General features: G+C 48.2%; 1 long non-coding RNA gene across 1 annotated transcript; it reads left to right on the forward strand.

The window, feature by feature from the left end:
* The first annotated feature begins 542 nt into the window (after positions 1–542).
* Positions 543–8,706, forward strand: LOC119960279. The gene is made up of 3 exons (XR_005459358.1): positions 543–622; positions 4,686–5,068; positions 8,649–8,706. It is a non-coding gene; the product is annotated as an uncharacterized LOC119960279 (long non-coding RNA).
* The last annotated feature ends 63,383 nt before the right edge of the window (positions 8,707–72,089 follow it).

A 72,089-nucleotide genomic window follows, 5' to 3' on the forward strand; every position in this document is an offset into this window, starting at 1 on the left:
ATCTCCGGGTCAGCATTCTACAAGGAGGCCTTCAGGAGACGCGACAACGCAAAATTGCTGAGCAAAAACTTATAGCTAAGTTCCGCACGCATGAATGCGGACTCAACCGGGATCTGGGATTCATGTCGCATTACATTCGGCCCCCACCAACAAGCCTGGACTTGCAGAGGCCTACCGACTGAACTGGCTTGGGACAATTCACACCTCTTTAACCTGGAGTTACCTCTCTCTCTGCATCTTTGATGATTTGATTGCCTGCAGGTGCTCGCATTCCGGGGCATCTCTGACTGTGTCTATATAAACATTTCTGGAACAAGCCTTTCCATTCACCTGAGGAAGGAGCAGTGCTCCGAAAGCTCGTGTTTGAAACAAACCTGTTGGACTTTAACCTGGTGTTGTAAGACTTCTTACTGTGCTCACCATCTGTCACCGTCACAATGCCCGGGTGATTGACGGCAGCTCCGGACCAATAGAAAGCGGAGGCGGGACGTGAGGATCGAGTGAGGGCGGCTGGTCCTCCAACCAATCGGAGTGAATGAGGGGCGGGGTCAGGCTGTGATTGAAGCATGCGCAGTGTGGATAATGGCGATGCTGAATGGGGTCTTTTTCAGATCCGGAATTGGTGAGAGACATTTAACAATATGGAGGGAGCGAGAGATGGCGGGGGTGGGCGGAAACGTTGTGTAAAGCTGTTGTGAGGCGTAAACGTCGGAAAAGAGTTTACTGCACCCAGTTTGTACCGAGCGGAACTGCAGCTCCTCATGTTGGGCTCGGGTTAACGGGCGCCATCTTTATTGGAATGTGGCAGGAAAGGCTTCCCCAGGACAATCCACCTTTCTCTTTTTTTTTTTTTTTTTTATAAATGTTTTTATTCAGTTTTCATATTTTATATTGAACAAATTACAAATTGTTAGGAGAAAAAAAACAACAAACAAACACGCAAAAATTAACATACATATTTACAGGTAAGCATCTTCGTAGTAGTAACTGTGCCCGCCCCCCCCCCCCCCCCCCAACATGTTTATTTAGTTTGGTTTTGGGCCTTAGCTAGCCATCGAACCCCCGTACCGAACCTGTAGCCCCTCCCGCTACCTTCCCCCGACTATTCTTCCTCTTGTACATTGGCCACAAATAGGTCCCGGAACAGTTGCATGAATGGCTCCCACGTTCTGTGGAAGCCGTCGTCCGACCCTCGGATGGCAAATTTGATTTTCTCCATTTGGAGAGATTCCGAGAGGTCGGACAGCCAATCCGCAGCTCTGGGCGGTGCTGCTGACCGCCAGCCAAACAGGATTCTACGGCGGGCGATCAGGGAGGCAAAGGCAAGGGCGTCCGCCCTCCTCCCCAGGAATAGATCTGGCTGTTCTGAAACCCCGAAGACCGCCACTATCGGGCATGGCTCCACCCTCACTCCCACCACTTTGGACATAACCTCGAAGAAGGCTGTCCAGTACTCCACGAGTCTGGGGCAAGACCAGAACATGTGGGCGTGGTTGGCCGGGCCTCTTTGGCACCGTTCACATCTGTCTTCCACCTCCGGGAAGAACCTACTCATACGGGTTCTTGTTAAGTGGGCTCTATGTACCACTTTTAGTTGCGTCAGGCTGAGCCTTGCGCACGTGGAGGTGGAGTTGACCCTATGCAGTGCTTCGCTCCAGAGTCCCCACCCTATCTCCATCCCCAGGTCGTCCTCCCATTTCCTTCTTGTTGCGTCCAGTACGGTGTCGTCCCTATCTACCAGTCGGTCATACATGTCACTACAGTTCCCTTTCTCTAGGATACTTGCGTCCAGTAGGTCTTCCAGTAGTGTCTGTCGTGGCGGTTGTGGGTACGTCCTTGTCTCCTTTCGTAGGAAGTTTTTGAGCTGCAGGTACCGTAGCTCGTTCCCCCCAGCTAGCTGAAACTTCTCTGTCAGTTCGTCCAGTGTTGCGATCCTGTCGTCCGTGTATAGGTCCCTGACTGTCAGTGTCCCCCCGTCCTGCCTCCACCTTTTGAAGGTGGCGTCAGTCAGTGCTGGTGTGAACCTATGGTTGTTGCAGATGGGAGCCCTGTTCGACATTTTGGTCAGGCCAAGTTGCTGCCGCAGTTGGTTCCAGGATTGGAGGGTGGCTGTCACCACTGGGCTGCTGGAGTGTTTTTTGGGTGGGGATGGGAGTGCTGCCGTGGCGAGGGCCCGGAGGGAGGTTCCCATGCAGGAGGCCTCCTCCGCACGCACCCACTCAGCCTCTGGCTCCTGGATCCATCCCCTTACTCGCTCGGCTGTTGCTGCCCAGTGGTAGAATTGTAGATTCGGGAGGGCTAGCCCTCCCCTGGTTTTTGTTTTTTGTAAGACCTTCTTTGGGATCCTAGCATTTTTACCCCCCCATACGAACGCCATGATGAGTTTGTCCAGCGCTTTGAAAAAGGCCTTGGGGATGTAGATCGGAATGGATCTAAACAGGAAGAGGAACCTGGGCAGTACGTTCATTTTGATCGTCTGAACTCTCCCCGCGAGGGAGAGCGGGAGTGTGTTCCATCTTTGCAGGTCCTTTTTAACTTCCTCCGTCAGGCTGGTGAGGTTCCATTTGTGGATCCCTTTCCAGTCATGGGCTATTTGGATCCCCAGGTAGCGGAATTTATGTCGGGCTTGATTGAACGGCAGCCCCTTTAGTGCTGCCCCCCCCCCCCCTTGCGGGTGTACTGGGAAGATCTCACTTTTGCTCATGTTGAGTTTGTAGCCCGAGAAGGCTCCAAACTCTTTCAGGAGCGCGATGATTCCGTCCATGCTGCTTTGTGGGTCCGAGATATAGAGGAGCAGATCATCCGCATAGAGTGAGACTCTGTGCTCTCTACCTCCCCTTCGGATCCCCCTCCAATTTTTTGCTGCCCTGAGCGCGATTGCTAGCGGTTCAATTGCTAGTGCGAACAGCAGCGGGGACAGTGGGCATCCTTGTCTGGTGCCCCTGTGCAGCTGGAAGTATTGGGAGTTGGTATTGTTGGTCTGTACACTCGCCATGGGTGCGTTGTACAGGAGCTTTACCCAAGCGGTGAACCCTGTTCCAAGCCCGAACCGCTCCAGTACCTCTATGAGGTATTTCCACTCGACTCTGTCGAAGGCCTTTTCTGCGTCCAGGGAGACGATCACCTCTTGTGTTCTCTCCCCGGAGGGGGTCATTATCACGTTCAGCAGGCGCCTGATGTTCGCGGTAAGCTGTCTACCTTTGACAAAGCCCGTCTGGTCCTCTGTGACCACCTCAGGTACACAGTCTTCTAGCCTCTTGGCTAGGATTTTGGCCAGTATTTTGGCGTCTGCATTCAGCAGAGATATGGGTCTGTATGACCCACATTCCGTTGGGTCTTTGTCTTTCTTAGGTATCAGCGAGATTGAGGCCTGTGCTAACGTGGGTGGCAATGTGCCCCTAGCTAGCGAGTCTGTGAACATCTCCCGCAGGTGCGGGGCCAGCGCTGTCGCAAATTTTTTGTAGAAGTCCGCCGGGAATCCGTCCGGTCCCGGCGCCTTCCCCGCCTGCATGGAGCTAATGCTGTCCATGATCTCTCCCAGTGCTAGTGGTGCTTCCAGATCCCGTTTTCTGCCCTCTCCCACAACTGGTATGTCCAGTCCGTCAAGAAACCGGTTCATCCCAGCCTTCCCCGTTGGGGGCTCTGAGGTGTACAGCTCTTGGTAGAAGGCCTTGAAGGTTTTGTTAATCCTCTCTGGTTCTGTTTCCAACGTGCCTCTGGTATCTCTGATTTGCGCAATTTCTCTGCTGGCTGCCTGCTCAATCCACCTTTCTCAACAAGACCTCTTCACACCTGACTCACTCAATCCCAAATCTACACACATTGAATTTAGTGCTGTTGCAACCATCTCGTTAATGTACATATGGTTATTCGATGCCCATTTGGTGCAAAGTACATTACTGCTGATCTGGTAACCATTTTGTAACAAAAATATTGACCGCCAGAATTCTAACAAATTTGAGAGATCGTCAAATTATCTTTATAAAGCTGTTGTCACTGTTTGAAAACCTAGCACTGACTACCTTAAAACCTCAGTTTCAACAGGGTAGCAAGTACTTGGTACACTACTATTAACTCCCATTCATATCATACTAGCCTTACTAGCATGTGCATTTCTCATCTTTGTCGGGGCGATGTTTCAATGAGTGGGAGGGGCTTGTTCCCCATTGTTCAGAATGGAGACAACTTGTCCATCAAACTGGATTAGTCTTTCAGTCCCAATGTCTTATTGATGATGCAAAGTGGTGGCAGAGACAGAAAGAAAAGGAAGCCAATCCTGCTCTCCGGATTTCACTGTCTTATTAGACATCCTGTCCCATGTGTCCAAAACTCTGCGGCTTTGTTCAGCCACATGAAGACCCAGGGCAGAAACTCACAATCATGAGTCAACATCACCCTCAAATCAGGGGACTGCTGATGACAAGATGGTCAGTGTGCAGCGGGAGGGGGGGGGGGGGGGGGGGGGGGGGGGGGGGGCATGAGCGGTTATCCTGGACCAGGGAGCAGGAGGAGAGAATGTTGTGAATTTCTACCCTGGACTGACAGTGAGTAATTTTGGAAACCCTTTTACAGGGGGTTAGTAGGGGAGGATTTACACACAGCAAATTCAAACCAAGAGAAATGTTTATCTTTCCTGAATTTTATTTCTGGACTGACAGTGATGCCTTTGTAACCATCTTTCACAGGAACTTAGAAAGTAATTCGCAGACAGGAAACTCACAACCAATCCTCACACCCAATTCTGACAGCACCATTCGAGTTATCAGGACCTGGAGATTATCGACCTTTGTTTGTCAGCATTGAGTTCCATATCATTATCATTCACTCTGTAAAATTTCTTCCTCATATCCTCCCTGTAGATCTTGCTCACAATCTTAAATCTGTGTCCCATAATTCTTTTACAATCTACTGATGGGAACAGATTTATTTATCTTTTTTCCAGGTTCGCTGTTGTCGTTTCCGGTGCCTGGGTCATGCCAGATGGTCCGTCCGGATTCCACTCCGTTATTGTGTATTTATAGCGGTTGAATGGGCTTGGACCAGTCCATTTCCAAATCCAGTACACAAGGTGAAGTCTCCGCCAAGCATTGATTGATGTGTATCCAGGTCTGGGATGGATACCAACAATTTTTTTTACAAATGCCACATCGTCCCAGTTAGGGGCTTAGCCATTCACCAACACCACCAATGTACCTGCCAATGACCCACTGACCACCACGTATCTCCCATTAGTGTCCACAATGATACTCGTGACCTGTTTATTGATTAGAATTGCAGCATATCGAGCCCTTCGTCAAAGCCCGAGTGAAACACTTGGCTCACCGCTCCGCAGTCTGGTCTGATCTCTAACCCGCAATGAGTCTCCTGCAAGAACACCACACCAGCATTTTGATTCTTTAGGTGAGCGAAAACCCTTGACCTTCACTGGTCCACCCAATCCCCTGGCGTTCCAGGTGAGCAGCTGAATCAAGGGTCTCTGCACCAGCCCCCGTCACGGAATCAGCCATTTCCACATTGAGGGATTATCCAGCAAATCTTCAAAAAGTACGGGCCAAGGGTCCACCCAAGATGGCCACCACGCGCACACATCTTCAGAGTAAAACAAAAACAGTTTTATAGTCATCATCAGCAAACTAACCCCCTCCCCCATTTTTCACCAACGCCTCATCTGGACACTAAAATTGAATCCAACGTTCCCCCGGGGCTCCGGCCCAGATGCTGAGCTTGTTGAACCAGCTAAAACTGGTTCACCAGCTGCAGCCCCCCCCCCCCCCCCCCCCCCCCCAACATCTCACTCCCATTCACCAGCTGACTGCTGACAGGGCAGTTCCTCTCAGGACAACAAGAAAATAAAAACAACGATATTGCCTACTTCGAGGATAAAACAGACTTCAGAATGCAGTCTCTAACTAGACTCAATTTCCAACGGGTGCCATCGCCCCCCTCCCCCCTTGTCCAATACAGATAACTGGACCCCAGTCCATGCTTTACAATAAAGGTATTCGCCTCCTCCAGTGTCTCGAAATGGAAGGCTTTCGACACATTTGTAACCCGCAGCTTTGCCGGGTGTACCACCCCAATCAAACTCCTTTCTTATATAGAGCAGCCTGAACCTTATTAAAGGCTGCTCACTTCCTCACCAGCTCGGCTCCCACATCCTGGTAAATCCTCACTCAGATAACTGAGAGAATCCCTTCCCACACTCAGAACAGGTGAATGGTCTGTCGCCGGTGTGACTGCGGTGATGAGTTCCCAGCTCACATGGGGACTTGAATCCCTTCCCACAGTCCCCACATGTAAAATGAAATGAAAATCGCTTATTGTCACAAGTAGGCTTCAAATGAAGTTACTGTGAAAAGCCCCTAGTCGCCACATTCTGGCGCCTGTTCGGGGAGGCTGGTACGGGAATTGAACCACGCTGCTGGCCTGCCCTGTGCTAAACCAGTTCCTATTTCCACGGTTTCAGCATGCTGCTGGTGTCCTTGTGCCTGTCCACATTTGACGATCAATTGAATAATAAACTTTATTAGTGTCGAAAATAGGCTTTTAACACTGCAATGGTTACTGAGAAAATCCCTTAGTCGCCGCACTTCGGCGCCTACTCGGGTACTCAGAGGGAGAATTCAGAATGTCCAAATCACCAAACAGCAAGTTTTTTGGGACTTGTGGGAGGAAACAGGAAAACCCGGAGGAAACCCACACAGACACGGGGAGAAAGTTCAGAGTGCACACAGGCAGTGACCCAGCCGGGAATCAAACCCAGGTCCCTGGAGCTGTGAATCGACATTGCTACCCACTGTGCTATCGTGGTGTCCTTGTCTCCACAGAAGCATGAGTAGGGTCTCTCCCCGCTCTGAATGGTGTGTAGTACCGATGACAACTCTGGATTCAGGCGGTAGGGTGGGATCCTCAACCGGTCAAATTTGATCGGGTGAGGCATGAGGGAGGGATGGAGCCGGCGGATGGGTCAGGAGGCTTCATAAACACTCCGTGTAGCCCGAAGCTCCGAATACGAAGCTAGGATACAGCAGTTGAACCGGCGAAAGCTGCTCGGGCTTTTCCCCGAGACAGGTCCGAATGGACAAAGTGATTGGCGGGGTGCATGCGGAGGGAGTGCGAACCCCGATTTGCTCCGCCTCCCATTCACTCTGATTGGCTGGAGGACCAGCCGTTCTTGTTTGGTCTTCCAGGCCCGTCCCCTCTTTCTATTGGTCCGAACCCGCCGTCAATCAGTCCCCGGGCATTGTGAGCTGGAGCAAACCCTTCACCATCATTGTCAGCTCCCTGGTTTGCAGCTGCAGAGCTTCTCCCTCCCTCCCGGGAACAGGCCCAGGTTAACGGGCACCATCCTGCTTCACACACTGGAGGGTGGTTCACATCACAGGATGGGGGAGGGGGGATAATAAATAAGAGCTCACACTTTGCACTCAAATCAATGAAGACTCTGATCTGTGGGAAGGAAGGAAACCCTGGCAGGTGGGCGGGGAGGATTCACAAACACCCGCTGGAGGCCCCAAACTCCCAATTAAGACCCATTGATTTTATTGTCAGTCTGCAGACAGGAGCTGGAGAACTGAACCCAGGCAGAGGGAGGGAGAAAACTGGGAGTGGAGGAAAGAAATGGTGCAGATGGTGAGATGGGTTTGGATTTCAGCCCAGGGAGGAGGGAGAGTGTGTGGGACGGGGATTTACAGCTTTGGGGGAACAAGAGAGGAAAAAATGTTCCAGAGAAACTAGAATTGCCTGTTCAGCATTTCTATCCTGGACTGACAGTGATGGCTTTTGTAAACTCCTTTTACAGTGGGTTAGAAATGGAGAATTTGCACACAACAAACTGAACCCAACAGAAAGGTTTGTCTCCTTGTGAATTCTACCCTGCATTGACAGTGATAACTTTTGTGACATGAGAGATTACAGCTCTCAGGAAAGATTAAATGGAGGGGGGGCGATGTGAGAGAGTGGTCATGGTTTAGCACACTGGGCTAAATCGTTGGCTTTGAAAGCAGTAAAGGCAGGCCAGCAGCACGGTTCAATTCCCGTACCAACCTCCCGAACAGCTGCCTAGGGGCTTTTCACAGTAACTTCATTTGAAGCCTACTTGTGACAATAAGCGATTTTTCATTTAATTTCATTTCAATAAACAACAAGTCATAAATACAAGGTAGTTACGAATAGATCCAAGGGGACAATACGGAAAAAATTATTTATCACAGGTTCAGAATGTGCAACTCATTACTATGGAAAGGAGTTGAGGAAAGTGCTGAGATGTTTTCAAAAGGAAACGGAACAAGCACATGAGAGAAAATGGAATCGAAAATCAGCTGAAAGGCTGATATTTGATAGGTGGGACAGTCAGAGATGTGTGCCGAGTATTGACAGCAGGGGCTGGTTTAGCTCACTGGGCTAATTCCATGGCTTTCAAAGCAGACCAAGCAGGCCAGCAGCACGGTTCAAATCCCGTACCAGCTTCGCCGGAAAGGTGACGGAATGTGGCGACTCGGGGCTTTTCACAGTAACTTCATTGAAGCCTACTCGTGCCAATAAGCGATTTTAATTTCATTTTGTTTTCATTTCAGCAGAATCTGTGACAGAATGGCTTGTTTGTGTCTTATATATTCACAATATTTCAATGTAATCTCCTTTTACAGAAACATCATGACGAGATCTGACAGAGTCACTTGATTCATCAGGACCGGCCTTTCAACGTAGATGGAGAAATGTTTGTCTGTTTTGTCTTTTGGAAAACATTTCAAAAATGACTGATTGAAAAGCACCGAGACACAGACATCTCAGTAATTTTCCACAGTTAGTTGGAACTGAGCTTTAACCAATCACAAAGCATGAAATTATATTGCAGCATTTACATCAGGGAGACACTGTACTCAGGCTTCAACTGATGATCCAAGTTGGAGAGACATAAGGACATTTGCACCAAAGGAATCAAGAAGCAGCAATAGGACATTCAGCCCCGTGAGCCTGTTCCACCATTTAATAACATTACGGCTGATCTGATAGTGACCTCAAATCTGCATCCCACCTACACTAATAACCTGTCGATAACCATGAAGAAACCGTGGAAATGTGGGGACTGTGGGTCGGGATTCAGTTACCCATCTGAATTGGAAACTCATCGACGTATTCACACTGGAGAAAGGCCATTTACCTGCTCTTTGTGTGGGAAGGGATTCACTACGTTATCCAACCTCATCACACACCAACTTGTCCATACTGACCAGAGACCGTTTAAATGTGCTGACTGTGAGAAGAAGTTTAAAAGCAGAACTGATTTACTGATACATCAACGCACTCACACTGGGGAGAGGTCATTCACCTGCTCCGTGTGTGGGAAGGGATTCACTCAGTCATCCGAACTCCTGAAACACCAACTTGTTCATAATGATGAGAGACCTTTTAAATGTGCTGACTGTGAGAAGAGTTTTAAAAGCAGAACTGATTTACTGATACATCAACGCACTCACACTGGGGAATGGCCGTTCACCTGCTCCGTGTGTGGGAAGGGATTTAATGCTTCATCAAACCTCCGGGCTCACCGCCAGGTTCACTCTGACCAGAGACCATTTAAATGTGCTGACTGTGAGAAGAGCTTTAAAAGCAGAAATGATTTACTGTTCCACCAACGCCATCACACTGGGGAGAGGCCATTCACCTGTTCCGTGTGTGGGAAGGGATTCACTCAGTCATCGAACCTCCGGACACACCAACGTGTTCACACTGATAAGAGACCTTTTAAATGTTCTGACTGTGAGAAGAGCTTGAAAAGTAAAAGGTGTATAACGATACATCAACGCACTCACACTGGGGAGAGGCCGTTTACCTGCTCCGTGTGTGGGAAGGGATTCACTGAGTCATCCCAGCTTTTGAAACACCAGCGTGTTCACACTGGGGAGAGACCGTACACTTGCCCCGTGTGTGAGAAGAAATTCACTCAGTCATCCGATCTGACTAGACACCAACTTGTTCACACTGATCAGAAACCTTTTAAATGTTCTGACTGTGAAAAAAGATTTACAAGTAAACAGAATCTGCAGAAACACCAGCGAGTTCACACTGAAACAGAATCATAGAATTTACAGTGCAGAAGGAGAGCATTTGGCCCATCGAGTGCACCGGCCCTTGGAAAGAGCAACTTAAGCCCATATCTCCAACCTAACCCATAACCCCACCTCACCTTTTTGGACACTGAGGGCAATTTAGCATGGCCAATCCATCTAACCTGCTCATCTTTGGTCTGTGGAAACCGGAGCACCCGGAGGAAACCCATACAGACACGTGGAGAACATGCAGACTCCACACAGACAGTGACCGAAGCCAGGAATCAAACCTGGGACCCTGGAGCTGTGAAGCAACCGTGCTAACCACTGTGCTACCGTGTCGCCCATACGTGGGAGCGTGTAGGAGGCAGCTATTTTCTATAGGTAGAAGATAGCTATTTAGCATTAAGCCCCGAGTCTATTAAATACCATTTTAAAACTCACTCATAACCTCAGGTCAATTCAAAACACACATTCAGCATTTCAAAACATAGCTTCAACAGAACACAGAAACTGATGAATTAAAACAGCATTCTTATTCAGCTAACAAATACATTTGCAAGATAACGTGACCAAGGACAGGGCAGGCTCCGTCACAACGGGGCAGGAACCTAAAGGTGCTATTGTCCGCAGCAAGAATCCAGTTCAAGCAGCTTGCGATAAGGAAGCCGAATCGCATTCCATAAGCTCATACAAGAATGCATTTTAGGTTAATGTTGCCTATTAATGAGTGACAACTAACCCTCAAATCAAACTTATTTGATGTTAATCCAAACCAATTAGAATTACATTGGGGTGTAGATAGATGGCTAAAGTCTATGATTTGGTATAACCATGATGGATTTTCGGCCATCTCTCTCTCTTTCCGGAATCAGTCTATACTTTGACTTAAATATTCGCTGTGTCTGTTTTTTTTTTCATATTTCACTTTCTGAGTTTGACTTCTGAAGTTATTGCGAGATGTTTGCCTGAACAAGAAAATCATTTCTGTGATTGTTTGAAAGTTGAATTGTGTACAGATTGCCTCCCTGTGAGTCCTATGCTGCCTGGACTTATTAGTGAATAAGAATTTAAATGACTCTCAATTGTAATCAGTAGAGACAAATGAAGCAGATTCTTATTTGCACCTGAGAAGTTTTAACTTAAATTTCTACTGAGTATTAGTAATCGCAATGTGCTGCTAAAACCGCAGGGTAGATCTAACAACCTGGCGTAGTTCGGCAAAAGGGGAGGAGCTCTGAAAGGAGATCGGACAAAATCGGAGAGGTTCAGGAACCTTCGGGAATAATCGGGGGAGGCCCACGAGGACAGAAGATCCAAGGACAAACGGCTAGACTGGGGTAATAAACATCTTTTTCACCCATTAAAAGTCTTAAAGCCGCATCAATCAGTGCTTCAACCCCTGGAAAGGATATTTTCATAGACTGTGCTAAATCAATCAGGTGCCGGTCGTTGAAACTGAAATAAAAAGGGACTGAAAAAAAAAAATAGTCACGGTAGTGTACACAGATACACAAAGGAAGTTGACCACCAAACAATTAGGTGTAAGGCTGCGTTTATGGTGGACATGAGTCCCAAAATAGATTCAGGACCTTCAAATGGTGGAGAACTACTCCCACAACGTCCAAGTGAGGTAGTGCAGGACCAGATGTTTCTATTGAAGATATATTGGGAGATTTTGGATCATTTCATTCGTAGACAATTTAGACCATGTGAAATCTCAAGAAAAATTGAATCAAAATATGATATCCCCAGAGGACAGTCGTCCCTCGACAATATCAGGAGGGCATTGGGGAAAATACACACGATTGCATGGTGCAGAACGTGCAAAATGGTCCCTGGCAATTATGGGACAAATATGCAGACAGCAAGAAATAACTATTAAAAATAAAAGTGATCCTGAGCTTAAGTCCATTAAAGATCAACTGATTGCAGTTGTTGAGGAATTACGCGATGCAAAATCCAAACTTGAGCATTATCATGAAATTAGAACAGGATTGGAAAACAAATCCTTTAAAGTCCAGCAACTATCTTTTCAAATTGAGGAATTGCAACATAAAGTTCTTGAAATTAAGTCAAAATACCAACAGTTGCCATCAAAAACTGAGTGAATTGAAATAGAAAATTGCAAGTTAATCGAAGAAAGATGTGTTTTAGAAGGAGAAATGAACAATTTAAAAGGACACTGCAAAATCCTGATAGACAGTCATGCAGTTCATAATTTAAACCAAAGCACAGCTCAGATTCAACAAGCAGCTGAACAAACAGTTCAAATTCAGCAAGCAGCCCAATTGGCAATAGCACAGCCGAGATCAAGTGTCAGGACTAAATTAAAATCTAAAATTCATTTGCCAGTTGAATCAGATGAAGATAGTGATGCAACACGTTTTCCTACAATGCAAAATACTAAATTAATTTGACTAGCCCCTTTAAAATGCAAACGGATTAGAGTTGGAAGCAAGAAAGTAGAAGAGGAAGGTGAAACTGTCACGAAAAACGTATTTGACCACCATTGGATTCATGAACCAGCAGACCCTGAAAAAACTGACAATTGGTCCAAAGATCTTCAACGCCCTAAAAAGGGTGGTATGACCACATGGGATCAACTTCACAGATTAAAACCCGTTTATCATCTCCACCCATTTGATGGAGTACAAATTCTGACTGTTGTAGTAGGCATTCATGCCAGTGCAACTCTTGGACTAGAGGTAGAAATTGCCCTCGAAGAGGATTTGCTAAATTTAGAAGCTGGTTGGCTGGCAATCAAAAATTGGCTATTAAAATTTCGCCCCTCGAGAATTGATTGGTCTAAGATCACATCTTGCATTCAAAATATAATGAAGATGTGGGGGCAGCAGGGTAGCATGGTGGTTAGCATAAATGCTTCACAGCTCCAGGGTCCCAGGTTCGATTCCCGGCTGGGTCACTGTCTGTGTGGAGTCTGCACGTCCTCCCCCTGTGTGCGTGGGTTTCCTCCGGGTGCTCCGGTTTCCTCCCACAGTCCAAAGATGTGTGGGTTAGGTGGATTGGCCATGCTAAATTGCCCGTAGTGTCCTAATAAAAGTAAGGTTAAGGGGGGGGTTGTTGGGTTACGGGTATAGGGTGGATACGTGGGTTGAGTAGGGTGATCATGGCTCGGCACAACATTGAGGGCCGAAGGGCCTGTTCTGTGCTGTACTGTTCTATGTTCTATGTTCAGGATTTCGAGGAAAGATTTTTACATACTTGGATAGAACACTCCGGAATGACACTCGGACATGAAACTGACACATGGGACACAAGCACTTTAAGTCCATTTAAAACGGCTTTTCTAGCCGGTGTTAAACCTGAAGTTTCTGCTGCCTTGAATTTGGTTTTACCGGCTTGGGCCACAGTCGGTACATATCGCGACATAGTTAGCGATGCATTGAGATAGATCGTGATTTGCACAACCAGGCAATCTTAAACACTGCAGCTGCTCAAATGCAGCCCATGGTACCTTTTGCTCAAGTTCAGCCGATGTTACCCATTGCTCAATTTCAGCCTATGTTATCTGCTGCTCCAGCAGCGGCTTTTGCAGCGTCTACAGGAATATCAGCAGTAACTACAATTTCGCCACAAGCGTCAGGGCAAACATGTACCCTTGCTCCATTAAAATCAGGTCAAAAAATACCACAATGTCTTTTCTGCGGTAGAGTCGGACACTGGATGGCTACATGCTATCAAACAACGGATGGATTCGCGAGATGATAATGAAGTAGACAATGTTCACTACAATACGTTTCCACCTCGTGGTCAATCACGTAACGCACACAAACAAGATGCACCCAGACTTGCGTACAGGGATTCTAGACCCTCCCAGCTGTTTCCATGTTGGGGGAGCCTTACCCACGTAGGGACATATACGATGACGACAATACTGTGAATGAAATGTTAAACAACTGTCCTCCAGCTCAAAGACGTTCTCTGTATGATAATTCAAAAAACGACGTAACCCCACTCTTGATGATTCTCTCCATTTTTCTCTACATGCACTCGTGGAACAGAAAAATGATGGACTATATATTTCACTAAGAGTGGGAGGTATTCATATCGATTTATTATTTGACACTGGAGCTGAACTTACCTGTGTTACTGAACAGAATGCTGCTTTCTTTCCCCTAACTGCAGAAAAATTGAAGCTTTTGCTGCAGGAGGAGATTCTATTACTCTTCGGAAGACTAAACCACTGCTTTTAGAATTTGGACCACATCAACTGATGACATCAATATGGGTAGGTCCAGTAACACAAACACTTCTAGGTATGGACATCTTATCACAACTAAATTCTTCACTCAATTTCAATAATGGAAAAATCACCTGGTCCATTAGACACATCAAAAAAATGAAATACAAAATCATCCAATTTGGGCAATTGACAAAAATTATTGTGGTCTTTTGAAAATGGAACCAGTCACTTTTATGGGATCTGCTCCATCTTATACCAAACAATACCCTATTAATAGAACTTCAATTCAAGGCTTTCTACCTATAATAAAACAACTTGAAGAAAGGGGTATTTTAGTGTGCATTCACAGTTCATCAAACAGGCCTGTAAAAAAGACTAATGGCACATGGCGCCTTACTATTGACCACAGAAAAGCAAATCAATTCATTGTCAGAAAAGCTCCTTTAGTGGCAGATCCATCTACAATTTTTAACTCTTTAACTCCTGACCTTCAATGGTTTTCAGTCATGGATATGGCAAATGGCTTCTGGTCAGTACCACTAGCTAAGCAAGTACAACCATTGTTTGCTTTTACAGTTAATCAGCAACAGTACACATGGACTAGACTACCACAAGGTTTTCACAATAGCCCAACTACCTACCACATGGCTCTGCAGAATCATCTCAGGCAACTGCCTGATCTGTCTTCCACCATTATCCAGTATGTAGATGATGTTCTGATAGCCTCCATCAATAAAGATGATCATGAGAAAGATCTACAGGTGGTTTTGGACCACCTCAGTACTAATGGTCACAAAGTTAGCTTTACCAAAGTACAAACTGCCCAGGAAGAAGTTGTTTACTTGGGTCAGAAAATTTCCAAAGGCAAAAGGGAACTTACTCAGGACAGAACAGCTGCCATTGAAAAGAGCGCGAGAGGAGAGACAGCCAGGACATTGAAAAGAGCGCGAGAGGTAAGACAGCCAGGACATTGAAAACAGCGCGAGAGGAGAGACAGCCAGGACATTGAAAACAGCGCGAGAGGAGAGACAGCCGGGACATTGAAAAGAGCGCGAGAGGTAAGACAGCCAGGACATTGAAAAGAGCGCGAGAGGTAAGACAGCTGGGACATTGAAAAGAGCGCGAGAGGAGAGACAGCTGGGACATTGAAAACAGCGCGAGAGGAGAGACAGCCAGGACATTGAAAACAGCGCGAGAGGTAAGACAGCCGGGACATTGAAAAGAGCGCGAGAGGTAAGACAGCCAGGACATTGAAAAGAGCGCGAGAGGAGAGACAGCAGGGACATTGAAAAGAGCGCGAGAGGAGAGACAGCCAGGACATTGAAAAGAGCGCGAGAGGAGAGACAGCCGGGACATTGAAAACAGCGCGAGAGGTAAGACAGCCAGGACATTGAAAAGAGCGCGAGAGGAGAGACAGCCGGGACATTGAAAACAGCGCGGGAGGAGAGACAGCCAGGACATTGAAAAGAGCGCGAGAGGAGAGACAGCCGGGACATTGAAAACTGCGCGAGAGGTGAGACAGCCAGGACATTGAAAACAGCGCGAGAGGAGAGACAGCCAGGACATTGAAAAGAGCGCGAGAGGAGAGACAGCCGGGACATTGAAAACAGCGCGAGAGGTGAGACAGCCGGGACATTGAAAACAGCGCGAGAGGTGAGACAGCCGGGACATTGAAAAGAGCGCGAGAGGTGAGACAGCCAGGACATTGAAAACAGCGCGGGAGGAGAGACAGCCAGGACATTGAAAACAGCGCGAGAGGTAAGACAGCCGGGACATTGAAAACAGCGCGGGAGGAGAGACAGCCAGGACATTGAAAACAGCGCGAGAGGTAAGACAGCCGGGACATTGATAAGAGCGGGAGGGGACACATTGAGAGCGGCGGGGTGCCAGTGGGAGCAAAGATAATATAAGGCGGGAACCGGAAGTACGACCCGCGGACTTCTGGGAAGGATTTTCTCCTAGCCAATAAATTGTGGTGGAGAGGATACCCGAGACACTACACGTGTAGTGTCTCCCACCCGCCCTCCTCCTCTAACCTAATAATAAGACCCATTGGGGTGAGCAGGTAAGTGCTATATTATATTATTATTTTTTTATTTGTTTTATATTTGTTAACCAGAACTTGGTTGAAATTAGTGGGATGGCAGGGAAGGTAGTGCAATGTTCCTCCTGCAGGATGTTTGAGGTGAGGGATGCTGTTAGTGTCCCTGCTGATTTTACCTGCAGGAAGTGCAGCCAGCTCCAGCTCCTACAAGACCGAGTTATGGTACTGGAGCTGGAGCTGGATGAACTTCGGATCATTCGGGAGGCAGAGGTGGTCATAGATAGGAGCTTCAGGGAAGTAGTTACACCAAAGACTGGAGATAGATGGGTAACTGTAAGAGGGACTGGGAAGAAGCAGACAGTGCAGGGACCCCCTGCGGTCGTTCCCCTGAGTAACAAGTATACCGTTTTGGATACTTGTGGGGGGGACGACTTACCAGGGGTAAGCCATGGGGTGCGGGACTCTAGCACGGAGTCTGTCCCTGTTGCTCAGAAGGGAAGGGGGGAGAGGAGCAGAGCATTAGTAATTGGGGACTCAATAGTCAGGGGCACAGATAGGAGATTTTGTGGGAGCGAGAGAGACTCACGTTTGGTATGTTGCCTCCCAGGTGCAAGGGTAAGTGATGTCTCGGATCGTGTTTTTCGGGTCCTTAAGGGGGAGGGGGAGCAGCCCCAAGTCGTAGTCCACATTGGCACTAACGACATAGGTAGGAAAGGGGACAAGGATGTCAGGCAGGCCTTTAGGGAGCTAGGATGGAAGCTCAGAGCGAGAACAAACAGAGTTGTTATCTCTGGGTTGTTGCCCGTGCCACGTGATAGTGAGACGAGGAATAGGGAGAGAGAGCAATTAAACACGTGGCTACAGGGATGGTGCAGGCGGGAGGGATTCAGATTTCTGGATAACTGGGGCTCTTTCTGGGGAAGGTGGGACCTCTATAGACAGGATGGTCTACATCTGAACCTAAGGGGCACCAATATCCTGGGGGGGAGATTTGTTAGTACTCTTTGGGAGGGTTTAAACTAATTCAGCAGGGGCATGGGAACCTGGATTGTAGTTTTGGGGTGCGAGAGATTGAGAGTAGAGAGGTCAGGAGCACAGATTTGACTTCGCAGGAAGGCGGCAGTGTTCAGGTAGGTGGTTTGAAGTGTGTCTATTTCAATGCCAGGAGTATACGAAATAAGGTAGGGGAACTGGCAGCATGGGTTGGTACCTGGGACTTCGATGTTGTGGCCATTTCAGAGACATGGATAGAGCAGGGACAGGAATGGTTGTTGCAGGTTCCGGGGTTTAGGTGCTTTAGTAAAGTCAGAGAAGGGGGCAAAAGAGGGGGAGGTGTGGCGCTGCTAGTCAAGGACAGTATTATGGTGGCAGAAAGGGTGCAAGATGGGGACTCTTCTTCCGAGGTAGTATGGGCTGAGGTTAGAAACAGGAAAGGAGAGGTCACCCTGCTGGGAGTTTTCTATAGGCCACCTAATAGTTCTAGAGATGTAGAGGAAAGGATGGCGAAGATGATTCTGGAAAAGAGCGAAAGTAACAGGGTAGTTGTTATGGGAGACTTTAACTTTCCTAATATTGACTGGAAAAGATATAGTTCGAGTACATTGGATGGGTCGTTCTTTGTACAATGTGTGCAGGAGGGTTTTCTGACACAATATGTTGACAGGCCAACAAGAGGTGAGGCCACTTTGGATTTGGTTTTGGGCAATGAACCAGGCCAGGTGTTAGATCTGGAGGTAAGTGAACACTTTGGAGACAGTGACCACAATTCGGTGACCTTTACATTAGTGATGGAAAGGGATAAGTATACCCCGCAGGGCAAGAGTTATAGCTGGGGGAAGGGCAATTATGATGCCATTAGACATGACTTAGGATGTGTAGGATGGAGAAGTAGGCTGCAAGGGTTGGGCACACTGGATATGTGGAGCTTGTTCAAGGAACAGCTATTGCGTGTTCTTGATCAGTACGTACCAGTCAGACAGGGAGGAAAGGGTAGAGCGAGGGAACCGTGGTTTACCAAAGAAGTGGAATCTCTTGTTAAGAGGAAAAAGGAGGCCTATGTGAAGATGAGGCGTGAAGTTTCAGTTGGGGCGCTTGATAGTTACAGGGAAGCGAGGAAGGATCTAAAGAGAGAGCTAAGACGAGCAAGGAGGGGACATGAGAAGTCTTTGGCAGGTAGGATCAAGGAAAACCCAAAAGCTTTCTATAGGTATGTCAGGAATAAAAGAATGACTAGGGTAAGAGTAGGGCCAGTCAAGGACAGTGGTGGGAAGTTGTGTGTGGAGGCTGAGGAGATAAGCGAGATACTAAATGAATACTTTTTGTCAGTATTCACTCAGGAAAAAGATAATATTGTGGAGGAGAATGCTGAGGCCCAGGCTATTAGAATAGATGACATTGAGGTGAGTAGGGAAGAAGTGTTGGCAATTCTGGACAAGGTGAAAATAGATAAGTCCCCGGGGCCTGATGGGATTTATCCTAGGATTCTCTGGGAAGCCAGGGAAGAGATTGCTGAGCCTTTGGCTTTGATTTTAGGTCATCATTGGCTACAGGAATAGTGCCAGAGGACTGGAGGATAGCAAATGTGGTCCCTTTGTTCAAGAAGGGGAGTAGAGATAACCCCGGTAACTATAGGCCGGTGAGCCTAACATCTGTGGTGGGTAAAGTCTTGGAGAGGATTATAAAAGATACGATTTATAATCATCTAGATAGGAATAATATGATTAGGGATAGTCAGCATGGTTTTGTGAAGGGTAGGTCATGCCTCACAAACCTTATCGAGTTCTTTGAGAAGGTGACTGAACAGGTGGACGAGGGTAAAGCAGTTGATGTGGTGTATATGGATTTCAGTAAAGCGTTTGATAAGGTTCCCCACGGTCGGCTATTGCAGAAAATACGGAGGCTGGGGATTGAGGGTGATTTAGAGATGTGGATCAGAAATTGGCTAGTTGAAAGAAGACAGAGAGTGGTGGTTGATGGGAAATGTTCAGAATGGAGTTCAGTTACGAGTGGCGTACCACAAGGATCTGTTCTGGGGCCGTTGCTGTTTGTCATTTTTATAAATGACCTAGAGGAGGGAGCAGAAGGATGGGTAAGTAAATTTGCAGACGACACTAAAGTCGGTGGAGTTGTAGACAGTGCGGAAGGATGTTGCAGGTTACAGAGGGACATAGATAAGCTGCAGAGCTGGGCTGAGAGGTGGCAAATGGAGTTTAATGTGGAGAAGTGTGAGGTGATTCACTTTGGAAAGAATAACAGGAATGCGGAATATTTGGCTAATGGTAAAATTCTTGGTAGTGTGGATGAGCAGAGGGATCTCGGTGTCCATGTACATAGATCCCTGAAAGTTGCCACCCAGGTTGATAGGGTTGTGAAGAAGGCCTATGGTGTGATGGCCTTTATTGGTAGAGGGATTGAGTTCCGGAGCCATGAGGTCATGTTGCAGTTGTACAAAACTCTAGTACGGCCGCATTTGGAGTATTGCGTACAGTTCTGGTCGCCCCATTATAGGAAGGACGTAGAAGCTTTGGAACGGGTGCAGAGGAGATTTACCAGGATGTTGCCTGGTATGGAGGGAAAATCTTATGAGGAAAGGCTGATGGACTTGAGGTTGTTTTCGTTAGAGAGAAGAAGGTTAAGAGGTGACCTAATAGAGGCATACAAAATGATCAGAGGGTTAGATAGGGTGGACAGCGAGAGCCTTCTCCCGCGGATGGAGGTGGCTATCACGAGGGGACATAGCCTTAAATTGAAGGGTAATAGATATAGGACAGAGGTCAGAGGTGGGTTTTTTACGCAAAGAGTGGTGAGGCCGTGGAATGCCCTACCTGCAACAGTAGTGAACTCGCCAACATTGAGGGCATTTAAAAGTTTATTGCATAAGCATATGGATGATAAGGGCATAGTGTAGGTTAGATGGCCTTTAGTTTTTTTTTCCATGTCGGTGCAACATTGAGGGCCGAAGGGCCTGTACTGCGCTGTATCGTTCTATGTTCTAAAGCAGCTAAATAACCCTCAACTGTACAGGAAGTCAGATCTTTCTTGGGACTCTGTAATTTTAACATAAATTGGATTGATTCTTATACTCAGTTATGCCAGCCATTGAATGATATTTTAAAAGGAAACAGAAAATCAAAAGATCGAGTTAAACTCAATTCTGAACAAAAACAATCATTTCTGAATTTGAAAAAGACCCCGTGTTCAGCACCAGCCTGAGGTATTCCAAACAACGGAAAACCTTTTACCATGTTTGTTCATGAAAGAGATGGTTACATGACTGCAGTACTAGCTCAGGAACATGGTGATCAGCTAAGACCGGTTGGATACTATTCCCTTAAACATGTCAATGTGGCACTAGCATTTGGCAGTTGTTTACGAGCCATGGAAGCCACATGTCGAGCTGTAATGGCAACATCAGGGCTTGTCCTGAACCAAAAGTTAACCATTAAATGTCCACACTCAATCCATTCTCTACTATCCAGGAACAGTGTCACAAGTTACATCAGCTAGATGGACAGTAGTTTTGGAAGCTCCCAACCTATATTTACGCAAAGCCAGTCCTGTAAACCCATCATCTTTGCTCCTGCTTCCCGAGGAACAAAAGGGAGGGGAGGGAGAAAGGCATGACTGTGTGAAAATAATCAAGGAAATGGAAGAAGTACGCTGAGTAGAGGAAGAGCCACTGCAGAACCTAGATTTAATCCTGTTCACTGATGGTTCCTCTTTTATTGACAAGGGTATCAAAAATGCTGGGTGGGCAGTCACAAGCCCATACGAAGTATTAGCTGAAGGAAGTTTGAACCCAGGTACATCAGCTCAGCAGGCCAAATTAAAACCACTAACAGAAGCATGCCGTATGGCAAGAGATAGAACTGCTAACATCTATACTGACTCCAGATATGGTTCTGGAGTAGCATATGATTTTTGCCATCTGGGGAGAAAAAGAGGATTTTTCACAACAGCGGGTACACCTATGCGAAATGCAAAGGAAGTACAAGATCTTCTAGAAGCTATGGCCTTACTAAAAGAAGTATCAGTTCTAAAATGTAAAGCCCCTACTCATGAGGACACTATGGAAGCAAGAAGAAATGCTCTTGCGGACCAAGCAGCAAGGGAAGCTGCCTCCCTTTGTGCCTCTCAATGGCATCAGGAATCCAGTCACATTTACAAATTGGGAGTAACCACCTTATTGCAGGATTTATCTGAAATGCAGGATGTTTGTACAGTGGAAGAAAAATGGACATGTTTAGAATCATGTATTCAACCATATGATGATGAAATTTGGAGAGAAGTTCAAACTTGTAAACCCAGAACAAACCATTATCTTATTCTGAGACCGACCACAAAATGCTGCTGGCCCCGATCCAAAAGCCTCTCATGGCAGTTTTAATAGACTGTGAGATTTTTAAACAAGAAAAGCCTGTTCAGTTAAGCGATGAGCCTAATGGCAAACAAAGTGTAATACAACTTAGCCCATTAAGCACCAAACAGCTTGGAGTTGTTTTTGTCACTGGTTTAAAACCAGAACTGTCTGCAGCTTTAAACTTGATCCTACCATGACCTCAGTCCGAAACCTAAACTGCTAACAAAGACACGTTAATCGTTGCCTCTCCTCCTCCATTAATGACAAATCCAGCCCTTACACTCACTTAAAAAAATAAATCCAGAAGATTCCTTTCTCGTGTTGAAGACGACTATTTTGCGAAGACGACCATTTAGCGAGTTTCCGATTTCATGATTACACACTGGACTCTTACGATGAAGGCCCGCCTCCTGGCTACAGGGATATGGGATAACTCACGTATCGCTAAAAAGTTGCCAAGAACTGTCAACTTGAGAAAACTGTCATTATTTTGAATGTTGCTTTATTAATTTTAAGAAATTAAGGGCAGCACGGTGGCCTAGTGGTTAGCACAACTGCCTCACGGCGCTGAGGTCCCAGGTTCGATCCCGGCTCTGGGTCACTGTCTGTGTGGAGTTTACACATTCTCCCCGTGTCTGCGTGGGTTTTGCCCCCACAACCCAAAAATGTGCAGATTACGTGGATTGGCCACACTAAAATTGCCCCTTAATTGGAAAAAATAATTGGGTAATCTAAATTTATAAAAGAAAATTAAGAAATTAACATATCTTGTTAGTTGTGCCTCCTTTAACAGAATCGATGAATTCATCTGCAGAAAACCAAGATTCAGCGCAAGATTGGTTCAGTCATATATTCAATATGTTATTGTATTTGATATTTTAAAATAAATGTTTAAAATTAGCCTGGAAATTAAAACTTCAGACAATGAGGAAGTTGTTTTGTTAAAAACAAAACTCTGATTAAAAGCAAATCTATATTCCAAAAGAACACATAATTCTAGAACATTTGATAACGGGAATTTGGCAGCAATCCAACTTTTACTCCCAGTCCATTTGAGTGACATATATGAAAAACGTTTAGAGATGCAAATGGCATCATTCCAATTTATCCACCCACTGTCCGCCCTTTTTGTCTCTGCAGGAAAATTAACCCTTTCAACAAGCTTTTGTGTATAATCCAGAAGATGTCAAAGACTTAGCAATTCACATCCAATACAAAGTTGACCAACCCTTTGATTACACTTGTTGGGGTTGACTTTCCAATTGGTTGGGTAGCACAGGAATTAACATCATTTAGGGACTTTTCCTATTTTGCATATTTGGACTTATAATTTACTTACTATTGCTGCTGATCAGATACTTTAGCTAATGCAGGCCTACCCATAGTGCCCCACCAATCCACATGGTTCATATTTATTCAAATACACCACTAGCCAATAACATCAAAATGGAAGGTTTTGCTGAAGTATTATTTACTGCATTATTATTCATTTATTAGTGAATTATTATTAATAATTTATTACTAAATCACATTATCAACTTTGATAATTTTACCATTATTACTAAATCATATACTCAACATTTTACTGTATAATCATTTGATCTTTCAAGTAAATTGTTCATTAATTTATCTTTTCAAATATGTTAAAATGCCTTTCTATAGTTTTCATGGTGCAATTTGTCTTCAAATAATTCAGATAATATGTGTAAATGTAATTTCAGCTTTGGGAGCTATGTAAACATGATCTCTACTTTGTATAGAATGGTAGTGTCACGATGTTTATTTTACACTGTGCTTTATTTCTTTAAGCATCTAGCAATTGTGGGAGTGAGAGTGTCCCAGTGAACTGACTGTGGAAAGAGCTTTAACCAGTTACACAGCCTGAAACAAACATTGCACCGTTTACAGTGGGGAGACACCATGCAGGTGATCTGTGTGTAAACAAGAATCAAAGTGATCATCCAAACTGGAGAGACACCTGCAGCATGGATAAACCGTGGAAATGTAGGGACTGTGGGAAGGTATTCAGTTATCCATTCACACTGCAAATTCATCAACACAATCACACTGGCGAAAGACAGTTCACCTGCTCTGTATGTGGGAAGGGATTCACTAATTCATCTGATTTTCTGACACACCAGCGAGTTCACACAGGGGAGAGACCATTTATCTGCTCTGAGTGTGTTTGGAGTGTGGAGCATCCTCCTCCAGATCGCATATCACAACTGCTGATACACAAGCGACTTCACACTGGGGAAAGACCGTAGACCTGGTCTATTTGTGGGAAAGGTTTCACAAATTCATCTTATCTTCGGACACACAGGCAAGCTCACACTGGAGAGAGGCCATTCACCTGTTCCATCTGTGGTAAAAAAATTCATTCAGTCATCACTCCTCACTACACACTTCATACCAACTTAGGCTTACATTAAACAATGAAGTTACTTTGAAAAACCCCGAGCCGCCACATTCCAGAGCCTGTTCGGGTGCACAGATGAAGAATTCAGAAATGCAAAATTACCTAACAGCACATCTTTCAGGACTTGTGGGAGAAAACTGGAGCACCCGGAGGAAATCCACGCAGATACGGGAGCACCTGCAGACTCCACACAGACAGTGCCGCAAGCGGGAATCAAACCTGGGACCCTGACATTGTGAAGCAACAGTGCTAACCACTGGGCTATCCTCCAGTTGCCGGGTAGATGTCAGTGTTCTAGCTGTACTAGAACAGCTTGGCTAGGAGTATGGTACAAGTCTTTAATACTACTGCCAGAATACAGGCGGAATTCTCCCCCCCCCCCCCACGCAGGGTGGGGGAATCGCGGGGGTGCCACGTGAGTCCCGCCACGCCACCCCGGCACCCGCACATGATTCTCCCAGCCCCCCAAACCGGCGTGGCGCGATTTACGGCTGGCTGCTGGGAGAATCGCAGCTCGCCATTTGTAATGAGCAAGCGGCGATTCTCCAGCCCGGTTGGGCCGAGCGGCAGGCCCAATATGACGGGTTCCCACTGGCGCTGTCCACACCTGTTTGCTGCCGGCTGGAACAGTGGAGGGAGATGCAGCACCGGGGGTGGGCTCAAAAGGGGTCTGGCCCGCGATCGGTGCCCACCGATCGGCGGGCCGGCCCCTCTGAAGGAGGACCTCCTTTCCTCCCCCACCCCGCAAGATCAATCCGACATTTCTTGCGGGTCACCCGAGGGGAGGACGGCAACCGCGCATGCATGGGTTGGCGCTGGCCAACCTGCGCATGCGCAGGTGACGGCCGCATAATGTATGCCGCGCCGCTTTTACATGGCACCAATGACCGGCCCGTGTAAATGATGCGGCGGCGCTCCGAGCCCCCCAGGGGTGGGAGAATAGGGGGCGAGAAGCGGCCTCCGATGTCGGAGTGAAACACTCTGGTTTTCACTCCGCCGTTGGGACTTAGGGCGCAATTCTCCGCACTCACGACGGTGCAGAGAATAGCGGGGGTCGTAAATTTTTACGGCCACGCTAGTCCGACGCCCTCCCGCTATTCCCCCCCCCCCCCCCACGCCCGACACGAATCGCTGCCGCCGTTTTTTTACGGCGAGCGGCGATTCTCAACTGGCCGATGGGCCGAATTCCAAGCCCTTTACGGCCGTTTTTACGAACGGCAAACACACCTGGTCTGGCCGTTCGTAAAAACGGCCGTAAAGTCCCGATCTTGGCAACCATGGCACCGATTGGCACGGCAGTACCACGGCCGTGCCAAGGGTGCCATGGGCCCGCGATCGGTGCCACCGATCGCGGGCAGCGGGTCCGATTCCCACGCACTCTTTGTCCTTCCGCCGCCCCGCCGTATCAATTCGCGGGGCAGCTGAGGGGCATCCCGGCCCACGCATGGGCGGGTTTCGCGCAAATGCGCGATGACGTCATCCGCGCATGCGCGGGTTGGAGTATTCCAATCCGCGCATGCGCGGCTGACATCATGCGATGCATCAGCCGTCGCAAACTCTGGCAAGCGGGCTTAACGAAATTCGTTAAGCCCGCGATGCCGGAGTTCACGGCCGCGGCATGCTAGCCCCGACCGGGGACCAGAATCGGTTCCCGGTCGGGGAGGGGGAGGCTGGCTTCAAACCCGCCCGTTTTTGACGCCAGCCTTACGATTTCTCCCTGTTTGGGAGAATCGCGCCCTTGTTTCCCGATGGGAGAATCTCGCCCAATGTCTTTGCAGTATTCACTGCCTTCAGCCATTTATTGATATCACGTGATGTGAATCAAATTGGCTGAAGACTGGCATCTGTGATGTTGGGACCTCTGGAGGAGACCAAGCTGGGTCACCCACTCGGCACTTCTGGTTGAAGATTATTGTGAATATTTCAGCCTTGTCTTTTGCACAAATGTGCTGAGCTCCTCCATCATGGAGGATGGGGATATTGTGAAGCCTCCTCCTCCAGTGAGTTGTTTAATTTCACCACAATTCATGATTGGATATGGCAGGACTGCAGATCTTAGTTCTGATATATTGGAAAGACCTTCTCCATTCACCTTTTTCCCTGATGAAGGAGTTGCGCTCTGAAAGATGGTGATTCGAAACTAAACTGTTGGACTTTAACCTGGTGTTGTAAGACTTCTTACTGTGCCCACCCCAGTCCAATGCCGGCATCTTCACATCCTGTTCACATCCTGGGGCTGTTTAGCACAGGGCTAAATCGCTGGCTTTGAAAGCAGGCCAGCAGCATGGTTCGATTCCCGTACTAGCCTTCCTGAACAGGCGCCGGAATGTGGCGACTCGGGGCTTTTCACAGTAACTTCATTTGAAGCCTACTCGTGACAATAAGCGATTTTCATTTCATTTTTTATTTCATTTCATTTCCTGATATATCAGATAGATATTGTTCTGACAGTGCCACCTGGTGTAAATAATTTGATTGAATATCCAAAGATTGGATTGGATTTTGTTTATTGTCATGTGTACCAAGGTACAGTGAAAAGTATTTTTCTGCGAGCTGCTCAACAGATGATTAAGTACATGAAAAGAAAAGGAAGTAAAAGAAAATACATAATAGGGCAACACAAGGTACACAATGTAACTACATAAACACCGGCATCGGGTAAAACCTGGTAGGAGTTAATGTGGACATGCCGAATTTCCATAGTTTCGGGAGGAAGTATAGGCGCTGTTGTGATTTCTTGGTGGTAGCGTCTACGTGGGCAGACCAGGACAGATTTTTGGAGATGTGTACCCTAGGAATTTGGAACTGCTAACCATCTCCACCTCGGCCCGTTGATGCTGACAGGGGTGTGTACAGTACTTTGCTTCCTAAAGTCAATGACCAGCTCTTTCGTTTTGCTGGCATTGAGGGAGAGATTGTTGCAGCTGCACCACTCCTCTAGACTCTCGATCTCCCTTCTGTACTCATCGTCATTTGAGATCCGGCCCACTATGGTCGTATCATCAGCAAGCACAGGGGTGACAGGCCGAATTATTTCCATCGATAATGGAATGAACAGTCAATATCAGGGAATAGAGAGAAAAAGAGAGGGGAATAGAGAGAAAAAGAGAGGGAAAGCAATGATTCCGAGACAGAACCCAGTCCAAATAGAATCCGGGGAGCTGAAAACAAGGTTGGAAATGCTTAAAAATCTCTCCTTATTCCCAGAAATGAAATATAAGAGAGTACCGGGACAGAACGGTGGTGCAGTAGTTAGTACTGCTGCCTCATGGTTCCCAGATCCTGGGTTCAATCCAGGCCCCGGGTCACATTCTCATAGTGTCTGCATGGGTCTTACCCCCACATCCCAAGAATATCTGTAGGTTAACTCGATTGGCCACGTTAAGTTGCCCTTTAATTGGAAAAATGTCTATAGTGAGCACCTATTCACAAAAATGGGTGTGTTTTTTTTGAAAAGCAATTGATCTCAATTGGGTAACAAATTTATTTTCACTGCAGTGTCACGGTTCAATGGCGCTGTAATTACCCAGTATTCCCTTTGTATGTACAAGTGCCCTATTCACTCCACAGGAGCCAACCGCGCAGGCGCAATGCTGGGCTGTATGTGGAGCATGCGCAGTGTCACTTTGCTTGGGGCCCTGTGCGTGCAGGAGACGCTTTTCTGAACGGGTGAGAGTCGGTGGGCCGGAGGGAGGAATGGAGCCGGGAGTGGGGGTGGGGAGGGAGCCGAGGCTTCATAAACATCCAGTGCAGGTCTCACACCCTCAATAGGAACTTGGAGGCCCCGAGTTTGTAACACCCAAACTTTTCCCCAGGTACAGGCCCAGGTGACCGGCCCGACCTTGGATCAGTGGGGAGTGAAGCGCATGCGCCGTTATGTGACGCAATAGTGTGGGCGGGGCCTTAGGGTTGCGGTGACCAGGGGAGAGTCTCCTTTGGGGCATTTCTGTTTTCAGAGCTGGATTCAGGTGGATGCAGAGGCGACACTGGTTCAGATGGTGATGGACATCCTGGTGCATCCTTAGCCACCGAGAGTAATTATGCAACATGTCGAGGATTTGAAAGCGAGAAACATGCCCCAATTTGATGCATTTTTGTTATGAGGCATCGAGGTGTCGCTCAATTCTCAGCAACATTTGTCACTGAGCCACACAGTGGAATATCAGAGCAGGTGGACAAAGGCTTGTCTGCAAGGTAGGTTTTAAGGAGATTCTGAAAATAGGAAAGTGAAGGAGTGAGCAGGAGAGGTTTAAGGAAGAATTCCACAGCTTGGCTCTCAAGCAACTGAAAAAACAGGCATAGTCATAGTGATTAATATTGCAAATGCTAAATACAGCATTGTGGCGCAGTGGCTTAGCCCTGCTGCCTCACAGCGCCGAGGTCCCAGGTACGATCCCGACTCTGGGTCACTGTCCGTGGAGAGTTTGCACATTCTCCCCGTATTTGCGTGGGTTTCGCCCCCACAACCCATCTTTGGTGGATTGGCCACGCTAAATTCCCCTTAATTGGAAAAAATGAATTGGGTACTCTAAATTTATTTTTTAAAAAGCAAAAAATGTTGAGAATGCTCATGACCATAACATGTAAGATATAGAGCAAAGTAGGACATTCGGCCCATCGAGTCTGCCCTGCCATTCCATGAAATGGTGGCTGATCTGATATCCTCAATTCCACTTTCTCGTCTTATTCCCATAATTCCCTTGATTCGCTTCCTGATTTGCAATTGTCTATCTCAGTCTGAGTCCAGAATTAGATGAGAGCAAACATCTCGGTGGCTGGATGAGATGACAGAGATAGGGACACACAACCCTGGAGGAAAAGGTGCTTCTTAAACAGGAAATTTTATAGGTCACTGAGTCACTGGATTAACTCAATATTACAGGGAGGTTGAATGTGGGAGGTCATCTGAGGGTGCGTTAGGATAGTTGGGTCGAGTGGAGATAAAAGAATGGATTGGGTAGCATAAGTCGATAGCACTGTGGCTTCACAGCACCAGAGTCCGAGGTTCGATTCCCCGCTGGGTACCTGCCTGTGCGGAGTCTGCACGTTCTCCCCGTGTCTACGTGGGTTTCCTCTGGGTGCTCCGGTTTCTTCCTCCGGTCCAAAGATGTGCATGTTAGGTGGATTGGCCATGCTAAATTGCCCTTATTGTCCCAAAAGGTTAGGAGGGGTTATTGGGTTACGGGGATAGAGATGAGAAATGAGGGCTTAAGTGGTTCGGTGCAGACTCGATGGGCCGAATGGCCTCCTTCTGCACCCTATGTTTATGTCGGCCAGACCAATTAAGAACGGCAGATTTTCTTTTCTGTTCATTCTCGGGATGTGGGTGTCGCTGGCTGGGCCAGCATTCACTGCCCAGCCCTAATTGCCCCTGAACTGAGTGTATCTCAGAGCATTTTAAGGGTCAACCAGCTGACTGGATCTGGTGTCAAGTATAGGCCAGACCAGGTAAGGATAGAAGATTTCCTTCACTGAAGGACATGAGTGAACCTGATGGGTCATTATAACAATCAACAATTGGCTGGGTTAGCCACTCAGTTTAAGGGAAATTAGGGATGGGCAATAAATGTTGGCCCAGCCAGTGACTCCCACAAATCATAAAATAGAACCCTGGAGTCTCCAGTCAGTCAATCCGGGAGAGTTGGCATCCGGTCCAGGCTCGCAGCGCATGCCATCATGGTCATCAGTAGACTTCCAATTAATTAAAATGTTACCTTCTGCCTTGGTGAGATTCATGCCGGGGCCTCTGTAAAATCATTAGAACAGTAAAAAAATTTTTTGCATCTCTGAAAAAAATAGTTGGCCCCTCGAGCCTGCTCCTTACACACAAACTAGGAGTCTGTCCCTCGAGCCTGCTCCTTACACACAAACTAGGAGTTGGCCCCTCGAGCCTGCTCCTTACATACAAACTAGGAGTCGGCCCCTCGAGCCTGCTCCTTACACACAAACTAGGAGTCGGCCCCTCGAGCCTGCTCCTTACACACAAACTAGGAGTCGGCCCCTCGAGCCTGCTCCTTACATACAAACTAGGAGTCGGTCCCTCGAGCCTGCTCCTTACATACAAACTAGGAGTCGGTCCCTCGAGCCTGCTCCTTACATACAAACTAGGAGTCGGCCCCTCGAGCCTGCTCCATCATTCAAAAATTTTAACCTCAACTTCACATTCCTGCCGACCCCGATAATATTTCACCCTCTTGCTTGTCAAGAATCTATCCATCACTGCCTTAAAAATATTCAAAGACGGGGCAGCACGGTGGTGCAGTGGTTAGCACTGCTGCCTCACGGCGCCGAGGTTCAAGGTTCGATCAAGGCTCTGGGTTTCTGTCTGTGTGGAGTTCGCACATTCTCCCTGTGGTTGTGTAGGTTTCGCCCCCACAACCCAAAGATGTACAGAGTAGGCGGGTTGGTGACGCTAAATTGCCCCTTAATTGTTAAAAATGAATTGGGCACTTTAAATTTATTTTAAAAAAAATATTCAAGGACTCTGCTTCCACTGCATTTTAAGGACGGAAGTTCCAAAGTCATAGAATCCCGACAGTGCAGAAGGAGCCCATTTGGCCCATCAGGTCTGCACCAACCCTCTGAAAGAGCACCCCACCCAGGCCCACCCCATCCATTCCCACACCATCCTCATAACCCCACCCAACACCCACGTCCTTGGAGACGAAGTGGCAATTTAGAAAGGCCAAATGCACCTAACCTGGCTAATCCATCTAACCTGGCTAATCCATCTAACCTGGCTAATCCATCTAACCTGGCTAATCCATCTAACCTGGCTAATCCATCTAACCTGGCCAATCCACCTAACCCGGCCAATCCACCTAACCTGGCCAATCCATCTAACCTGGCTAATCCATCTAACCTGGCTAATCCATCTAACCTGGCCAATCCACCTAACCTGGCCAAATCCACCGAACCTGGCTAATCCATCTAACCTGGCTAATCCATCTAACCTGGCTAATCCATCTAACCTGGCTAATCCATCTAACCTGGCTAATCCATCTAACCTGGCTAATCCATCTAACCTGGCCAATCCATCTAACCTGGCTAATCCATCTAACCTGGCTAATCCATCTAACCTGGCCAATCCACCTAACCTGGCCAAATCCACCGAACCTGGCTAATCCATCTAACCTGGCTAATCCATCTAACCTGGCTAATCCATCTAACCTGGCCAATCCACCTAACCTGGCCAAATCCACCTAACCCGGCCAATCCACCTAACCTGGCCAATCCACCTAACCTGGCCAATCCACCTAACCTGGCCAATCCACCTAACCTGGCCAATCCACCTAACCTGGCCAATCCACCTAACCCGGCCAATCCACCTAACCCTGCCAATCCACCTAACCTGGCCAATCCACCTAGCCTGGCCAATCCACCTAACCTGGCCAATCCACCTAGCCTGGCCAATCCACCTAACCTGGCCAATCCACCTAACCTGGCTAATCCACCTAACCTGGCCAATCCACCTAACCTGGCCAATCCACCTAACCTGGCCAATCCACCTAACCTGGCTAATCCACCTAACCCGGCCAATCCACCTAACCCGGCCAATCCACCTAACCCGGCCAATCCACCTAACCCGGCCAATCCACCTAACCTGGCTAATCCATCTAACCCGGCCAATCCACCTAACCTGGCCAAATCCACCTACCCTGGCCAATCCACCTAACCCGGCCAATCCACCTAACCTGGCCAAATCCACCGAACCTGGCTAATCCATCTAACCCGGCCAATCCACCTAACCTGGCCAATCCACCTAACCCGGCCAATCCACCTAACATGGCCAATCCACCTAACCCGGCCAATCCATCTAACCCGGCCAATCCACCTAACCTGGCCAATCCACCTAACCTGGCCAATCCACCTAACCTGGCTAATCCACCTAACCTGGCTAATCCATCTAACCTGGCCAATCCACCTAACCTGGCCAACCCACCTAACCTGGCCAATCCACCTAACCCGGCCAATCCACCTAACCTGGCTAATCCATCTAACCTGGCTAATCCACCTAACCTGGCCAATCCACCTAACCCGGCCAATCCACCTAACCCGGCCAATCCACCTAACCCGGCCAATCCACCTAACCCGGCCAATCCACCTAACCCGGCCAATCCACCGAACCCGGCCAATCCACCTAACCCGGCCAATCCACCTAACCTGGCCAATCCACCTAACCTGGCTAATCCATCTAACCCGGCCAATCCACCTAACCTGGCCAAATCCACCGAACCTGGCTAATCCATCTAACCTGGCTAATCCATCTAACCTGGCTAATCCATCTAACCCGGCCAATCCACCTAACCTGGCCAAATCCACCGAACCTGGCTAATCCATCTAACCTGGCTAATCCATCTAACCTGGCCAATCCACCTAACCTGGCCAATCCACCTAACCTGGCCAATCCACCTAACCTGGCTAATCCACCTAACCTGGCCAATCCACCTAACCTGGCCAATCCACCTAACCTGGCCAATCCACCTAACCCGGCCAATCCACCTAACCCGGCCAATCCACCTAACCCGGCCAATCCACCTAACCCGGCCAATCCACCTAACCCGGCCAATCCACCTAACCCGGCCAATCCACCTAACCTGGCCAATCCACCTAACCTGGCTAATCCATCTAACCTGGCCAATCCACCTAACCTGGCCAATCCACCTAACCTGGCTAATCCACCTAACCTGGCCAATTCACCTAACCCGGCCAATCCACCTAACCTGGCTAATCCATCTAACCTGGCCAATCCACCTAACCCGGCCAATCCACCTAACCTGGCTAATCCACCTAACCTGGCCAATCCACCTAACCTGGCCAATCCACCTAACCTGGCCAATCCACCTAACCTGGCCAATCCACCTAACCTGGCCAATCCACCTAACCCGGCCAATCCACCTAACCCGGCCAATCCACCTAACCCGGCCAATCCACCTAACCCGGCCAATCCACCTAACCTGGCCAATCCACCTAACCTGGCCAATCCACCTAACCCGGCCAATCCACCTAACCTGGCCAATCCACCTAACCTGGCTAATCCATCTAACCTGGCTAATCCATCTAACCTGGCTAATCCACCTACCCTGGCCAATCCACCTAACCCGGCCAATCCACCTAACCTGGCCAATCCACCTAACCTGGCTAATCCACCTAACCTGGCCAATCCACCTAACCCGGCCAATCCACCTAACCTGGCCAATCCACCTAACCTGGCTAATCCACCTAACCCGGCCAATTCACCTAACCCGGCCAATCCACCTAACCTGGCTAATCCATCTAACCTGGCCAATCCACCTAACCCGGCCAATCCACCTAACCTGGCTAATCCACCTAACCTGGCCAATCCACCTAACCCGGCCAATCCACCTAACCTGGCTAATCCATCTAACCTGGCCAATCCACCTAACCTGGCCAATCCACCTAACCTGGCTAATCCACCTAACCTGGCCAATCCACCTAACCTGGCCAATCCACCTAACCTGGCCAATCCACCTAACCCGGCCAATCCACCTAACCTGGCCAAATCCACCGAACCTGGCTAATCCATCTAACCCGGCCAATCCACCTAACCTGGCCAATCCACCTAACCCGGCCGATCCACCTAACCTGGCTAATCCACCTAACCTGGCCAATCCACCTAACCTGGCTAATCCATCTAACCTGGCTAATCCATCTAACCTGGCTAATCCACCTAACCCGGCCAATCCACCTAACCTGGCCAATCCATCTAACCTGGCCAATCCACCTAACCCGGCTAATCCACCTAACCTGGCCAATCCACCTAACCTGGCCAATCCACCTAACATGGCCAATCCACCTAACCTGGCCAATCCACCTAACCTAGCTAATCCATCTAACCTGGCCAATCCACCTAACCTGGCCAATCCACCTAACCTGGCCAATCCACCTAACCTAGCTAATCCATCTAACCTGGCCAATCCACCTAACCTGGCCAATCCACCTAACCTGGCCAAATCCACCGAACCTGGCTAATCCACCTAACCTGGCCAATCCACCTAACCTGGCCAATCCACCTAACCTGGCCAAATCCACCTAACCCGGCCAATCCACCTAACCTGGCTAATCCACCTAACCTGGCCAATCCACCTAACCTGGCCAATCCACCTAACCTGGCCAATCCACCTAACCTGGCCAATCCACCTAACCCGGCCAATCCACCTAACCCTGCCAATCCACCTAACCTGGCCAATCCACCTAACCTGGCCAATCCACCTAACCTGGCCAATCCACCTAACCTGGCCAATCCACCTAACCCGGCCAATCATCTAACATGGTCAATCCGCCTAACCTGGCTAATCCACCTAACCCGGCCAATCTACCTAACCTGCACATCTTTGACCTCTGTGAGGAATCCGGAGCACCCAGAGGAAACACAGACACAGGGAGAACGTGCAATCTCCACACAGTCACCCAGGGCTGGAATTGAACCTGGATCCTTGGTGCTGTGAGGCAGCCGTGCTAACCACTGTGCCACCTCCTGTCTTACAACCCTCGAGAGAAAAATATCTTCATCACCATCTGAAATGGATGACCCCTCATTTTGCAACAGTGACCCCCTTGTTCCAGATTCTCCCACAAGAGGAACCATCCTCTCCACATCCACTCTGTCAAGACCCCTCCGGATCTTATATCGTTCACTCCAGGTGTGGTGAGTGTGATTCACACCGGATTATAATCTGTAGATACATGTGCCTACATTGTAAGTGCAGTTGCACTACCTGACCACCAGGGGGAGTAGCTCTTGGAATGCTCGAGAATTGTACTGGGCTTCTCCCTTGGTTCCGCACAGGACTCCTCTCCCTGGAGCTGCTGTATAAAGATCAGTGCCACATGGTCAGCCGGCCAGTTTACCGAAAGTTCAATGGCTAACCGGCTGGCTCTGTTGAGAGTATATTAAAACCGCTATTCTAATCCTACAAGCCCGTGTCCGTTGAATTGTTGGTTCCAACACCAGGTTTTACCCAGAACTTTAAATCTGTGTCCCGACTGCTTGTACGATCAGTGAATGGAAACAGAGTTTCTTTGTCCACCCAATGGAAATCTGGCATAATCTTGTGTCCCTGAATCAAATCTCCCCTCAACCTCCTTTGCTGGATCCATTCTGGTAAATCTCCTCTGCACCTTCTCCAAGAACCTTCACATCCTTCCTGAAAAGTGGTGACCAGAGCTTTATAAAGATTCATAGAATAGAATTGGAGCCATAGAATTCCTACAATGCAGAAGGAGGCCATTCAGCCCATCAAATCTGCAGTGATTCTCTGCAAGGGCACCCTGTCTAGGCCCACACCCCTACCCTGTCCCTGTAACCCCATAGCCCCACCAAACCTGCACATCCCTGGACACTAAGGGGTAATTTATCAAGGCCAATCCACCTAACTTTCCCTTCTTTGGACTGTTAGAGGAAACCTGAGCACCGGGTGGAAACCCACGCAGACATGGGGAGAAAGTGCAAACTCCACACACACAGTCACCAAGGCCGAAATGAACCCGGGTCCCTAGCGCTGTGAGGCAGCAGTGCTAATAATCGTGCCACCAGAAGCATAGTTTTGGGATCAATATTACTGTTTATGAATAAAAGCAAATTACTGCGGATGGTGGAATCTGAAGCCAAAGAGAAAATGCTGGAACATCTCAGCAGGTCTGGCAGCATCTGTAGGGAGAGAAAAGAGCTAACAAAGGACCATCTGGACTCAACATGAGATCTTTTCTCTCCCTACAGATGCTGCCAGACATGCTGAGATGTTCCAGCATTTTCTCTTCGGTTACTGTTTATGAAGCTCAAGATTGAATTTGCTTTGCCAACTATTCTCTTTAATATGACTTGTAGATATACAAAATCCCTCTTCACCTCTTTCTCTCTCCTCCCAAAGAGGCCAGTTGGGTTTTTATGACAATCCAGCAGTTTTCATGGTCACTTTTTCCCAGTGCCGGCCCCACAAATGACCAGAATCATTCAGCTCAATTTCACAACCTGCCTTTGTGTTTTTGTGGGTTCTCTCTCACTCCCTATTTTCTGTTTTAAATCAGTTTCACAGGGCATTCGAAGGGGAGGCTTCAAAGTCCGGAAACTCAAACCAAGCATCACATCAGGATCTGACAGAGCCCTCAATTTATCATATCCTGAATATCAGCGGATTTTGAACATGGAAGGAAAAAGCATCGTTCACAGTGGGGAGAACCCGTACACGTCATCGGGCCCCATGAGACAGAAATGCAGCCGCACTGAGGAGAAACCGTGGAAATGTGCGGACTGTGGGAAAGGATTCACTTCCCCATCCCAGCTGGAAACTCATCGACGTGTTCACACTGGGGAGAGACCATTCACCTGCTCCACCTGTGGGAAGGGATTCACTCAGTCATCCCACCTGCTGAGTCACCAGCGAGTTCACACTGGGGAGAGACCGTTCACCTGCTCCACCTGTGGGAAGGGATTCGCTAAGTCATCCAACCTGCTGAGTCACCAGCGAGTTCACACAGGGGAGAGACCATTCACCTGCTCCACCTGTGGGAAGGGATTCACTAAGTCATCCAACCTGCTGAGTCACCAGCGAGTTCACACAGGGGAGAGGCCATTCACCTGCTCCACCTGTGGGAAGGGATTCACTAAGTCATCCAACCTGCTGAGTCACCAGCGAGTTCACACTCGGGAGAGACCATTCACCTGCTCCACCTGTGGGAAGGGATTCACTCAGTCATTCCACCTGCTGAGTCACCAGCGAGTTCACACTGGGGAGAGACCGTTCACCTGCTCCACGTGTGGGAAGGGATTCACTGAGTCATCCAACCTGCTCAGTCACCAGCGAGTTCACACTGGGGAGAGACCATTCACCTGCTCCACCTGTGGGAAGAGATTCACTCAGTTATCCCACCTGCGGAAACACCAGCGAGTTCACACTGGGGAGAGACCGTTCACCTGCTCCACGTGTGGGATGGGATTCTCTGAGTCATCCACACTGCGGAAACACCAGCAAATTCACACTGGGGAGAAACTGTTCACCTGCATCGAGTGTGGGATGGGATTCACTCAGTCATCCAACCTGCTGAGTCACCAGCGAGTTCACACTGGGGAGAGACCATTCACCTGCTCCATGTGTGGGAAGGGATTCACTCTGTCATCCACACTGCGGAAACACCAGCGTGTTCACACTGGGGAGAGACCGTTCACCTGCTCCACGTGTGGGATGGGATTCACTCAGTCATCCGCCCTGCTGAGTCACCAGCGAGTTCACACTCGGGAGAGACCATTCACCTGCTCCACGTGTGGGAAGGGATTCACTCGGTCATCCAACCTGATGAGTCACCAGCGAGTTCACACTGGGGAGAGACCGTTCACCTGCTCCACGTGTGGGAAGGGATTCACTGAATCATCCACACTGCGGAAACACCAGCGAGTTCACACTGATGAGAGACCGTTTCTATGTCCAGACTGCGGGAAGAGCTATAAAAGTTCTGGGGAATTGATGAACCATCAACGTGTTCACACTGACGAGAGACCGTTTAGGTGCTCTCACTGTGGGACTGGGTTCAGACAATCATCTTACCTCACTGCACATCAGCGAATTCACACCGGGGAGAGGCCATTCACCTGCTCCCAGTGTGGGAAGGGATTCACTCAGTTATCCCACCTGCTGAGACACCAACGTGGCCATAAGTAACCACAGTGATTGGATTTTGCTGTGAACTCACATTCAGGACTGAACCATGTTCATGTGGGTCTCTTTCTGCTGATGACAAACTCCAGCATTTACAGGGGCTAATATTCTGGCTGAAAGTTAAATAAATTAGAATTATGTTAAATACGCAGTGTTGAAGTTTTTTAATATCTCTGACACAAGTAAGTTCCTTTTGAAGTACTCTCGCTCTCCCCTGTCTCTTCCATCCTCACCTCCAACAAGAAGTGTGAGGAGCTTGTGGAGCTTCTTTGTGACTGAGATTGAGTCAATCCGATCAGCTGCCTCTGCTGCTTCCCTCCCTTCCACGAGCCCACCGGACCAAACTGTCTCTAAATTTCATCCTTTTGACTTCTGGTGGCGGCCATGGAGTAGGAGGTCGCGCATTTGGGAGCTCCCGCTCGTGACGGACCTTTTGAACCTATTCTCCCGATTTTTTTCGGAATTCTATTAGAAACATCGGTGGAGAGTGAGACAGTGAGGAGAAATCCCCCACCAGTATGTGGAGCCGTGGACCAGAAATGGTTGTCCAAGAAGAATTAGTTGAGCAACGAAGCTGACTGGAGAACCTGCAGCACGGAAAGGCATGGCAGAGGCGCAGGATCCCGGTTTGGTGGCACAGTGGTCAATGTTATTGCGGGTGGAGTTCATTCAGGAGAGCTTCGGCAAGCAAATGAAGGCAACCTAATTAAGGCAAGGATTGATTGGGTGGAACAGGGGCTGGAAGCCCATGGACCGGCGATCCAGAAGGTCCAGAGCACGAGGACCATTTAACCGCTTTGGAGGTGGAGGTGGGGCTGATGAGGGACCACCAGAAAAAGTTGCAGGAGGACCTGGAGAACAGGTCCCAGAGACAGAACCTGAGGATTGTCGGCCTCCTGGAGGGCAGTGAAGGGTCGGACGCAAGGGCATATGTGACAAATATGCTAGAAAAGCTGATGGGAGATGGGGCGTTTTGTCGACCCTTGGAAGTAGATAGAGCGCTTGCGAGGAAGCCGCGAGCGATATGAACCTCCGGTTCCTGGATAAGGAGTGGATTTTGCGGTGGGTAAAGCAGACACTGAGCTGCAAGTGGGAGAACTGTGAGCTGCGCATCTACCAGGACCTGGGCGTGAAACTGGCCAAAAGACCAGCTGGATTCAATAGGGTAAAATCGGCCCTCTTCAAGCAGGGGGTGAAGTTTGGGATGTTATACCCAATGCGTCTGTGGGTCACGTTTGAGGGCCAAGAACTTTACCTTGAATCGCCGGACGAAGCGATGGACTTTATCAAAGACAAAAGGCTGGCAGGAGTTTGAGGGCATTGAACCTTGGGCGAGGGTATTGCGGTATCGATTCTGTTAAAGTTTCCTTAGTTTTGATCTGTATATGCAGTGCTCTCTGTGTAACAGTTTTTTAGGCCGTTGCTTAGATTTGTAAAGTTAACTTTATTTCAGTAGGTAGATGGTGGAGGGATTTTTTCTACTGTGTGTTGATTGGGGACTGTGATGTTTTGAATATGTATGTTCGAGGGGGGGTGGGATAGGATGTCTGGCGCCATGAGTGGGTTACCAGGCTAGGTGGGCTAAATCACGGAAGTGCAGTGGGGGAGGGGGTGGTGAGCAGGTGGTAAGTTTGTTAAGGGGGGTTGGGATTCTTGTGCTGCTAATAGTGGGGCGGAGGGGGAAGCGGGAGCTGCTCTTCTGACAGAGGAGAAACTGTTGCTGAGAGACAAAAGGGGAGGTTGAGGACCAACGGAGGTGAGGAACGCGAGCTGGAGGCTGGCCTTAGAAGGGTGATCAGTACATGGAACGTTAGAGGGCTGAATGGGCTGGTTAAGAGGGCTCACATGTTCACACATTTGAAGGGATTGAAGGCGAAAGTGGCAATGTTACAGGAGACACACCTGAGAGCAATAGATCAGACCAGATTGAGGAAGGGATGGGTCAGCCAAGTATTTCATTTCAGTGCTGGACTCTTACGACTAGGGGGGTCGCTATCCTGATCAACAAACGGGTGGCATTTGAGGCAGGGAGAATAGTGGCGGGCGTGAGGGCAAGTTCATCATGGTGAGGTGGGGGGGGTTGAGGTCAACGACAGGGAGGGTGCCAGCAGTAGCGAAGGAACTAAAGGGGTTATAGAATATAGAATATAGAACAGTACAGCACAGAACAGGCCCTTCGGCCCTCAATGTTGTGCCGAGCCATGATCACCCTACTCAAACCCACGTATCCACCCTATACCCGTAACCCAACAACCCCCCCTTAACCTTACTTTTATTAGGACACTACGGGCAATTTAGCATGGCCAATCCACCTAACCCGCACATCTTTGGACTGTGGGAGGAAACCGGAGCACCCGGAGGAAACCCACGCACACAGGGGGAGGACGTGCAGACTCCACACAGACAGTGACCCAGCCGGGAATCGAACCTGGGACCCTGGAGCTGTGAAGCATTTATGCTAACCACCATGCTACCCTGCTGCCCCATGAGTTCATGGAGTAAATTGTGGGGTGGGGGTAGACCCGTGGCGGTTCGGACGGCCAAGAGTGAAGGAATTTTCTTTTTTTCTCCCATGTGCACAAAGCGTACTGCCGGATCGACTTCTTTATTCTGAGCATGGTTCTGCTGGTGGGAGTGGTTGATACCGAATATTCGGCAATTGCTCTGTCGGACCATGCCCCACATTGGGTGGATTTACAGGTGAATAAGGAGAGAGGGCAGCGCGCGCAATGGAGGTTGGGTGTGGGACTGTTAGCGGATGAGGGGGTGTGCGGGTGGGTGAGGGAGTCTATCCAGAACTATTTGGAAATAAATGACACGGGGGATGTCTCGGCAGCAACGGTTTGGGAAGCGCTGAAGGCAGTGGTTAGGGGGAGTTAATGTCGATACAGACCCATAGGGAAAAGGTGGAGCGAGCAGAGAGGGATAGGATAGTTGGGGAAATACTCCAGGTGGACTGGACATATTCGGAGGCCCCGGAGGCGGGGTTATTGAAGGAGTGGCAGGGGCTACAAATGGAGTTTGAGCTGTTATCTGGAGGGAAGGCGGAGGAGCAACTGAGGAAGGCGAGGGGGGAGCGGTATACGAGTATGGTGAGAAGGCCAGTACGATGCTAGCGCACGAGCTGAGGAAAAGGGAGGCGGCCAGGGAGCTTGGAAGAGTGAAGGGCAGAGGTGGGAACCCGGTCTTGGACCCAGCAGGGGTGAACGGGGTGTTTAAGGAGTTTTCTAGCAAGTTATAGGAGTCAGAACCCCAGCTGGGGTAGAGGGGATGAGGCAGTTTCTGGGTGAGTTGAAGTCCGAAGGAAGGACTGGTGGAGGAGTTGGGAGCCCCGATTGGAATTGAAGAAATAGTAGAGGGGCTGGAGGCCAGGCATTGGGTAAGGCCCCGGGATCGGACAGCTACCCAGTTGAATTTTATAAGAAGTTCTCGGAGATGCTGAGCCCGCTTCTGGTGTGGGAATTTAATGAGGCAAGGGAGCAGGGTGCCCTTCCCCCAACAATGTCACAGGCCTCGATCCTGAAGTGCGAGAAGGACCCTGAGCTATGCGGGTCATATAGGCCAATCTTCCTATTGAACGTGGATGCCAAACTGTTGGCCAGAATATTGGCCTCAAGGCTAGAGGGCTGTGTCCCTGAGGTGATGAGGGAAGACCAGACGGGGTTTGTGAAGGGCAGGCAACTTACGGCCAAATTCAGAAGCCTCTTAAACGTTATGAAAGGTGGGAGAGGGAAAGGTATTGGTTATCTACAAAGATCTCATGGAGTCGGGGGAAACTCAGATAGAGGAGCTAAAGGGCAAATGGGAAGAGGAGCTCTGGGGAGGGATAGAGGCAGGTCTGTGGGCGGATGCCTTGAGCAGAGTCAATACGTCCTCATCATGTGCCAGGCTCAGCCTGATACAATTTATGGTCGTTCACAGGGCAGACATTTTTTAAAAAATTTAAGAGTACCAAATTTATTTTTTCCAATTAAGGGGCAATTTAGCGTGGCCAATCCACCTAGTCTACACATCTTGGGGTTGGGGCGAAACTCACGCAAACACAGGCAGAATGTGCAAACTCCACACAGACAGTGACCCAGAGCCGGGATCGAACCTGGGACTTTGGCACCGTGAGGCAGCGATTCTAACCACTGTGCCACCGTGCTGCCCCGTTCACCGGGCACACATGCCGGTGGCCTGGATGAGCAGGTTTCTTGGGGTAGAGGAGAGGGGGGGGGGTGGGGGGACAGCAAGTCATGTCCGTATGTTCTGGGCCTGCCTGAAGCTTGGGGGATTCTGGCAGGGTTTTACAGATGTCATGTCCACGGCCCTAAAAACACAGGTGGTGCTGAGCCCAGAGGTGGCGGATTTTGGAGTGTCGGCAGTCCAGGGGGCGAGAGAGGCTGATGTCTTGGCCTTTGCCTCCCTGGTAGCCCGGAGACGGATATTGCTAGCGTGGAGGGACTCGAAACCGCTGGAATCGGAGATCTGGGTTAGCGACGTGGCTGGATTTCTCAGACTTGAAAAATCAAGTTTACCCTCAGAGGGTCAACGCTCGGGTTTCATCAGGAGGTGGCAGCCATTTGTCAACCTCTTTAGAGAAAATTAACTGTCAGCAGAGGCAAAAAACTTAAAGGGGGACAGTTAGGCTATTCTCTGTTGAGGGTAGGAGGGACTTGTTAAGGATGGAGATGATTTATGCATGATGTTTTATGTGGATTTGCATTGTTTACTGTTGTCACTTATTATTATAAAATTACAAAACCTTAACAAAATGTATTTTTTTAAAAATCAACATCACCAAAATCAGATCATCTGCACATTGTCACATTGCTGTTTGTGGCATCTTGCTTTGTGGAAATTGGCTGCTGCATTTCCTATAACAGTGACGACACTTCAGAAGCACTTTGGGACATGCTGTGGTTATGAAAGGTGCTACAGAAGTGCAAGTTTTAAATTGAAGATTGATGCTTTCTGATATTAATTGATTTCAGACATCCCCAATTAATAAATTTGCTTTGGTTCGGACAAGACTTTAACCAATTAAATCAAAGGCAGAATTCTGAACAGTAAATTTAAAAAGGAGTTTTTTTAAAGAAAAGCTTTTCTGACTGACTTGAAGAAATTGACGTTTACAACTTCATGGCAGTGATCAGTCTGTGGAAGTGTAACCCACCCTGGCTCCTTCTTTGACACTAATTTCCTTGGAACTCGGCCTCGAGAGTCTTCAGTACTTGGCCAGCAAGGAAGACCTTTGGAAACTCGACTTTTACCCCCAAAGTGACCATTACCTCATGTCAGAGTTGGGCCTGTGGTAATATAACCATTGGTCAATTGGGCACCAGTTTAATTTAATTGGATCTTTAATTACTGAAAACCACCTTCTCTCATTACCTTTGACAGGAATACAATCGAACTGTTTCATACCAGCCCTTTACCTGATTCTGCACAATTCCTTATTCAAACAGTTTCAAACATTGAGGCTAATCAGAGTTGGAAGGTTTCTCTTGCTGCTATATTTATCCTCAATGCACATTCTTTATATACACAACAATGAAGCTTTTACATTTTTACAACAAATAAAACTCAAACTTTTACTATAACTACTGATTCATTATTGTTTAATTGTAAATCAATTAAAGATCACTGCTTATTTAATCATCTGTTACAAACTGGTAGCTAATTAATACAGTAATTTGTAATTGATACATTTGATACAAGATACACTAGTTATCTACGCTTCACCTGGGATCTGTGTCTATGTATTTACATTGTGTATTTATCGTATGTCTGAGTTTTTTCATGTATGGAACGATCTTTCTGGACTGTACGCAGAACAAACCCTTTCACTGTACCTCGGTACACGTGACAATAAATCAAATCCAATCAAAGAGACAGTTTCTGACTAATCTTCAGATTGAACAATGAGCCGCCTTAAAAATTATTCATTCATGGGAGGTGGGGGTCAATGGCTGGACCAGCATTTACTGCTCATTCCAATTGCCCTTGAACTGCTTGTCTTTTGAGGCTATTTCAGAGGGCACTTACGAATCAACCACAACATTGCTGTGGATCTGGAGTCACGTGTAGGACAGGCCACGTAAGGAGAGCAGATTTCCTGAAGAACATTCATGAACCAGATGGGTTTTTACAACAACCAACAATGTCATCATTCGACTTTTAATTTCAGATTTTATTCAAATTCAATATGTCATCGGCAGATTCGATCCCAGATCCCCAGAGCATTAACCTGGGTCTCTGGATTACTAGCCCAGTAACAATTCCATTACTCCAATGCCCAGCCCACATAGTCTTGGCAGAGTATGATGTCTTGTAACTTCTCAAAATTATAAAAGTAATTTATTTTTCAAACAAATTCTGATAGCTCTGCAGTTTCTGGAAACATTTTGGTTGATCGTGTCATTTAAAAAAAATAAAGATCTAGTCTTTGCAATATGATTACCTAATACACCAATTCACTAATGATAATCAATGTTAACTACTGAATAATCATGAATTTAATTCTTGTTTTTTGCCATGAAAATGAAAATACTAAATTTTTGCAGTCCAGGGGTAATCAGCAGTCGAACACCAGGTAACTTAAAAGAACCTTTTATTTACCGTGGGGCTGCAACACAGCTGTAACTCAAGTGAAAAGCACATTTCTCTTAGTTACAGTTGACTATATTCTTGGGGTGGGAGGTGGGGTGGGGTGTGGGGGTGGGGGGGGGGGGGGTGTGGGGGGGGTGGTGGGGGGGGGGGGGTGGGGGGGGTTATAGGGTGGATACGTGGGTTTGAGTAGGGTGATCATGGCTCGGCACAACATCGAGGGCCGAAGGGCCTGTTCTGTGCTGTACTGTTCTATGTATAACCTCCCTGCTCTGAAATTCTATGCCTCGCCTAATAAAGGCAAGTTTACTTTACCATCAAACTGAAAACGCCCAGACTTCATGTCGAGATTGTGAAGGCAGCCAATTCTCAAATTCAGCCAGGAACACATTCCCCACTCCCCTCAAGGGACCTGGTGTGCCGGCATACTCTGTCCGGCCCCAACTCTGAGTCAGTCAGAATAATCAACACACCGTGCAACAGGATTTTGTATTCATATGAGCCCTCACTGGGTAGTTTGCCCCAACGAGCAAATAGATTCTCATCTCCGATTCCACTGTTCTCTCAAGGATGTTTCGCAGTTCATCAAAGTGAGCACCAACAAGCTGCACCACGGAGCAGAGACTATCGGCCACAACATCCTTCCTAATGGCAGCCACCATCACAATGTCAACAGCACAGCCGGGGTGTAGGCCTGCTCACCAGCAAAACCACCACTGCAGGCTGGGCCCACCCCAACCACTGAGTCCTCAACTCGGATCCTCATCGCTAAAGTCCAGCCAGGATCTTCCAGGGACATAGTACAAGACACGTGCTCCAAAAGCACGTGCTCCAAAAGCAAGTAATTATGTAATGTCCACCCAGATTAAAAACAAGGATTAAAAGATGAGAAGTGCCAGAGTTTGAGAAAATGCAGCCGCTTCCTGTGCTCACATGTCCACCCCCTTCCTTGTTTTGCAGTTCGATGAGGGTCAGAGTTCTTACTGCCCCCACCGGGGGTTGAAGGTAAGATGGTGGACAGTGCAGGCTGCGTGCCTGGAGCTGTTTCCCGGAGATCCAGCAGAGACGGCCCGCGTTCAATTCCCCAGGACAATATTACACATGCTACCAGCTTGGGAAAGCCTTCCACCATTCCTCCGCAATGTTGAATAAGGGATCATTTTCCCAGGGCTGGAAGCTCGAGGCATTCAGTTGTAATCAGGATTCCTTTTATTCTTCGAGACACTGGTTTCATGTTCAAACCTTTGCTTCAGAACAGTTAATGTGAGGCCATTGGCACCATTATTGAGGGTAGCCATAATGTTTGAAACAAACCTGTTGGATTGTAACCTGGTGTTGTAAGACTTCTTACCATTATTGAAGATTAGGATTTGCAACCAGATGGCTTTGTTGGTAACTGGTTGGGGCAGACAGACCCACCGTCTGCTGGGCCACTGTGTGGCTTAGCTGGAATGTTCATGTGATACAAGATGTGTTACATTCCAGGACATCTGGGGTGTTAGCCTTTGTTCACTTTGAAACTCCTCAGAAACTTCCAGAACCCATCATGTGACCTGCTGGAACCAACCTGTCAGCTCAGCAATTGTACCTTCCGAAAATCATTAATAAAAATACTTTATATAGTAGCCCAGCTGACAGATATGTTTCATCTTCCGTCTTGATGGTGACGTACTTTTCATTGAAAGTTTAAGAAAATCTTTTTAACTTGTTACTTTCCTACCTCTGAACAGCTAATGAATCCTATGAATTGACCATTTGAAGTGTCCATTCTGGCTGGATGGTTAAGGCTTGTGAAACTTGATTCATTTTGCAATGGTAATTTCTTGTACCCCATAAATCAACCTGTCATTTGTGAATTTGCTGGTGTTTCTTGAGTGTGGATGACTGAGTGAATCCCTTCCCACAGTCAGAGCAGATGAATGGTCTCTCTCCGGTGTGAAGTCGCTGGTGTGACAGCAGGGTGGACGAACGACTGAATCCCTTCCCACAGTCAGAGCAGGTGAACGGTCTTTCCCCAGTGTGAATTCGCTGGTGCTTTTGCAGGTTGGATGAATCACTGAATCCCTTTTCACACTGAGAGCAGGTGAATGGCCTCTCCCCGGTGTGAATTCGCTGGTGTTTCCGCAGGGCGGATGACTGATTAAATCCCTTTTCACACACTGAGCAGAGGAACGGCCTCTCCCCAGTGTGAACACGCTCATGTTTCAGCAGGGTAGACGAATCAGCGAATCTCTTCCCACAATCGGAGCAGGTGAACGGCCTCTCCCCGGTGTGAACACGGAGATGTCTCCGCAGCGTAGATGATTCAGTGAATGCCTGCCCACAATCAGGGCAGGTGAATGGCTTCTCCCCGGTATGGCGACGCCGATGGATTTCCAGCTGGGATGGGCAAATAAATCCCCTCTCACATTCTCCACATTTCCACGGTTTCGCCATGATCCAGATGTCACTGCCTCTGTCCAAGTTGAAAGATGATTCGTCCACAAACACAGAGAACACAGTACGATCCCTCTCCGCTTTGTGAGTGGCGCAATGTCTTTTTCCGACTGTGTCAGTGTTTAAAGCTCTTTCCACAGTTTGTACAATGGAACCCGCTAAATTGGGTGTCTGTGTGTCTGTGTATCCCGGTGCTTTGGCAGTCACACTGATTTTTTAAAATCTTTTGAAGCAGGTGGAACAGGCAAACATATCTCCTTCTAGATTCAAAAGCCGATGATATTCATGTCGCTATGAACTGAGTGACTCGGTCATATCTCAACTTGCATTTGGTTTGAGATTTTTCTCCGTCAATCCTCTCCTTCCATTATCCTGTGAAAGGAATTTACAAGTATCATTACAAGATAGAAATTCAGAATAGACAATTTTAGTTGATGTGAAATTTGTTTCCTCTCTCATTTACTGAAAAGCTATAAATATTCATCCAACACATTCTCCCTCCATTCTCACTCTACTGTAGCTGATAGTCACCCTCCAAATTCTACTGAAGGTTTTGGTTAAGGTTGATTGACAAATCTATGCTCACTGCTTCCTATCCTGGACACAGAGACCTCACAATCTTCATGTAGGCTGCCAGACAGCTGCATGTCCCTGGCCCAAGGATGGAATTGAACCCGGGTTCCGGCTGCTGTGAGGCAGCAGTACACCACTGTGTTGCCCTCAAGGAGATCGATAGGCCAAATGGCCTCCTTGAGGATTGCACTGTGGCAAAGTGGTTAGCACTGCTACTTCACAGCACGAGGGACCCAGGTTCGATTCTGACCTTCAGGTCCTTGCTTTGTGGAGTTTATATGTTCTCCTCTGTCTGTGTGGGTTTCCTCCTACAGTCCAAAGATGTGCAGGTTAGGTGGATTTTCCATGTTAAATTGCCTCTTGGTGTTGTTACATCACCCTGGGTTAATGTGCGGTCAATTCCAGCCCCACAGAGCCAGAGTCTCAACACGAGTGAATTAACTAACAATTTGTAGAAAGTATTCAAGATCTTTGGCCCTAAACTGCTCCAATAACTTACAAGCATCAGATTTGTAAGTGAAACACAACAACTGTTTTTTTTAAACATAGAATTTACAGTGCAGGAGGCCATTCGGCCCATCGAGTCTGCACCAGCTCCTGGAAAGAGCACCCTACCCAAGGTTAACACCTCCACCCTATCCCCATAACCCAGTAACCCCACCCAACACTAAGGGTAATTTTGGACACTAAGGGCAATTTATCATGGCCAATCCACCTAACCTGCACATCTTTGGACTGTGGGAGGAAACTGGAGCACCTGGAGGAAACCCACGCACACACGGGGAGGATGTGCAGACTCCGCACAGACAGTGACCCAAGCCGGAATTGAACCTGGGACCCTGGAGCTGTGAAGCGATTGTGCTATCCACAATGCTACCGTGCTGCCCCACTTAGAAATAATTCAAGCAATAATAATAGAATAATAGCCAGATAATCTACCAGTCCCCCCCTTTCACCATCTGACCCTCCACCGACACACACACAAGACGGAGACACACAAAGGGAAGAGAAGGGGTAAAAATAAAAAGAGGATTAATATGAAAGGGAAGATGGGTGTGCTTGCTTCAGATGCTGAAGTTGTTGCAGCAGCAGGCTGTCCTCCCACGCCGAGGGGTGATTGTAACCGCTGGTTGGATCGCTAATGAGGATCCTTTGGTAGTAGCATTCAGCCAGAACTCCCAGCTATAGGGTTCCCTGTGGGGAAATCACTTTAACTTGCGTTAACCCAGGGCCTTCACTCAAAACGAACAGCCTCAGTCCTGTGTAATTCTTAAGCTCTTGGTCTCACTTTCTCCTCAGCTTCAACTCCCCAGCTTCAACTTGTGATTTAAACTTCACTGCTTTCCAGACTCACCAGAATGTCCCCTAGCTTTACTGAGGAAAATGGAGTATCAGAGAAGCATCTTCTATGAGATATTAGAGAGGTCTGGTATCCTTTCAGGGAGAGAAGCCCAAAGAGTTCCCTCCAGCTCTGTCTTCAGGCATTAAACACACACAGGCTGGTTAGAAAGGGAAAGTTAGCTGGATCCATTTCCCTGGAGTGAGCGCCAGGTTTGAGAGAGTTTTACCCTTTCAGGGAGAGAGAAACTCAAAGAGACTCCTTCAGCTCCGTTTTCAAAACAAAACTAAAAAAACAGAAAACACAGTCTCACAGACGATGGACTATTCTAGAGAAAAACCTGGCCAATCAACACAACCCATTGATAAGGCCCGGCAATCTGAACCAGTCCATTGGCCGACAGCCAAGTCCATCAAGATGTGCCATCATTGATGTCAGGCCAAATAGCATATCCAACTGGAGATCCCGGTTTTAAACTTAAAGGTGAAGCCCATCTTAAAGATATTAGCACATTTTTGTCCATATACAAATAATGAAATAGAATCATAAAATCATCATAGAATTCTTAAGGTACAGAAGGAGACCATTTGGCCCACGAGTGGCCCATAAGGGGCAGCACAGTAGCATGGTGGTTAGCATAAATGCTTCACAGCTCCAGGGTCCCAGGTTCGGTTCCCGGCTGGGTCACTTTCCGTGCGGAGTCTGCACGTCCTCCCCGTGTGTGCGTGGGTTTCCTCCGGGTGCTCCGGTTTCCTCCCACAGTCCAAAGATGTGCGGGTTAGGTGGATTGGCCATGCTAAATTGCCCGTAGTGTCCTAAAAAGTAAGGTTAAGGGGGGGGGGGGGGGGTGGTGGTTGTTGGGATACGGGTATCGGGTGGATAAGTGGGTTTGAGTAGGGTGATCATTGTTCGGCACAACATCGAGGGCCGAAGGGCCTGTTCTGTGCTGTACTGTTCTATGTCCTATGAGTCTGCACCAACCCTTCAAATGAGCACTCTACCCATTTACATTCACTCCTGCCCGCCTTATTCCCATAACCGAGAACCGAACCTGCATATCCCTGGACATTAAGGGGCAATTTAGCGTGGCCAATCTACAGTGGCACAGCGGGTAGCACTGTTGCTTCACAGCTCCAGGGCCCCAGGTTCGATTCCCGCCTTGGGTCACTGTCCAAGCAGAGTCTGCACCTTCTCCCCATGTCTGCGTGGGTTTCCTCCGGGTACTCTGGGTTCCTCCCACAAGTCCCAAAAGGTGAGCTTGTTAGGTAATTTGGACATTCTGAATTCTCCCTCTGTGCACCCGAACAGGCACCGGAGTGTGGCGACTAGGGGATTTTCATAGTAACTTCATTGCAGTGTTAATGTCAGTTTATTTGTAACACTAAAGATTATTACCTAACCTGCATATCTGTGGACTCCACAAAGAGGCCAGAATTGAACCTTAGGTCCCTGGTGCTGTGAGGCAGCACTGCTAACCACTGTGCCACCACACTGTCCCAAATAGAAAAACAACAGAAATTAAAAGGGAAAACAAGGGCAGACAGGGATCAAGAAGAGGATCCTTACAACGTCCAAAAGGTTAGGTGGGGTTACAGGGGAGCGGGCATGGGCCGAGGGAGGGTGCTCTTTCTGAGAGTCCTGACAGCGTCATTCCTTTCCCTTCAATTCCTGCAAGTCAACAATTGAAGCCCAGAATGAGAAAACAAATAGAAAGCGGGAGAAAAGTGATTTACTCACAGATGTTGCTCACAGAAGGACGTATCAGTCTGTCCAGCTCAATTTTCATTTACACAAAGCCCGCGCTGATTGACTGGAGGACCAAAATCCTTCCGGTCCTCCAACACTTCCCATTGGTCAATATCTCAGCATGCAGCTCAGGGGATAACCCGCACATGCGCAGCTTACCCTCTCCCTTGGACATGCGCAGTCACGGGGGAGGGTGCCATCACCGGAGCGGTTTCTCGCTCTGGCTGGAGCCAGCAGCCGGTTGCCTGGAAACTGTGGGTTAAACACTGGAAAATGTGTCTGAGGTGGCTGGGGGAGGGGCCAAGCCTGCGCATTGGAACCTGGAGACGTCACCATGGAGCAGGGTGATTCCTATTGGCTGATTCAGACATCCATTGTGACGGCACAATACGGAAGTTGAACAATGAAATTGCCTCCTCTCACCAACATCTGGGAGGAAATCAGTGTTTCCCCCTTTCCATTTCTCGTTCTGGGGGCAAATTGGTGACTAAACCCTGAACTTCCTCTGGTTGCCACAGGTGACTGACCTTTTTGGGTTCTTGTGTATTGAAGGAATATAAATAATGTAATAATTATGTCCATTCTATCAATCGCCTGTGTACAGTCACACCTATTTTAATGTATTTCCCCAATTCACCACAGCTGATTTGTCCTTTATACGTTCATAATTTATTTTGTTCAAATTTAATACCCTGGCTGCAGATTGAAATATCTCACATTCAAGCACAATGTAAGTCTATCATCATCTGGTCACACATCTCTGAAGGTTTTTTATGGCAAGATTATCAATTAACCCTTTATCATTACATAATACTAGATCTAAAACACCCTGTTCTCTAGTCTGTTCCTCAATAAGGTAGTCTGCCTCAACGACTACTGACCAGTGGCTCTGACATCTGAAATCATGAAATGTTTCAAATGGCGAATCATGGGACGGATCAATGCCAGCCTCCCAGACAGTCTCGATGCATTGCAGCTCCCCTATCACCGCAATCGGTCCACAGCAGATGCTATCTCTTTGGCCCTACAATCAACACTCAAACACCTCGACAACAAGGACACCTACATCAGACGTGTTCATAGACTACAGCTCCGCCTTCAACACCATTATCACTGCTAAGACTAATAACCAAATTCTGCAATCTTGGACTTGACCCCTCCCTGTGCAGCTGGATCCTTGACTCGCTCACCAACACACTGCAATCTGTCAGGATAGGTAACAGCACCTCCTCCACAATAGTCCTCAATACCAAGGCCCCACAAGGATGTGTGCTCAGTCCTCTACTGTACTCCCTATACACACACACTGTGTGGCAAGATTTAACTCCAATTCGATCTATAAGTTTGCGGATAATATGACTCTGGTGGGTTGGTGCTATGTCTTTTCGTCCGATGTCATTTCGTCCGACACTTCGTCCACGTCTTTTCTTCCAACGTCTTTTTGTCCGTCCGTCTTTTGGTCCAACGTCATTTTGTCCGGTGATTTTTTTCGTCAAAGATTTTTTGTGACTTTTTACGTGTTTTTGCTGGACGATTTTTTTTGTCAAAGACTTTTTGGAACTTGACTTTTAGTAACTTGCTTCGTAGCACTCCACTCCACTTTAACTTTTGTACATGGAAATCTTCTCTAATGCACATAATATACAATAAAGGATCTTTATTACCGGCCTCTTTCCTTTAACGAGCCTCGTTAAAGGATAGTTATTATCGTTCTCGCCCCTTTAACGAGCCTCGTTAAAGGATAGATATTATCTGTCTCTTTCCTAATCCCGAATTCGCCCATCCCGAAATGGCAAAGTTCATTGTGTCAACGAAGAGTAAACGGAAGGTGGCTGATGGAAATAACTATATCTACGATTTTCATTCGAGCAGTGCAAACCTAGGAAAAGAATACTGGAGATGTGAGAAAAGAAGGCTATGTTCAGTGCGGATTCACACGGTCACGGAAAACAATGAGCCTAAAATTATTTATTTCTCTAATGAGCACCTTCATCCAGCTGATGTCAATTCGTTAAATGCTAGAAAAGCAGTTGCAGAAATAAAACATGAAGCAGTGGAAAACATAGCAGCAAGTTCGCGTAGCATACTAGTGGCCAAGTTTACGCAGCTATCAGAAAATACCTGCTCCCCAAAACGGAAATTTTTCGACGTCTCCCGGTGGGGGAAGGTGTGCTGAACGACTTTCCCTGCAGTCCATGACTCGAACTCGGAGTGGAAAGGGGGAAAAAACAGCAGCAGCTCCTCAGAAAAAACGGGGGAAGGGATCCAAGATAGCCGCCGACAGAGCTCCAGAGGAGTGGAGGCTCTGGGCCCAGGAGCAACAAACTGATCTCCTGCGCTGCTTTAAAGAATTCAAGGATGAAGTACTGAGCTCTCTGCAGGAAACGAACAGAAGGCTGTCAGAGATTCAGTCCACCCAGGGTGCTGCCATCAAGAAGTTGCAGACGCAGGCCATTGAACGAGAGGAGGAGGCCGTGGTCCTCGTGAGTAAGGTGGAGGGGCACGAAGCACTCCACAAGAAGTGGCAGGAACGCTTCGAGGAGCTGGATCATTGCATGAGGCGGAAAAACCTGCGGATCTTGGGCCTTGCAGAGGGGCTAGAGGGATCAGACCTGACAGCCTATGTGGCTGTAATGCTGAATTCGCTAGTGGGGGCCGGGTCTCTCCATCTGCCCTTGGAGCTGGAGGGAGCGCACAGGGTGCTGGCCAGGAGGCCCAAGGAAGATGAACCCCCGCGTGCGGTGCTGGTGAGGTTCCACCGGTTCAGTGATCGGGAGTGCGTGCTGCGCTGGGCCAAGAAGGTGAAGAGCAGCAAGTGGGAGAATGGGGTAGTACGGATCTACCAGGATTGGAGTGCGGAGGTGGCTAAGCGACGGTCCGGATTTAATCGGACGAAAGAGGTGCTTTATAGAAAAAAGATAAAGTTCGGAATATTGCAGCCCGCGCGCCTGTGGGTAACTTATTTGGACCGGCACCATTATTTAGTTTCCCCGGAGGAGGCGTGGGCCTTCGTGCGGACGGAGAAACTGGATTTGAACTAGGGGTTGGGGGTTGCAAGGTCGGCTGTAATATATTAGTGCTGGATACTGCTGTTGCTGTGTTCTCTTTTTCTTCTGTTGTTTTCTTCTTGTTTTAGTACTTTTGCAATTTTGATATGGTTATTTACGGAGGGGTTGTTCTGCTATGTTTTTGTTTTTGTGCTGTGGGGCATTGTTTGGGCTGTGTATCTTGAGGGGAGGGTCGGGGGGGTATGTTGTATTCTATGTCGGAGTGGGGGTATGGAGTGGGGCTGATATTTGGGAGCTGCGTCAGAAGGGTGTGGTGGGGCAGTGCGAAAGCGCAGGCTTTCCTCTGGTTTCCCGTGCTGCGGGGCTGGGGGGTGGAGACGGTGACGGGGGAGGCGGGGCCTTAACTGGTTCTTCTCCGCGCTGGAGCGGTGCCTGGAGGAGGGATAGATTGGGGGATGATCCCACTTCGGGAAGGGTCGGGCTATTGGCGGGAGTTTCCGGGGTCAGCAGAAGTTAGCTGACCCACGGAAGTACAATGGAGGACGGTTCGCGGCTGGGAGGGTTCCTAGCCTGGGGGGGAAGGGAGGGGGGGAAAGGGGAATACCGGGTTGCTGCTGGTAGGGTCAAGAAGGAGCTGATGGGGGCTGGGGGGACAGAGGTGAGGGGTTGTCGCTATGGGGACGGGGTCGAGCAGGGGGTGCTGGCCTGGGGCGGGCAGTCGACGGGCTATGGCTAGCCGACGGGGGAGGGGAGCGGGACGCCCTCTGATCCGGTTGGTCACCTGGAATGTGAAAGGGTTGAATGGGCCGGTGAAGCGGTCGAGGGTACTGGCTCATCTGAAGGGGCTAAAGGCAGATGTGGCAATGCTTCAGGAGACCCACCTGAGGGTGGCGGACCAGGTCCGCCTGAGGAAGGGATGGGTGGGGCAGGTTTTCCACTCGGGGTTGGATGTGAGGAACCGGGGAGTGGCGATTCTGGTGGGGAAAAATGTGTTGTTTGAGGCATCGGAGGTGGTGGCGGATAAGGGGGGTAGGTATGTGATGGTTCGGGGCAGGCTACAAGGAGAGAAGGTGGTACTGGCTAGTGTGTATGCCCCAAATTGGGACGATGCGGGCTTTATGAGGCGTATGTTGGGACGGATCCCGGATCTGGAGGCGGGAGGTCTGATCATAGGGGGGGACTTTAATACGGTGTTGGATCCTTCACTGGATCGGTCCAGCTCTAGGGCGGGTAGGAGGCCGGCGGCGGCCAAGGTACTGAGAGGGTTTGTGGATCAGATGGGTGGAGTGGATCCATGGAGATTTGTGAGGCCGAGGGCACGCGAGTACTCTTTCTTCTCCCACGTACATAGGGTCTACTCTCGGATAGATTTCTTCGTGGTGAGTAGGGGACTGATTCCGAGAGTGGAGGAGGCAGAGTATTCGGCCATTGCAATCTCCGACCACGCTCCACATTGGATAGAGTTGGAGATGGGGGAGGTGCGAGACCAACGTCCGTTGTGGCGGTTGGATGTGGGGTTGTTGGCGGAGGAGGAGGTGTGTAGGAGGGTCCGGGCAAGTATTGAGGGGTACCTCGAGGTGAATGATACGGGGGAGGTTCAGGTGGGGATGGTCTGGGAAGCCCTGAAGGCAGTAATTCGTGGGGAGCTGATATCCATCCGGGCACACAGGGAGAGGAGCGAGAGGAGTGAGAGGGATAGACTGGTGGGAAAGATGCTGGAGGTGGACAGGAGGTATGCAGAGGCACCAGAGGAGGGACTGTTGGGGGAGAGGCGCAGCCTGCAGGCTAAATTTGATTTGCTGACCACTAGAAAGGCGGAGGCACAGTGGAGGAAGGCACAAGGGGCAGTGTACGAACATGGTGAAAAGGCGAGTAGGATGCTGGCTCATCAGCCTGCGTAAGCGGGATGCGGCTAAGGAGATTGCTGGAGTGAGAGGTAAGAGTGGGAATGTGGTGCGGAAGGGGGTAGAGGTGAATGAGGTCTTCAAGGACTTTTACGGGGAACTGTACCGGTCGGAGCCAACGGGGGAGAGGAGGGGAATGGAGAGGTTCCTTGACGGGCTTTCTTTCCCGAAGGTGCAGGAGGAGAAGGTGGAGGGGTTGGGTGCGCCGATTGAGCTGGAGGAGCTAGTTAAGGGGATCGGGCAGATGCAGTCAGGGAAGACACCGGGGCCGGATGGGTTCCCGGTGGAATTTTATAAAAAGTTTGTGGATCTAGTGGGCCCCTTGCTGGTGCGAACACTCAATGAAGCGTGGGAGGGGGGGACTTTGCCCCGACGATGTCACGGGCGCTGATCTCGTTAATTTTAAAGAAGGACAAGGACCCCCAGCAGTGTGGTTCATACAGGCCCATATCTCTCCTCAACGTGGATGCTAAGGTGCTGGCAAAAATCCTGGCCACCAGGATAGAGGACTGTGTGCCAGGGGTTGTGCACGAGGACCAGATAGGTTTTGTGAAGGGAAGGCAGCTGAACACGAATGTGCGGAGATTGCTGAATGTCATTATGATGCCGGCGATTGAGGGGGAGGCAGAGATAGTGGTGGCGCTGGATGCGGAGAAGGCCTTCGATAGAATGGAGTGGGGGTACCTATGGGAGGTGTTGGGGAGGTTTGGATTTGGTGAAGGGTTCATTAGATGGGTAAGGCTGCTATATGAGGCCCCGATGGCGTGCGTGGCCACGAATAGGAGGAGGTCGGAGTACTTCCGGCTTTACCGAGGGACCAGGCAGGGTTGCCCCCTGTCCCCCTTGTTGTTTGCACTGGCAATCGAGCCGCTGGCGATGACATTGAGAGATTCAGAGAGGTGGAGAGGCTTGGTGCGAGGTGGAGAGGAACATAGGGTGTCGTTGTCTGCCGACGACCTGTTACTGTATGTGGCGGACCCGGTGGGAGGGATGCCTGGAGTGATGGAGTTACTAGCCGAGTTTGGGACCTTCTCAGGGTATAAATTAAACTTAGGCAAGAGCGAGGTGTTTGTGGTGCACCCTGGAGACCAGGAGGAAGGAATTGGTAGGCTCCCGCTTAGGCGGGCAGGGGAGAGCTTTAGGTACCTGGGGGTGCAAGTTGCCAGGGACTGGGGGACTCTCCACAAGCATAACTTTACCAGACTGGTAGATCAGATGGAGGAGGAGTTCAGGAGGTGGGACATGCTGCCATTGTCGTTGGCGGGGAGGGTGCAGTCCGTCAAAATTCCGAGGTTCTTGTTCCTTTTTCAGTGCCTGCCCATATTTATCCCCAGGGCCTTCTTTAGGAGAGTGACTAGCAGTATTCTGAGCTTTGTGTGGGCACATGGGACTCCGAGAGTGAGGATGGTGTTCCTGGAGCGAGGAAGGGATAGAGGTGGGCTGGCGCTGCCCAACCTTCTGGGGTACTATTGGGCAGCCAATGTGTCAATGGTGCGTAAATGGGTGATGGAGGGGGGAGGGGCGGCGTGGAAAAGAATGGAGATGGCGTCATGTAGAGGTACGAGCCTGGGTGCCATGGTAACGGCACCGTTGCCGCTCTCCCCTAAGAGGTTTACCACGAGCCAGGTGGTGGCGGCGACCCTAAGAATCTGGGGACAGTGGAGACGGCTTTGGGGGGAAACAGGGGGCTCGATGGAGGCTCCACTGGGTTGTAACCATCGGTTCATCCCGGGGAACACGGATGGGGGATTTAGGGGGTGGCAAAGGGCGGGCATCAGCAAATTGAGGGACCTATTTATTGGCGGGTGGTTTGAGGGCCTGGGGGAACTGGAAGATAAATTTGGCCTTCCCCAGGGGAACATGTTCAGATACCTGCAGGTAAAGGCGTTTGCTAGGCGACAGGTAGAGGGATTCCCTTTGCTGCCCTCGCAGGGGACGATGGACAGAATGCTTTCGGGGGTGTGGGTAGGAGAGGGGAAGGTGTCGGACATCTATAAGGTAATGCAGGAGGTGGAGGAGTCGTCAATGGAGGAGCTGAAGGCTAAATGGGAGGAGGAACTCGGGGAGCAGATAGAGGACGGGACTTGGGCGGAGGCCTTGGAGAGAGTCAACTCTTCCTCCTCATGTGCGAGGCTTAGTCTCATCCAATTTAAGGTGCTGCACCGGGCCCACATGTCCGGGACTAGGATGAGTAGGTTCTTCGGGGGTGAGGACAGGTGCACCAGATGTTCGGGGAGTCCTGCGAACCATGCCCAAATGTTCTGGGCATGCCCAGCACTGGAAGAATTCTGGAAGGGGGTGGCGGGGACGGTGTCGAGGGTGGTTGGATCCAGGGTCAAACCAGGGTGGGGACTCGCGATTTTTGGAGTTGCGGTAGAGCCAGGAGTGCAGGAGGCGAAAGAGGCCGGTGTCCTGGCCTTTGCGTCCCTAGTAGCCCGTCGAAGGATTCTGTTACAATGGAAGGATGCAAGGCCCCCAAGTGTGGAGACCTGGATCAGTGACATGGCGGGATTTATAAAATTGGAAAAGGTCAAATTTGCCCTGAGAGGATCAATACAAGGGTTCTATAAACGATGGCAGCCTTTTCTGGACTTCCTGGCTCAGAGATAGGTAACTGGGTCAATAGCAGCAGCAACCCGGGGGGGGGGGGGGGGGGGGGGTGGGGGTGGGGGGGGGTGCATTATTGTAGTGTTTATTCTGTAACTTTATAGTGTGTTAATTTGCGTTGTTGTTAAAATGCTGGGTTGTTCATGGGGATGGGGCGAATGTATATGATTGTTAATATTATTGTTATTTTCGGTATTTTACTAAGGTGCGTCAATGTTGTATAAAATCAAAATTTCTCAATAAAAATTATTTTAAAAAAAAGAGAAAATACCTGCTCCCAAGGTTGCCCGTCGTCTCAAGGACTATTCAAAGGTGCCGACAAAAAAATTCTGGATTTCCCGCTAATCCAGCGGCTAGACACGGTTTTGAAATACCTGACAAATATTGCAAGCTTGACAATGACGAGCAGTTTCTGAGGTTCGATTCGGGCGTCGAGGATCAACAGCGCTTACTAGTATTCGCATCAGAAAGTGCTCTTCAGGATTTTGCATCATATCGTCATTGGGCATGTGATGGAACATTCAAGATTGTGCCACAACAGTGGTTTCAACTGTTCTGCATTCATGTACAAGTTAAAGGTAGCAGTCTACCACGGGTCTTTGCATTACTGCCGAATAAAAGGAAGCAGACATACGAATTATTCTTTGACCAATTGAAAATTATGCAACCTGATGCAGATCCGATTGATATCATGGCAGATTTCGAAGCTGCAGTTCACAAGGCAATTAATTCATCATTCCTTAATGCATCTGTCGTGGCATGTTTGTTTCATTTGAGCCAATCTGTGTTTCGAAAAATTACCGATTTAGGCCTCAAAGAAAAATACAACACAGACTCTGAATTCTGTCTTAAAATTCGATGTTTTTCAGCGTTAGCTTTCCTCCCCGTTGAAGATGTCGAAGAGGCTTATGAAGATTTGATAGACGATGAAGAAATACCTGCTGAATTCATCGTTTACTTCGACTGGGTCACTGTCCGTATGGAGGAAAAATGTTGCCCAGAAACTGGAATTGTCTGTTCTGAATTTCAGTTACAGGGCATTAGGAGAGGACTTTCAGACTGGAAACACAAATCAAATATCACATCAAGCTCCAACAGTGTCATTCGGTTAATCAGGATCTGAATATCCTCAGACTATGAATGTGGAATGAAAAAGTTTCCTTTGTGGGAAAATATTCAAACATCAGTGTGACTGGAAAATCACTGAGACAGACACACACCCGAGAGAGAGTGTTCCAGTGAACTGACTGTGGAAAGAGCTTTAACCTGTTACACAGCCTGAAGGAAAGATCACACCATTCACTGCCAGGAGAAACCATCCATGTGTTGTGTGTGTGGCCGAGCTTCAACTGATTGTCTAAAGAGGAGAGGCACGAAGACACTGACTCCATGGAGATATCATGGAAACATGGAGATTGTGGAAGTGGCTGTTCGGCAGGTTAGTGAGAATCAGGTCAAAGGAGCAATGGGTGAGTTTCACAAACAAGATGAGCTCTGAGAGAGCATGATGGGAGACAGCAGGAAAAGAGGAGAAAGATGTGAGTTCAGAACTTGGGCAAGAAAGGACTTCATAGGCAATTTTACTGAGTGGTTTAGTGAAGGATTTTTACAGGGATTTTCACAGTAACTTCATTGCAGTGTTAATGTAAGCTTGCTTGTGACAGTCATAAAGATTATTAGAATCAACAGAATCCGATTGTTTCAGTGGGTGGAATTTTCCAGCCCTTACCGCTGGTTGGATCTTCCAGACTCACCAACCGCCTTGCGGCAGCCTCCCATGCGGCAGGACGGATGAACCATGCAAAAGGCCGTAGACTTTGACAGGACTGGAAGATCCCACCTGTGGCCAATGGGAAGCCACAGGAGAACCAAAAAACCCTGCCCAATCTGAATGAGAAAGAAGCCACAGGAGAACCGGAAAACCCTGCCCAATCTGAATGACAAAGAAGCCACAGGAGAAGCCACAGGGGTGAAGGTGGAGGAACAGGGCAGAGGGGGAACTTAGGTTAGAGATATTAAAAAGACTTAACACACAGTATTTAACACAAATAATTGGCCGCAGAAAAATACTTGTCACTGTACTTCAGTGCATGTGACAATAAATCAAATGAATGGCCGACTTCTATTCCTTTTTTATGAATTTAGAGTACCCAATTCATTTTTCCAATTAAGGGGCAATTTACCATGGTCAATCCACCTACCTGGCACATCTTTAGGTTGTGGGGGTAAGATCCATGCAAACATGGGGAGAATGTTCAAACTCCACATGGACAGTGACCCAGAGCCGGGATCAAACCTGGGACCTCGGTGCCATGAGGCAGCAGTGCTAACCATTGCGCCACCGTGCTGCCCGAGCCTATTCCTGTGGAATATTCATTGTTTTATAGAATGATACAGCACAGATTGAAACCATTCGGTCTAATATACCAGAGGTGGCTCTTTGAAACATCCATCCAATTAATTCCACAGTCAGGCTGGCTGAGCCAGAACAATGAATATCTGCTGTAGTAATCTGAGAGTTTAATGGTGCAGTTGGATGCTTCTGAGGCTCTCGAACCCTCGTGGATAAAATGATTGACCTGTGTATTAAGCTATTTTAAAAGCTTACTGAAATCAAAACAGAAAGTTCTGGAAAATCTCAGCAGGTCAGGCAGCATCTGTGGTGAGAGAAACAGAGTTAATGTTTCAATGCTAATATTACCCATCTTTGAACCTGAACTGGACACTTTTTTGTCCTTTATTCTGACATTAAAACTTCCTGTAATTTCTTTCTTTATCAAAACTATTACAAGTCCACTTGCAAAGATGATGGAGTCAAAGACCTTGGATAAAAATGGACTTCCGAGCAGTTTGGCCCGGTGGACGAGTGGAAGGAGGGAATAGCAGCGACAGATGATCAGATTGTCTCAATCTTAGTGACAAACTCCACGAGCTCCTCACGCTTGTTGTTGGAAGTGAGGATGGAGGAGACGGAGAGGAGAGCCCTTCAAAAGGAACTAACTTGTTTCAGCGATATTAAAAAGACTCAATGCACTATAATTCACACAAACTAGTTTGACTTGATTTTTATTCAGAATTTAATTGCTTCTAACTGGGTTGGAGTTCATGAACATCAGCAGCAATTGACCCCAATTAACATGTTTCAGTCCAGGATGTGATTACCATAAAAATCCAATCCCTGAACTTGTTGGTGCATCAGCAGTTTGGATAACTGAGTGAATCCACTCCTACACTCGGAGCAGGTGAACGGCTTCTCCCCTGTGTGAACTCGCAGCTCTAGTGAGGCGAGAAGATAGTCTGAACCCGTTCTACAGCGTGTACATGTTGATAGGACATCAGTTCCCCAGAATTGTTTTAAAACTCCTCACAGTGTGGATGTTTAAATGGTCTCTCCCCAGTGTGAACTCACTGATGTCTCAGCAGATTGGAGGAATGTGCAAATCCCTTCTCACAGTGGAAGCAGGTGAACAGCCTCTCTCCAGCGGGAAATGTTGGTGTGGCTGCAAGTGGTGTGAGTGTGTCAGCCCTTTCCCACACTGGGAGCAGATGAACGGTCTCTCCCAGTGTGAGTGCACTGATGGATTTTCAACTTGGATGGGTAATCAAATCCCTTCCCACAGTCTCGACATTTCCATGGTTTCTCCCAGTGTGACTGCATTTATATACTGGCAGGCCAGATGATTGGCTGAAGCCTTGTCCACACACAGGACACGTGCGGTTCCTCTCCACTGTGAACGGTGCTTTTTCCTGCTATGTTCAAAATCTGATTCAGTTTCCGATAAATTCGGTAAGTGTTAGATGCTGATATGATGTTTGGTTTGTGTTTCCTAACTGCAAATCCTCTCTTTCAAAGACCAACTATATTAACACCTATAACTGAGCTGGAGTTATTTTTTAATTAAGCAGAAACAGACTCAGATGGACATGGTTCAGTCCTGAATATGATCACCAGCAAATTCCAATCACAACAGTTACTTATGAATTCGCTGGTGTTTCAGCAGGTTGGATGACTGACTGAATCCCTTCCCACACAGGGAGCAGGTGAATGGCCTCTCCCCAGTGTGAATATACCGATGTGCAAGTAGGTGGGATGATTGAGTGAATCCCTTCCCACACTGGGAGCAGGTGAACGGTCTCTCCCCAGTGTGGACTCGTTAGTGTCTCAGCAGATTGGCTGAATGAGTGAATCCCTTCCCACACTGGGAGCAGGTGAATGGCCTCTCCAGAGTGTGAACTCGCTCGTGTGTCCGCAGGGTGTATGAGTGAGCAAATCTCTTCCCACACTGGGAGCAGATGAACGGCTTCTCCCCAGTGTGAACCCGTTGGTGTAATGCTAGGTTGGATGACCGATTGAATTCCAACCCACACTGAGAGCAGGTGAATGGCCTCTCCAGAGTGTGAACTCGCTCGTGTGTCCGCAGGGTGTATGAGTGAGCAAATCCCTTCCCACACTGAGAGCAGGTGAATGGCCTCTCCCCAGTGTGGCTGCGTCGATGAGTTTCTAGCTGGGATGGGTAATTGAATCCCTTCTCACAGTCCCCACATTTCCACGGCATCTCCCTGTCCTGACTGCAATTATGTTCCGAAAGGCCAGATGATTGGCTGAAATCTTGTCCACACACACAGAACACATGAACAGTTTCCCCCCACTGTGATCGGTGCTTTTTTCTTCCATGTTCAAATTACGATGATGTTTAGGTTACAATAAATTGGCCGTCTCCATCAGATTCTGATATCATTTTCGATTTAAGTTTCCTGACTGCAAATCCTCCTCTTCTAACACACTGTGAAACTGATTTGAAACAGAATAAAGGGAGTGAGAGAGAAACCACAAAAACACAAAGGCAGGTTGTGAAATTGAGCTGAATGAATCTGGTCATTTGTGGGGCCGGCACTGGGAAAAAGTGACCATGAAAACTGCTGGATTGTTGTAAAAACCCAACTGGTTCACGAATGTCCTTCAGGGAAGGGAATCTGCCAAATTTGAGTCCCACTCACTTACCCATCACTCCTGTGCTCATTGACCTACATTGGGCCCTGGTTAAGCAGTATCTCAATGGAACATTCCCATCCTTGTTTGCAAATCTTGCTCTATCCTATTTTCAGCTGCACAGATGTTTAAATCTTTAACCACAGATCAAACAGAAACACTTACATTTAGGTCCTCATGAACTGAGTGACTGTCAGATTTTGAAGTGAATCTTGGTTGAGTTTTCTGAGGGAGGGAGCGAGCGAGAGAGAAAAAGAAGGGATTTTATATGTCAATAGCTGGTAGCCCGCACCCTCCATGGGCGTTTTGCATTGTTTTTTGAGAGTCACACCAGCTCCAGAGACATGGAACCCCTCACAGGTAACAGAGCAGAGCACTAAAAGCTCAAAATTGTTGATAAATGCTCAGAAATACTGAGCTGTGAAGCAGTTTCATTGTTTTCAATATTAAAATGTCCCACTGTAGCCTGCAGCTGGATAGATATCAGCAACTCTGGAGTCGGAGGAAAAGTTTCCTAGTTGAGGAAATATCGGGGAACGGGGGGTGATGTCACCGTGCAAGTGTCGGTGCGTGATGACATCACAGACAGGAAGACAGAACATCTGGATCTGTGCAAACCACATATTATGGAGGATGTGACGGTCCTTGAAAGAGTGCAGGGGAGACTTACCAGAATAGTTCCAGGAATGAGGGATTTTAGTTGCAATGTTAGGTTGGAGAAACTGCGGTTGTTCTCCTTGGAAGAAAGGAGATTGATTTAGGTACAAGTTTCTGATTGATCTCGGTAAAGTAGTTAAAGAAACGTTGCTCTTTCCAGCTGATTGCAAAAGGATTTCAGGACACAGATTTAAGATTTGGAGCAAGATCTACAGGGTGATATGAGGCAGAAATTTTACAGTGAATGGTAATGACTTGGAACTCAATGCTTACACTGAAAGTGCAATAATATCCAGGTCCTGATGAATTGAGTGATGCTGTAGGAGTTTGATGTCAGGATTCGCTTGTGTTTCCTGCCTGCAAATCCTTTTCTAATACCCTGAAAATGAAAGTTACAAAAGCCATCTTTGTCAGTCCAAACAAGAAATTCAGGAAAAAAGTAAACCTATTCTTGGTTTGAGTTTGCTTTGTGTAAATCCTCCCTTTCTAACCCCCTGTAAAAGGATTTTCCAAAATTAATCACTGTCAGTCCAGGATAGAAATTCACAACATTCTCTCCTCCTGCTCCCTGGTCCAGGATGAACGCTCATACTCCCTGCTACACTTTGCCCCTCCATGTCATCAGCAGTCCCTCTATTCGAGGATGATGTTTACTCAGGGTAGGTTGAGAGATTTGACATGGTTCTTCATGTGACTGGACACAGTCGTAGGTCTTTGGACACATGGAGGAGAATAGCCCAAGAGGTAGTGAGAACTGAAAAGCAGAACGTCTTTCTCTTCTTTTCCTGCTCTGCTTCAACAATAAGACGTTGGGACTCAAAGGCTAATGTAGATTGATGGTTGGCTTCATTCTGAACATAGGGTAACAAATGCCTCCCAAAACAATCACCTCCTTCAACACATCCCAAAAGACATGCTGTTAGGAGAGTTGGACATTCTGAATTCTCCCTCTGTGTACCCGAACAGTGCAGAAGGAGGCCATTCGGCCCATTGAGTCTGCACCAACCCTTCGAATGAGCGCTCTACCCATTTACATTCCCTCATCCACCCACCTTATCCCCATAACCAAGAACCTAACCTGCACATCCCTGGACATTAAGGAGTAATTAAGCGTGGCCAATCTACGGTAGCACAGTGATTAGCACTGTTGCTTCACAGCGTCAGGGTCCTAGGTTCGATTCTTGGCTTGGGTCACTGTCTGTGCAGAGTGTGAAGATGTGCTGTTAGGTAATTTGGACATTCTGAATTCACGCTCTGTGTACCCCAACAGGCGCTGAAATGTGGCGATAGGGGATTTTCACAGTAACTTCATTGCAGTGTTAATGTATGCCTACTTGTGATGATAAGGATTATTCTTTTTTTAAAAACATTGCCTCCAACAAAGATGGCGGCTCCACATGCGCCCTGGTGCGCTTTACCCCAATAAAGATGGTGGCCATTCACCCGGGTCTAACATGAGGATCTGCAGCCCCGCTCGGCACAAATTGGGTCAGGTAAGCTCTTTTCCCAGATTTGCAGCTCACACAACATGTTTACGGAGCTTTTCCGCCTAACCACATGTTTCTTCGCTCCCTCCGCCCCGTCAATTGCCTCTTCCCGATTTTAGATCTCAACAAGGAGCTGCTGTCCATCACCATTACCCACACTGCGCATGCTTCAATCAAATCCCCTCATTCACTCCGATTGGTTGGAGGACCAGCCGCGCTCGGTCGGTCCTCCAGCCCCACCCATGCTCTTCCTATTGGTCCAGAGCTGTCGTCAATCACCCGGGCATTGTGACGGTTCCAGATGGTGAGAGCGGCCACAGGCTCAGGCTGACTGACTCCCTGATTGTCCAATAATAACAGTGAGAGTCTCAGTGGGACAATCAGACAATAATAGTGGAGATGGGGCCCAGAGGAGAAACAGCAAAGGATTCACTCAATTTGAGAGTAAGAAACAGTTCATAAGTTCAGAAGATATAGGAGCAGAATTAGGCCATTTGGCCCATTATTATTATAAGTGAGTCTGATCCGCCATTCTATCATGGCTGATCTCCTCGTGGCCTCAACTCCAATGTTCTGCCCGTTCTCCATAAACCTTTATCCCCATTACCAATTAAAAATCTGTCTAACTTCTCCATAAATTTACTCACTGTCCCTGCATCCACCGCACTCTGGGGTAGCGAATTCCACAGATTCACAACCATTTGGGAGAAGTAGTTTCTCCTCAAGTCTGTCTTAAATTTTCTACCTCTTTAATATGGTCTTAAGAAAGCAAAAAGGGAGCATAACAGAGAGGCCACAAAAACAAGTAGACAGGTTGTGACATTGGGCAGAATCGATGGGACCAGCATTAGAAAAGGAGATCATGAAACTGCTGGATTATTGTAAAAACCCAACTGCGATGTTAATATCCTTCCGGGAAAGGTACCTGCCATCAGCTCTGAACCTACACAAGAGTTTGCCAGGACATTAACAGAACCTGTCACCGCACCAGCTACAAAGATGAGGGCACCGGTGTAGACAAACACCATCACCTACAAATCCTCTTCCAGTCACACATCATTCTGAGTTGGACATTTATCCCTGTTCCTCCATCGTCAGTGAATGGAAATTCTGCAATTCTACCAAATGTATTTTGGAACACCGTTGTAGCTTGAAACACTCAATGGATATACTTGTTAATCAAACAATGCTGTATTCTATTGCAATGTTGGACAACGATCTGCTTAAAAAATAATTTCTCCTGGAACCTACCTCCCTTTAGTGTCCCACATTGGAAATTTCCGGACCCAACAAGTCAACTGCGGTTTGGACCCGTGGGAAAGATTAGAACGAGGTGACACACTTTAAGAATGAGACATGGGGGACAGCACAGTGGTTAGCATTGCTGCTTACAGTGCTGAGGACCTGGGTTCGAATCTCGGCCCTGGGTCACTGTCCATGTGGCGTTTGCACATTCTCCCCGTGTTTGCATGGGTTTCACCCCCACAACCCAAAGATGTGCAAGTTAGGTGGATTGGCCATGCTAAATTGCCCCTTAATTGGAAGAAATAATTGGGTACTCGAAATTTATTTTTAAAAAAAGAAAAAAAAAGAATGAGAGATGGGGAGAACATGAAGGCTAAAATGAGGATAATTTTTTTTCCCCGAAGTTCATTAGTCTGTGGAATTCACTTCCCAGAGAACAGTGGAGGCTGGGATATTGAATTTATTTAAGGCAGAGTTAAGACAGATTTTTGATAGACAAGGGAGACAAGGGTTCTGGGTGCAGGGGTTGGTGGTGCAGACAGGCAAGGGGAACTGAGACCACAACCAATTCAGCCCTGATTTTATTGAATCTGTTTTGACGGCGAAATCGGGATTGGCACCAGTTTTCGGAAGCTCTGCCTCCTGAAAATCGGTGTATTCTAGGAGTACTCCGCATGCGGCATGGCCTGAGGCGATTGCCGGAGGACCGCCCCGGAATGCTCCGTCTCCAATCGGCCGAGTTCGCGACGACGTCGGATTCTCATGGTCCCAGCCGTTCGGCAACCTTGCATCATATTCAGTCGGGGAAGGGCCGATCCGCGAGCAGGGAGGGCTTCAATTGGGAGCACTGTAGGGGGGAGGTCCGGGGCATGCGAGCGGCCTAAGGGGATACTACTTTTGCGGTCCGGGTCCCGGGCATGGTCTGCCGTGAAGCACAGCGAGGCCGCTGCTGGTCTCACCCTGCGCATGTGCGGCCACGGACCCAGCAATCCTCCAGGCTGTATCAGAATCTAGAGATGGGAGCTATATGCTGCCTCCCTGCTAGTCCCCGACTCCCTCTCCCTCCCTCGGAGCAGGGAATCAGTGGCTGTTTTGTGCCAATTTTCCTGGCGTAAAACACCAACTCTTGCACGCTGGCGTGGGGACTTGGTCCAGCCCAATACTTTTCATTATACCTCAATGAAAATTAATTTGTACTCCCCTTTGTTCTGGTTTATAATTGAGGGCCTGCTCACTTGGATTTATGTATAATTTTTATCCCATCCACCCAATCTTCACAACATAGCAAACAAAAATCACTATTCACTAATTGGGATGATGAATGGCGTGTTCATTAACCGGCATTCCCCGCGGTGGTGAATGTCCCCTATCGACACCGCAGGACAGCATTGCGCAGGTGCATTGCCTGGAAGTAGTTGGAGCATGCGCAGTGTGTGATGCCGCCTGGGAAAGAGACGCTTATTTGTGTCCTCGGCAGCGGGTAAGGATGTGGCAATCCGAACGAAGCGATAGAGCCAGCTCTGGAAGAAGGGAGTTTTTAAACACCGCGTGAAGGCCCTAAACCAGGAATACGTACCTGTAGGTCCTGCGTTTGCAGCTTCGTGTCTTTTTCCCCGATAAAAGGCCCAGTTTAACGGCCGCCATCTTGATTCAGATGGAGCGGTGCGCATGCGGGGTTGTGGTGACGTCAATAATGGGCGGGGCTTCATAGACTGTTCCAGGCCAGGTCCTAGTGCCCGAAAATACTTCACAGGCTGCAGTGTCCCTCAGCTTGATTCATTTATTTGTCAAGTTAAAAGGATGATCTCTTTCCTAATGTTCCCAATTAAAGGGCTGGTTTCCCCAGGATATGGCTGACATTTCAGGGACAGTAAATTAACATTGGGCAGAGATATATCTAATGTAGTGGCACGGTTGCACAGTGGTTAGCACTGTTGCTTCACATCGCCAGGGACCTGGCTTCGATTCCCACTTGGGTCACTGTCTGTGCGGAGTCTGCACATTCTCCCCGTGTCTGCATGGTTTCCTCCCGGTGCTCTGGTTTCCTCCCACAAGTCCTGAAAGATTTGCTGTTAGGTAATCTGGAGATTCAGAATTCTCCCTGTGTACCCAAACAGGTGCCGGAATGTGGCGACTAGTGGCTTTTCACAGTAACTTCATTGCAGTGTTAATGTAAGCCTACCTGTGACAATAAAAAAGAATTTTATGTTCTGAAGGTTAGTCTTTGGATTTCTCTACACAGTGAGCAGCGAAGTCTGGGGGTCATTGATTATATTCAAACACGGGTTTGACAGATATTTGACGGACAATGGAGTTAAGGGTTATGGGGTTCAGGCAGGAAAATAGACAGAAAGCTGAGCTGAGGAGGGATTTTTTTTTTGGAATTAAAACAAAAGCTATCACTGTCAGCCCAGAGTAGAAATTCTGAACAGACAATTCTAGTTTCTCTGGAACATTTTTTCCTCTCTTGCTCCCCCAAAGCTGTAAATCCCCATCCCACACACTCTCCCTCCTCCCTGGGCTGAAATCCAAACCCATCTGCACCATTTCTTTCCTCCACTCCCAGTTTTCTCCCTCCCTCTCCTCTGCCTGGGTTCAGTTCTCCAGCTCCTGTCTGCAGACTGACAATAAAACCAATGGGTCTTATTGGGGGTTTGGGGCCCCCAGCGGGTGTTTGTGAATCCTCCCCGCCCACCTGCCAGGGTTTCCTTCCTTGCCAGAGATCAGAGTCCTCATTGATGATTTCAGCCATCCTAGAACTAAGCTAAATTGCCCCTTAATTGGGGAAAAAAATTACATGAAGGTTCACGGCTCCACAAAGTGTTTCCAACTCCTCCCACCCATCTTCTGAACAGGTTGGCGCGTTTATTTGTCTGACTAAAGGAATGGTTTCTGGTGGCACAGCGATTAGCACTGCTGCCTCACGGCGCCGAGGACCCGGGTTTGATCTCCTTCTCGGTTCACTGTCCGTGTGGAGTTTGCACATTCTCCCTGTGTCTACATGGGTATCACCTCCACAACCCAAAGATGTGCAGGGTAGGTGCATTGACCACAGTAAATTGCACCTTAATTGGAAAAACAATAATTGGTTACTCTTTTTTAAAAAAAAAAAATTTTTAAAGGATGGTCTCTTTCCTAATGTTCACAATTAAAGGAGTGGGTTCCCCAGGAGATGGCTGAAATTTCAGGAGACATTAAATTAATAATGGACAGAGATACATCCAGTGTTGTTACATGGTACAGATTAGATATATTATTTACAGTTCTGTAATAAATTAAATATTATTATTTCTTGTCTTGTAATATAGACTGTAGTTACATTATAGATTTCCGAATGGCCTACTCTTGCTCCTATTCTAATCTCTGTGTCCTGGTCAGCAGTGAGCTGAGCTTGGATCTGTCAATCAACATGAATCAGCACCTTCAGGAGAATTGGGAGGGTGAATATTAGATACAGCAGAGTGAGAATGGAGGGAGATTGTGTGGGATGGAGATTTACAACATTTGAAGAACGAGAGAAAATTATGTTCCATAAGAACTAGAATTGTCCTGAATTTTAATAATAATGATCTTGATTGTCACAGGTAGGCTTACATTGCAATGATGTTCCTGTTAATTTCTATTCTGTACTAACTGATGACTTTTGTGAATTTAAAGGATGGTGGAAGAGGAGGAATTATGGACAGAAATCTCAAACATCACGTCTCGATGTGACAAACTCTCTCGATTAATTCTGAACTGAATATCATTGGGTTCTGAATATCATCAGCAAGAAGGAGAAATGTTTGTCCAATCTGTCGGCTTCAAAAGATTTAAATGTGAATGTGACTGGAAAAGCACCGAGACCCACACAACACACACCTGAGTGAGAGTGTTCCAGTGAACTGACTGTGTAAAGAGTTTCAACTATTACACAGCCTGAAAAAATATCACGTCTTTCACAGTGAGGAGACACAGTGCACATGTTCTGTGTGTAGACAAAGCTTCCACTGATTGTCCAATCTGGAGAGACACGAGGAGACCCAAAAGATGGAGAAACCGTGGAAATGTGGGGACTGTGGGAAGGGATTCAGAGTCCCATCTGTGCTGGAGACTCATCGACGCAGTCACACTGGGGAGAGGCCATTCATCTGCTCTCAGTGTGGGAAGGGATTTATTGATTTATCCACCCTGCGGAAACACCAGCGCGTTCACACTGGGGAGAGGCCATTCACCTGCTCCAAGTGTGGGAAGGAATTCACTCAAGCATCCAACCTGCAGAAACACCAGCGAGTTCACACTGGGGAGAGGCCATTCACCTGCTCTCAGTGCGGGAAGGGATTTATTGATTCATCTACCCTGTGGAAACATCAGCGAATTCACACTGGGGAGAAGACATTCACCTGCTCTGAATGTGGGAAGGGATTCACTCAGTTATCCAGTCTGCAGTCACACCAGCGAATTCACACTGGGGAGAAGACATTCACCTGCTCTGAATGTGGGAAGGGATTCACTCAGTTATCCACCCTGCAGACACACCAGCGAATTCACACTGGGGAGAGACCATTCACCTGCTCTCAGTGTTTGAAGGGATTCACTCAGTTATCCACCCTGCAGTCACACCAGCGAGTTCACACTGGGGAGAAGCCATTCACCTGCTCTCAGTGTGGGAAGGGATTTATTGATTCATCCACCCTACGGAAACATAGGCGAATTCACACTGGGGAGAAGCCATTCACCTGCGCCGTCTGTGGGAATGAATTCACACAGTTATCCAGTCTGCAGTCACACCAGCGAGTTCACACTGGGGAGAAGCCATTCACCTGCTCTCAGTGTGGGAAGGGATTTGTTGATTCATCCACCCTGCGGAAACATCAGCGAATTCACACTGGTGAGAAGCCATTCACCTGCTCTCAATGTGGGAAGGGATTCACTCAGTTATCCACCCTGCAGTCACACCAGCGAATTCACACTGGGGAGAAGCCATTCACCTGCTCTCAGTGTGGGAAGGGATTTATTGATTCATCCACCCTGCGGAAACATCAGCGAATTCACACTGGGGAGAAGCCATTCACCTGCTCCAAGTGTGGGAAGGGATTCACTCCAGTATCCAACCTGCGGAAACATCAGCGAGTTCACACTGAGGAGAGACCATTCACCTGCTCTCAGTGTGGGAAGGAATTCCCTCAGTTATCCAGTCTGCAGAGACATCAGCGAGTTCACACTGGGGAGAGACCATTCACCTGCTCACAGTGTGGGCAGGGATTACATAGAAAATAGGAGCAGGAGCAGATCATTTGGCCCTTTGCGCCTGCTCTGCCATTCATTATGGTCATGGCTTATCATTCAACTCAATAGCCAAATCCCGATTTCCCCTCCATATCCTTTGATCCCCTTCGCCCAAAGTGCTATATCTAAATGTTTCTTGAAAACATACAATGTATTGGCCTCAACTATTTCCTGTGGTAACAAATTCCACAGACTCACCACTCTCTGGATGAAGAAATCTCTCCTCATCTCTGTCCTAAACTGGGGCAGCACGGTGGCACAGTGGGTTAGCCCTGCTGCCTCACGGCGCCGAGGTCCCAGGTTTGATCCCGGCTCTGGGTCATTGTCCATGTAGAGTTTGCATATTCTCCCCATGTCTGTGTGGGTTTTGCCCCCACAATCCAAAGATGTGCAGGGTAGGTAGATTGGCCACGCTAAATTGCCCCTTAATTGGAAAAAATTAATTGGTACTTTAAATTTTTTTTTAAATGTATGTCCTAAATGG

Source organism: Scyliorhinus canicula, unplaced genomic scaffold (genome assembly GCF_902713615.1).
Source record: "Scyliorhinus canicula unplaced genomic scaffold, sScyCan1.1, whole genome shotgun sequence".
Lineage (NCBI taxonomy): Eukaryota > Metazoa > Chordata > Chondrichthyes > Carcharhiniformes > Scyliorhinidae > Scyliorhinus > Scyliorhinus canicula.